Raw genomic sequence first — 72,089 nt, 5'->3', positions numbered from 1 at the left:
TGCTGCTAACTCAATGGAACTATGGAAGCATCAATAGAACCTGTTATTTTAGAATATGTTGTTGAACCAAACATGACCTGTTCATAACATTTTATTTTTCAGCTTATTTTGTTTTTTTTTTTAAAAAAAGAAAAAAGTTATTTACAATTTAAAATTTAAATGAAAATTAAATTAAATAACCACATCATCAAAAATCCTATTCAACATTTGTCACATCAGCAACAATGTGATATGTCACCAAAAAATCCAACTGAGGGGTCTTTTTAAAAATTTTGAGATTTTGTAAGGACTAAAATTAAATTTTTTTTTTGTAGGGCTAAAATCAAAACAACGCATAATTACAGGGACCGTTTTCATATTTAAGCAAAAAAAAAAAATACAAACTTTAAAGAAAAACGGAAGGAAAACAAACCCTCACAAAAGAAGAATCCTAAGAATCACTTCAATATGACATGTAGTTTAAACATGCCAAAGAATTATACTACCAAAGAAAGTATCATACAAACAAAACACCGAACTAATTAATGGGTTTTTTTTCAAATGAGCCAGCCAACCAAATTACCTCAAATCAAATTTGAATCTATTTTAGTTTGGTTTTCTTTTACTTCCAATCACATTAACAATTATAATAAGTGGTACATTTTTAATTTGATAATTCTTTTTAATGCTCAAATAACCACTCATTCACCTAATAGTTTGGTAGAGTTTGTCATGTGTAGCCGACGTTGACATTTTATAGAAAATTTAGTATTATGTGAAACAGATCGTAGAAGGCAAAACCAATTTCATGTGAGCCTCACTTGCCAATCAATATTTTATGGTCAACATGTTGTTATTTATATCTCGTCCAAAAATTCAGTCCAAATAATAAGCATATATATACTTCATTTTGAGATGAGATGAGGGGGTCACTTCTCCCTTAATGAAAAATCTCTAGTGTGTACCACTTATAATTGAGATCCAACAAAATCAACGGTTTATGAGTTTTTATATGTTACTCAACTTTCAATTTTTCAAGCAATGCGAAGATTTTGAACTTCACACTCTCTACACAACAATACACGCGTCTAATGATAATCCATATCATTCTACCATATATCATCCAAAGTCCAAACTCTTGTAAATTAATCTTAAAATAACTACTATGAAATGGAAAAATAAATAACTCTAGGATGCTAGTTTAAAACTAATTTACATTAAAAGCGTCATTCTTGTATATATTTTTTTTAACCTTATGTATATGAACATTATTAATATTTATGTATATGAACACTAGGTTGAACAATTGAGCTGATGATGTGATCATCTCCACACTCCTTTTTTCGCAAGTTCCATGACGTACCTTACAAAGAAACTTTGATATCAAAGTAAGACAATATGTAAGCATAGTTTAAGTGAGATGTGAATGCAATGATTGTATCTAGAGAGCAGGGTCTAGTAATCTTGAATTCGCATACGCTCATTTAATTCCTACCTTTACATAGATGATCGTTGCGACCAAGTTGGAATTTGCACTTATGAGCCCTTTACATTACATTAGTGATTGTGATTGATAGCATCACTCACATGGGGCGAATCAATTTGTACCCCCAAAATACGAAATGATGACATGTCTAATCTTCTAAGTTCTAAAATTAATCCTTACATTTGTATATACGTTTATCTCAATTAACTTACCTTGATCACACTTTGTTAAATTTATAGGTCTCCTAAATTTTAATATGGTATCAGAGTCTCCTCCACGATCTGCTGAACTGCCTGTTATCAGGTTTCTAATCGAACCATCCACGATTTATATCTGCTCCCCAAACCCAATAACATTGAGCTTGTGTGGTTGAGTATACTGCTGAAGTGAACAATTCTAATAGATCCACAAATATTTGTGAATGACCACAATTATCCAACTTTTTTTTTCCTTCTTTATTACAAGTTTTCTCTATACAACTTTATACAAACATTAAAAAAAAAAAAACTTTATACAAGTTGAATGATGCATTTTCTTTATAAAATAAGTTGACGCGCTTATTAACTTGTTGTCATTAATTAGCAAGAAATATTTTAAGCAAATATTTTTCTTCTAAATATGACTTTGACTTTATTCACATTATTTTACCCGTAGTTTTCTCAATTGAAATGTACCAAGAAGAACATATTACGTATGAGTAGGGGTGATCGTGGTGCGGTTTGGTTCGGTTTTGAGCATAAAAGTCATCCTAACCGCGAGATAAAAATGCATGCGGTTCGGTTTGGTTCGGTTGATTTTTAAAAAGTCATCCAAACCAAACCAAACCAATGCGGTTTGGATCGGTTCGGTTGGTGCGGTTTAAAACATAACGATTGTACCGAACAATTTTAAGCATAAAAAAAAAATAAAAAATTGAAGTTCCAAAATAACATTGTAGTACCAACAAAAATTATTTATCCAAAATAACATTATAGTAACTTACAATTTTAAATATATAAAAAAATTGAATTTTCAAAATAACATCACGGTACCGATAAAATTTGTTTATTTAAAATAACATTACAACACCAAAATAAAATTTCAGTACAAAAAATAAAAACAACTTGAAGTTCGATTAATTTGGTCGACTGACTTGGTAATTGGGCATGTATATTGGAATATAAATATATTTTCTTTTACGATATTGGAATATAAATATATAATAGTAACTTAATGCGGTTTTTGCGGTTATCCGCGGTTTTTGCGGTTTTTGCGGTTTTGCGGTTTGCGGTTCAGTAAGAAAGCCATCCAAATACATCCAAACCAAATGCGGTTTTTGCGGTTTTCGGTTTGGTTTGGTTCGATTTGTGATTTTACTTTTGGATTGGTTCGGATACGATCACCCCTACGTATGAGTGTTTGAAATACTATTTAGAAATTTTCAATATAATATGAAAAGAACATATTACGTATAAAATCATTCCTCATTGACTTAGATTTGAGTTGTTAGTTTTTGGACTAAGGTTGGTTGAAGACCACTTTAGAGAAAACGTACGTAGTAGTGTTCTATATGTTCTCCCACAATACCTTCTTCTCTCTTCTTCCATTTCAATTTCAACCTCTTCAAAATCAAATATATAATTCACTCACATCACACTTTAATCCCCAAATCCCACAATCACTTTTTTCACTTCTCACCAATGAAATTCACCACATTAATCACATTATGTATCCTCCTTCACTTCTCCAAACACACCTTAAGCACCATCACCACCACCACCCTTGAACAAAACTTCAAAGAAGCACCAAAATTCTACAACTCCCCAACCTGCACAACAATTACAAACCACACATGCTCAATCGAAGCCGTACACGTGGCAATGACACTTGACGTGTCATACATCCGTGGCTCCATGGCAGCAATCCTCTCCATACTCCAACACTCCTCATGTCCAGAAAACATTATTTTCCATTTCATTACTTCCTCTTCAAAACCTTCAACCGTTCTCAACAGAATTATAACTAACTCTTTTCCTTATCTAAAATACCAAATATACCCTTTCAACGACGCACCCGTCGCCGGATTAATCTCCACCTCCATTCGCTCCGCCCTTGATTGTCCGCTCAACTACGTCCGCACCTACCTCGCCGACATCCTTCCCGTCTGTATCTCTAAAGTTGTTTATCTTGACTCCGATTTGATCGTCGTCGACGACATTGCAAAACTCGCCGCTACTCCTCTCCGTTCAAACACTGTCCTCGCCGCGCCGGAATATTGTAATGCGAATTTCAGTATTTACTTTACTCCTTCGTTTTGGTCGAATCCTTCTCTTTCACTTACGTTCGCGAATCGTGAGGCTTGTTACTTTAATACTGGAGTTATGGTTATTGATCTTCAACGGTGGCGTTCCGGTGAGTATACGACGATGATTCGGGAGTGGATGGAGTTGCAGAAGAGAATGAGGATCTATGAATTGGGATCATTGCCGCCGTTTTTGTTGGTTTTTGCTGGGAGGATTACGCCGGTGGATCATCGGTGGAATCAGCATGGGCTTGGTGGTGATAATTTTCGTGGGCTTTGTAGGGATTTGCATCCGGGCCCGGTGAGTTTGTTGCATTGGAGTGGAAAGGGAAAACCGTGGGCCAGGCTTGATGGGAATCGGGCTTGTCCTTTGGATGCTTTGTGGGCTCCATATGATCTTCTCAAGACTCATTTTGCTATTGAGGTGTAGATGATGTCAAAATTCGGATATATATATATTTTTTTTATAATTCATTAAGTAATAAATCTAAATATATACTTACATTTAGTTTGATATAATTTGAATTTGATACATTGTACATGGTATATATAACTTACCATTTTGTTATTGAGGTGAATGATTTACACTACATATACTACTACTAACAATGATTCAAATAAGTTGAGTATTCTTAAAAAGTGTTTGTGTAGATTGTGAATCCATTATATTTTGTTTTGTTTATGTTGTAACTTGTAGTTTTGTGTAGTATATTATTATTAAAGCTTGTGAGATCGTCATTTATTCAAATGTATTATTCTTTGTTAATATTGTCTTTGTGTATTGTTATTGTTTTGGACTGGTCCAAGGCCTAGTCCACCTCCATTCTCGTGGCTACTTCCCCGAAGGATCAATCCATTGAAGCCTTCAAACAAGCCTCAAATCTTGCCTGACTCTGGAACAACTAATCAAATGACGATAAGGCCTCCAAACAACTACTCAATCTTGACATTATTGATCGTCGTTCGTAACATCTACCTCATCAATGTCACACGACTTCTCATCGACACCTATATAAACAATCTTTCACAAAACAACAAAGATATGCTATCTTAACCTCTAACTCTCTCACTCTTGCTCTGATATTGACTTGAACTTTAGAGTGTTTGCGATTACACTTCCCATCTTAATGGACGTTGTTCAACCTACCATCTCCATCTCATATATCGGTTATTTACACTTATATACAATTGGTCAATTGTTTGTTTTTGTTTTTTTGTTAGTAGAATAATAGGTTCAGTGTTCATATGAAAATTCTAGTAATACACTCTCAAATACACCACTTCCTACATATTTATTCCTACTAGTTGATGTTGATACACCAGTTTCACTTAATTTATGTATATGATCTATATAATTTGGTAGGAACCATCCATTTCAAAAATAGTGAAATACAGTATACACACTTGAATTTAAAATAATGATCAAGAAAGTGTGTATTGGTAGTAATCATCTTTTTATATTTTCCACTGAAAAGACAGATTGTGTGAAGCACACAGTGTGTTTTGGTTAAAGGATCTAATATTAGCATATTTTCCTCGGCAAAGTGAATAAGTGACATTTTATCTACTACTCTATTGTCTAGCCAAAGCCAAACATTACTTTGGGTAGGTTTTGACTAGATTCATCATGGTTATTCAAAAATTTGAAGTTTAAATAGTAAATTTGCTTAATAATTTGAGACATTCACTTGGTGGAAACAAGTAAAATCAATTCCTTAAGCACTAACGCACTTAAATAATTTTAAAAAAGTAGTGAGATATTTATAAAGTAATCAAGCTTGCACAATCACTAACTTGCTTTTTATTTGAGTGCAGGTTGACTAATATGGCTTTAAGATTATGGCTTTTGGATCCTTCCGATTTTCTTGTCGCTTGTCGGCAAGCTTGTATTCCTCCTTTAATTGCTCCTCGTTATGTTTGAAATTTACCCCTATATTCATGGATCTCATGAAGATGTTCACGTCCATTTATGACCCATATGGCCATATGCAAGGAAACTTTTTTTTTATTCATTTTGTTTCACCGCACAACCTCTCTTTCTCCCACGAAGCAACCGATGAAGTTTATTAGGAGAAGACTCCACAACAAAATAATTAAAAAAAAATTTTAAAAATTATAATTAGCATACTAGTCAGTTTACCTTCCATCAGCCATCAGGTGTGACGAAATTAGATATTTTCTTGACGAATCTTAGACTGTCAATTCATAGTTAAAAAATTGTAAATACGTCTCACTAAGATGTTGTCAAAATTGCAGTTATATGTATTATTCATATCAATTAGGATTTTTGTATCACTCTTCATAATGACTTTCGAAATGCAATTTCTCCAATAAATCCAAACCAATGTACAAGCTCCACATATCCGCATGATGTGTGTCACACAAACCAATCTTATTAATGTTGCCTTTGATCCAATGCCTGTATAATTTGTGAAAGACCTACACAATTTGAAGTGTCGTTATTTCCTTTGCAAGCACCATTGCTTGAGATTATACACAAATAGTGTCAAAATGTGTCGTAACCAATGGAGTAATCTTTGACATCATACACAAATAGCCGAAATGCACAATAACCAAAATTTTGATATGTAATGGATAGATAATTTTTTTATTCATTTTATCATTTATCTCCTCTTTGTAGTCATTGAACGTGGGCGGAAGACACTATTAAATTGAAATGTTTTAGATGTTTTTTTATAGATCAGTTAAAATAAACTAGCCCGAATGGGTTGGCCCGCCAAGCCCGCTAAAACAAAGGGCTCAGGCTTTATAATTTTAGCCTGAATTTTTTTAAGGTTTTTTAGCAGACCAGTTAAAACCCGTATGGGCCACGGGTTGCCCGCAACCCGAATAAATTATAATAATTTTTTTTTAAAAAATAAATATGAGAGCACACAGCCTACCTGCCATTACATTTTAAATTTTAATTTTTACTTATTTGTGCCAATCCAATATATTAAGTGTATCCCCGATTTTATTATTAAAAAACAAAATTTTCAAGATTGCATTCAAGATGTCAATCAAAAGGTTAAACTTTTTTACCAAAAAAAACTCCCAATGAAAATTCAAGAGTTAAAATCTCAACTCTTAGGATCACTATTCACAGTTATGGGACACTTTCAATTTTTCCAAGGAAAGAAGAAATTCCCTTAAAATTTTTGGTGAGTTAGATATTACTTTCTCTACTAATTCTTTTTGACATAACTTTTCTTTCATTATATTTTTTTTGTGTAAACCGGGTATTCTCTGCTAATACTTGAGACTCATGTGTTGGAAAAGAGAGGAAAATTTTGTGAAAATCGGAAGCAATACTACTATTTGTATGATTTTGCCTACAACACTGAAGCCACAAATAAAATATATGCAAATAAGTGTTTTAGTGGAACACATTTATGCTTTCCTCTCAACTTCCAAAAAAAATAACAAAGTTTCATCCTTGGTGGTTTCTATGGTGCAATGTACCTTGAAAATTCTCTTCATCCTTATGTTTGAGGAGCATGCCTTTCAATACACACACTGTCTATTCCTTGGGTGTTCACTCCCCTTAGTGCAAGTTTCTTGCCTTCTTCCATCACACGTATACTTCTGTTTTGTAAACTTTGCAAAATTAAAGTCTAAAATATAGCCTTCATCTGTTCATCACATCATCCTTTGCTTATAGTTATTTTATTGCTATTAATTTCTAGAAGATTGATAAATTGTGAGAAAAACCTTTTTAATTTCATCATGTTTCTTTTAGAAACATTGAAACCCACCTAACACCTCAAAGAAATAAGCAATTGTAGTTTCTACGAGATTCCATTTTTTCTATATTACCATATTATGAAAAATTGTGAATAAATTTAAAAATAAATAAATTAATAAAAATATATGCAAAATATATAGAATGAGTCGGGTAATTCGAGTTTCAACAAAAACAAAAAAATAAATTAAAGTAAAAAGTGAGAAACACTTTCACGGGAAGAAAACTGACGACTACTCTTTTTAAGTAGCTTGAAGTTGTATTTGATATTATTTACAATAATAACTATTTTTTGTTATTTAGTATAATGTAAATAGAGAAAAAAAAATTAATAAAAAAACTACGTTTTTTTATTTATTAATGGTCCATTTTTAATATTCAGATAGGGTCCCCAAAAATCAGGACCGACCTTGTTAATTATATAGAATCACTAGGATAAAAATCAGATAGGGTACAACTTTGGCAAAGCTACTTACAGTTTTCTATCAGAGGATGAGTGGAAATGTCACCAGTCCACCGGTAGGTTTGGATGTTGAAAAACTATATCTATTGGAACAACTTTGAAAAAGCTACGCACCTTCTAAAGTGATAGTTTTCAGTTGACAACTTCTTCTCGGTCAACTACCAACAAAAGGAAGTCTCTTCAAATGGGGAGTTTTCTATGAGACCCAACAAATGGATTGCATGTGGTGCCCTTCAATTACGGAACCGAAGATCATTTATTTGGAACATGTACCTTTGCTTTTGGATTGTGGTATAAAATATTCAAGTGGTTTGGATTGAGCTCGTCGGTACACCCGGACACCTTTGTTTTCACGGGAATGTTTTGTTTGGCGATGGGACGCAGGAAGGGCTTTAGGGATTGCTAACGATGTGACATATGCGATGTTGCGGACTATTTGGAGTGCAATGAATGATTTCATATTCTCATCAAATGTCCCGATCCTTGAAGAATGTTTTGACACAATTAAAATTACTTCTTGGAAGTGGTTGGTGGGAAAAAATAAGGGCAGGACATTTATTTTTTATGAATGGAGCACCAATTTAATGGATTGCATATTTAGATAGGGTATATTGTCTTTCTAAGCTCCGTTGAATTTTTCTCTCTTACTTCTCGTATTGTGGCTTTAGTTTAGTACTCCTTGTACTTAATCCTAAAATATAGGTGCACTAATATTTGTACTTATTTACCCATTCAATACATACTATATTTTTGATGTTGAAAAAAAAAAGACAGGGTACAATACTTTTTCATTTTAACACCATGGTTTTGTATTTGCTAAAACTTAATTAGACGAGTTAACCTAATTCATCACCGGTTGAACAGTTTAAAAAGTGAGATTGCTGATATATCTACATAAAAATTATGATAAAGAAATTCAAATTACATATGAAACTTTAAGTCTCTCACAAACTTTTCATGTTATTGGATTAACAGAACAATTTCAGAGTATAGCTACTATCATGTCTTAAATAGTTTTTTTTGGTTTACAATAGAGACAGTGAGGGTCGAACGAAGAACCTCGATCACGCATATTACTCAAGCTCCTCACCACCAGAATAAATCTAGTGGCTTTCCTCTTAAATAGTCTAGCATAAGTCTTATAATGGCTAACCTTTGGCAAGGTGCAAATTAATTTTTCAAACGAGTACATCACACTTAAGCCACTAGATTTGGTCTAGTGCTAAGAGGTTTGGGTAGTATGCTATAAGTCTTGGGTTCGATCCCCAATTCATTGTTAAAAAAAAAAAAAGAGTACATCACACTTCACAGCTACACAAATCAAAGATTCATAAACTTTTCCTACTTCAAGCTTTCTCCATCATCACTTTTTGCTTCTCTGTTGCGAAAGTATCTATAGTAAATGTACTGTGATATTATCTGTCACATAGTTAAGGTTTAGATTATAATCTTAATAATATATACTTTCTTTAATATTATGTACTATAGAATTAACAGAGAACACCCCTGTAATATTTTTTTTTGAATATATGCTTATATATGTAGGATACAAAAATGTCTAGTGCCACACAAACTGTTGCATCCAACAACCATGGCATATTAGCTTTGATGCTTTCATATTCTGTTGTTCGTACAAGAATACTGCATCATCCATCAACAAAAAAAAGAAGTTAATTAGGATAAACCATTTATAATTTTTGAAGATGGAAAAATATTTATCAATCAGTACCACTAATGACCATTTTGGAACTGTTTTTGTTGTTACAAGGTTAAACTTTTACCACACAGAGCTAGCACCTCAAGTGGGGATTGAGATTCACCGATGTAAAAAACACACAGTTTTCACACGGTTTTAAATCTTAGCCATTAGTTATAGATTAGACGGTTTAGATTAATGCAGTAATAAAATTGTTATAAACAATCTTAGCCACATGTTTTAGATTAGACGGTCCTGATCTAAAACTATGTGAGACGGTCCTGATCTAAAACTGTGTGAATTTTAACGTCAAGAAATCTTGTTCGTCTCAAGTGTAGGATAAATTAATTTCTACTAACTTATCTTGGATTAATTATAATGCAAATTTATCTATATATGTACAAGGGAGAGAAATTGGAACCTTCCCACATAAGAGACATTAGCAATCAGTGCAAAGACGAACATGAAAGGATTTAAGCCCTGTAAAAGAGAAATTAAGCTTGCATAAGTAATTCATAATTAGAAGGAAATAAAAAATGTTTAAAAGTGATTAAGGATATTTACCTCCACACTACCTCTTTTAATCTGATTTGTAAGTAAAAAAACAAAAGCTTATGAGTAATAATTTTAAACACATAATTAAACAGAAATGAACAAAATTAATTATTGAGGTTTAAGACTTACATTCAACCAAATTTGAGGAATACGACTACATGTATAGATAGCAGCCATGACCCATCCCAAATATTGTCCATATTTACTATGTATCTCATTTTCATTTTCCTTTGATATTGATAATTTAATTAGTACTAGCAAATTTTGCAAATGAAGAGTGTGAATTAATTTGTTAAGATTTACTAATCATACCTGGAAGAGCTTTATTCCTGTAAATCCTATGTATCCATATCTCATAGTCATAGCATTACCCTTCAAGGGTAAATTAATGGCTGTAGCTAGAAATGTTCCAAAACGACCCTGAAACAATGCATAATAAGACAAACACAATATTGTTTCTTAGGATAAGAGATCAAGACAAAAACTGGACACACTTAAAATATTGTCATAAAAGTATTGTTTTGTGTGAATGGATTTAATTTATAAAGCGCCGACATAAATACTCTTAAAATTGGATTTGAATTAACTTAATTGTAAGGTGAGAGATTGCCCTCACGCAACTGATGTAAGACTCTTAACGTACTCCCTTACGTCCAATACTATTGGGCTTGATATACGGATGTAAATGGTGGGTGACCTGATCAGAAACCTGATAGTAGGTTGTCCAACGGATCGTGGATGAGACTCTGATACCATATTAAAATTATGTATCGGGTCTAACTTAACCTTACAAAACTCAGTTGTAAGATGAGGATTACCCTCATGCAACAGATGTGAGACTCTTAATAGATACAAATACTGAATATGAATATGATGATACATCGGCACTTATAATAATTTAAGGAAATCGAATAATTGTTGGACATTGAACCCACCCTAACTTCAAAGTGTTAGTGTTACATATGTTTTAATTTGTATTTAACATTTTAATATATAATAGTAAATATTTTATTTTAATGTCTTAATTTGTTAAAACCAATATTTCCCATGACTTTAGTCCTCAGGATATTTTTGTCACTATATGATCATAAGTCACAACACAAGTAGCATGTTTTGAGGTAAACAAGTGAGAGACTCACATCTACAGAACGTGGTAGTATGGGCCTAGGCTGAGTTGTAGAGATGTTAGAAGATGCTTCATCATCAGAAGAGTCGTGAATGAATTCCATGGCTGGAGGATCACTTTTAGCAGCTCTTATGTAAGTAAGCGATGGTGGAGTCGCGCTCCCGGCCAACGATCTTGCTGACCTGCATAAGATTTATAGTTATAAGTGGAAACACCGTGTTCAAGTATGATTCCTTGCGGTCAATTTCTGACGCATTGGTTCATTTAAGACCGTCAATTGATCTGATATTTGAACTATCAAAATTTTAATATAGACAGTCTGATTTTGATTCAACGACCACAGTTGTCCTGAATGCAAAAATATGTCAAAAAATTGACGGGATGTACATATAGTAATACTCCCTTGGAGATGCTGATTAAGAAAGAAAGTTTAGGTGTGTACATATAGTAATACTCCCTTGGAGATGCTGATTTGTGTGTGTCATTGGGTATTGCAATCGCAGAATGTTCTTGACTTGGTTTTGGTTTCAAGGGTCTTTTCTCTTCTTCAATAGCCTGTTAAATAATACAAGTAACGAGAGAATTATAAGAGTGATTGTATATTCTTACGAGTCTGTTTGATATGTAAAATATAACATGACAGAATAATACAGGGCAAAAAGTTATTTATCAGTGTTCTGTTCCTTATTTTTTAGCAGATCAAACACATTCTATATGTACGTGGAAAAATAAACATGTTTCGTGGACATTCATACATTGCAATCTCAGCTGGTTAGGTGCAAAAATGTGGTTAATTCATGTAGTTGGATTAGCCACAATTTTGATTCTTCATTGAATTAACCATATATTAACGTGATTAATGAGGAGTTCATGAAATTGGAAATGTACCCATTTGTTGTTAACATGCTGGCGACGTTTGTACCATATGAGAATGTGGTCATAGTATGCGATTTGCAGCAGTAATATGACTGTAGTGCTTGCATAAAGCTGTATTAATCACAGTAAACAGAGTATTATCAAGGTTGCAATTTTCGTAGATTAAGGTCAAAGTAAACATTAATGATTTGCAAATGAAACTGCTAATCAAGATTTTTCACTTGTATATTAAAGTGAGACCAAGGTTTTTGCTTACATTTTTTTTAAATTTTATTCTATTTTCTTCTTATATCTAAATATTGCATGATTTGAGGTTGCACTTGCACTTGCACTACACTAGTACCACCGACTTAGATGGCCTGCAGTCAAATATTTGACCGATATACGACTATGACAATTGATGTGTTGACTGTCTGAATGCATCTTATATTGGTTTAATGTCTACGAACGTGTCGACTGCGTGAATAGTAAAAAATTTCCATTAAAAAAACAATTTAACAATAGAAATACGGTTGGTAATGGGTCAATGCTCCAAGACCACAAGAGAGGGACACACTAAATCTCCATCCAAAACCTTAAAACATTTGGTTAACGAGTCACCTCTCTAACTCTCTTATAAATCTAATATTCTTCTCATATATAATCGATATGGAACTTAACCATATATAATCGATGTGAGACTTAACCACTCACACTTAAAATACAACATATATTACATATATTACAGGAGAAGACATAATTTGCAATTAATTACCAGGGCTGTGTAAAACTGTGTAGGCAACTGCATCCATAAATCCATATATATCCATAACCAAACATGAAGACAAAACAGAATAAAGTAAGTCCACAAAAACATGCATAATCACATGAAAGAATAATGGTTTATGAATTATGATGCAGAAGAACATGATATTAATTTAGTGGACGAAACAGAAAAGAACATGATTAGAACAGATAAACAAAGGCCACCCAATCCAATGTCAGGGCTAGCTCATCTCTATATGGACCACCCTTCAATGCAACAGAGCAAATAATATGGTTCAGACAGAGTCACTCACCGTTGCTGGTTCCAGGAGGCAACCCACCAAGTTGCATATGTCTCTGCATCAATATCAACTTTCTTTAAAGTTTAAACAAATCATAACCAACATTATTACTGATAATAATTTTACAAAATTAAATGTATCTACATGTGTATTACTCCACACATGTCAAGACAAACATAACCCTTATCTGTTTATCGATGGTGATTAATTTTCGTCAGAAAACATGTAGGACACATAAGGTAAGTTCCTCTCAACTGAATTTTTTTCATATATAAGAGTCGGGGATCGAACCTGGACCACTTACTTAAGGACCAAATTTCTTCCTATGAGACAAATATTTATCGCGTGAGACCCCTTCAGTCCTTTTTACAACAGATAATAGGATCAACAAAAGTTTATGTATTTAATTCATAATATAGATTTACATAAATTTTTATACTCAGTTGTCTCTTATAAAAATGACCAGAGTTAATAACATGATCCAATTGGTTTGAAGTAAGAGTTAAAAGAATTGAAAAGTTAAAATACTATTATCCTGATAAAGGAGAAAAATAGTAGTAACATTAACATACTAATTGACAAATGAAATGATTTTTTTTTTTTTTTTGGTACAAGAAATGATTTTGTTTTTATAGTACTAGGAAGTGGAAAAAGTTGATGTACTAGTGTTACATTAAATGCATAAAGTGAATAGAAACAAAAAAAATAATATGCATAAATATATGAAAAAATTGACAAACCCAGCAACCCAAGTGAGGAGAAAGGCAAGTGAAACTCCATGACTAGACTTGGTACGAAAAATAGTGATTATCTGAGGAATTTCAGCAACTCCCCATGACACTAAACTCATGAGTCCCAAACTGAATGATATATCATCTCTCAAATTGCAAAGACAGTCTTTGAAGTATGTCTCAACCCATTTCACACACTCTTTGTTCTCATTCACACAATAAGAAGGTGCCATTGGTGTGTTTAGTTTAACTTACAAAAGATTTTATTGCTTAAAGTGAATGAATGAAGCTGGTTTTGTAGGAAGATAGTCCACCAAAACTGCACTACAAGACAAGACACAAAGATAAGCAATTTGATTTAATTTGTTTCGGACTATGTTGTCCTTTTAGGAGGTTCTATTGTAATTTGAGAAGAATGCTCAATTTTTCTTATATTTTACTACTATTTTTGCAAAATTATTGGATTTCAAACATGCACCCAAGATGTGGATTGTTTATAGTAAATAATCAATGCAGTTACACACAGTTTTTGATCGGGATCATTAACATTAGATCGGACGAGTAAAATTAAAAACTGTGTCTGTTGTGAATTCGGATCGAAAACCACACCAATAATACTTTTGATGTGTGGGACAAATGAATTGAAACAACCAAAACAAAATGGATGAGCAATAATCAATAAAAGCTAAAACTACCAAAAGACGATAAAGAACACGATGAAAATTGTTTACCCAGTTCAGTCAAAACCGACCTACTCTGGGGGAGAGAGACCCTCCAATCCAATATCAAACTTCCTTCTTGATTACAAAGATTCATTACAAAAGAGTTACAAGAATTAGACTTCAACCCTAATTCTACCCTTTACTTAAATCTCTTCCCGTGACCAAGAGATTTCAATGATAAGTGATTACAAGGTGTTTGAAACAATTCCCCAACCCTAGAATATACCCAAAAGGAACCCCTTTTGATCCCAGATTGATGTTGGATGAAGAAACCCTAATTTCTCCTCGTACAAATATCAGAAAAACGTGTTGTATTTATAAACCTACGAAAATTCCGCCTGAGGCACGAGATTTTCCGCCTGGGGCAAAATTTCCGCCTGAGGCACAAGTTTTTCCGTCTAGTGCGAAATTTCCGCCTGAGGCACGAGTTTTCGAGTTTTCCGCCTGAGGCGCAGAAACAGAAACCAACCCCTTTTCTGTTTCAAACTTTTCACCCGGGGGCATCAGAATTTCGCCCGGGTCACCAAAACAGCAGTTTTTGCTGTTTTTCCATGTTTTCAAGACAATTCCCAACAGTGTCTTTAAAATAAAACAATCTCAGTCGTTAATTTTTTATCGGATCACTAAAATTGGTTACAACAACCTGCTGTGTCTGTGGGAAATCTGTTTCCTATGCACCCAACACATTGGGGAAATCTGTTTCCCCTTTCATGGATTTAACGTAGTAATGGATTTAACGCAGTAACTGTTGTAAGTTTTAAGAGATGTCGTTTGGAGCTTTTCTTCTACTTTATTCTGCTTTTACTTATGGTTAAGAGCGTAACTCTTAGATTTTTATTTCTTGTTGAGATTATGTTTTTGAACTATATGTTCTTGAACCAAAAGAAGAAATAAAATAAAAGTTGTGCATGGAAAACATCAAAATATAAACTTTTGTTGTATTGACTACACTATTTCCAAGGAAAACTTTCTAAATTTGAATCCTTAACAAGTGCCCCTGAGGCACTATTTAGCATTTGCCTAAGAATATTTCCCAATTATTCAATAAATTCTTATTGTCTTAAATGCAGTTTTACCCCACAGTTTTGAATAAATCAGAATTTTGCCTCCATATTTTAAAATCCGGAATTTTACCCCCCTATTTTATAATTTTTTGGATTTTGACCCCCACCAAAATTCAGCACAAAACTGTTTTTGTGTCTCAAGTTCAAAGTTTCGCACAGAACTCAATTTTGATTAATAATTCACCAAACTGGTACCAAAATGACCACAATCGAGTTAGCTTTCTACATAATCAAACTCCACTAAATTTGGAGTTACAAAGAGTGATTAATTACTGTTTTAGTGAAGGTCTGTCCAAATTAATTATCGTATGGAATTACTACTGGTATTTTTGTCATGTCTCTCACCCTATAGCTCATTTTTGAATAGTATTTACATGTCTAGAGACCTAACGAAATTACACTTCTTGGCATTTCAATTTCGTCGAATTTGGAGTTACGATGCGTTCGGTAGACGCGGTTGAATTTGAAGGTCAGAAATAGATTTTTGCAGAATTAGTAATTGGACAGACCTTCACTAAAACGGTAATTAATCTCTCTCTCTGTAACTCCAAATTTAGTGGGGTTTGATTATGTGGAAAGCTAACTCGATTACGGTTATTTCAGTATTAGTTTGGTGAATTATTGATCCAAATTGAGTTATGTGCGAAGCTTTGAAGTTGAGACTCGAAAGCAGATTTTGTGCAGAATTTTTTGGGGGCAAAATCCAAAAAAATTTAAAATTTGGGAGGCAGGGGGGTGGTGGTGGTGGTTAAAATTCCGGATTTTAAAATAGGGGGTTAAAATTCCGATTTTTTCAAAACAGAGGATAAAATTGCATTTAAGCCATTCTTATTTCTACCATCTCAATGTAATTTCTAATTAACACTATTACGGTTAATTAGATATATGTGTGTTTTTAGTTATTTGATTTTTTAAATTATAAATAACCCTGTAATTTTTTTGTTTGTAAATCAATGAAAATACAATATGCTTAGTATATGTTTTTGAAAATAAAATTATTATTAGTATTGAAAAGTTATATTTTAAGTTTTGTGCATCTTTTTGTAATCAAAACTAGTATAACATGTGCTTACGCACATTGTTTAGATCACCCACTTTGTCACGTCATAATTGCTTTAAAATAGCCTACTAAACTCTTTCAGATATCCCTATTGGATATGCTCGTTAGAGAATTCAGATCACATTTTACTGTTTAGTTAAAGAGATTATTAATTTAAACAAATTTGTGGTTGTATATGGACTCGCTATAAAAGTGGGATTAACTGTTTTTAGTAAAATTTATTAAAACATCATTTTATCATCCATTATAATAATAATAATAATAATAATAATAATAATAATAATAATAATTATTATTATTATTATTATTATAAAATATTACTTCATCTGTCCCATATTAATTGACCTGCATTTTTTTTTTAAAAAATTGTCCAATAATATTTGACTTACTCAATTTTCAATACAAAGTTTTATAATAAGATCCTCCAATTATTACTACTTTCACAACTCTCAATTCAACATTTTTCGCTTAGTATTTATGACACCCATAGAAATCACAAAAAAAAAAAAGGTCATCTTATTAATATATGAGTATAAATATAGGTCTCGTAAAAATTATTAAAAACAATAGACAACCTTATTAATATAAGTAAAAATATAGATCCCATATAAGTCACAAAAAAATTAGGTTAGCTCAAGTGATCCAGGAATTAGAAGCACAACTTGCAAATATTGGTGGTGGAGGTGGTAATGCTTAGGCACACATTTGCTTCAGGAATTGCGGCACAACTTGCAAATTTTGTAACTTGTGTCTAAACTCTATACTAAAATGCTTAAATAGAGATTGACCATCTGCTTTCAGTGGTTTAATTAGCTTCTCTAAAGTATCAACTCTTTATGCTTCATCAATGGTTTGTTTTTTCATTAGTGGTGTTAGTTTTTTTTTTTTAAGTGGTTAATGGTTGAGTTATTATATCCTCTAGATTGAGAATTCACCCTGCAAGGGTGAAATCCTAAATATTGATTGGCAACACATTATTGTTGTTCTATTGTTTAATTTGTCAACTTTTTTTTGGCATACTGCACTAGTATAAATATGACATATTACTTACGGATTTTACATCCGTGGAATATATGTCAGATGTGAAAAAGAAAAAAAAGATATGTCCATAAATTGCGGGGTATGAACCTAACTCAATGAGTCTACACATAAGTGTAGGAGAATGAAATAAATCCAACTTCAAATTAGTAGATCAAATTTTGATCAATTACTAACTCAATCAATCATTATGTCTTATCGACAATGCAAATCCAAAGACATGAGTATTTTAGTCATGTTAGTTTTATCACATTTTTTTTGGACATGAGTGTGCTGAATATTATGCTATTAACTTAAATGTTGTGAATTTATTTATAGATTTATCCTTTTTCATTTATTTAGTGATGTTAAATTTACTTTTGTATATAATGTACTCTATTAATTTAAATGAGTGGATATATTTTATTTATTCAAAAGAAAATAGTTATCTGTATGACTTTGTTCCATCAATTTCTAGGGACCCTCTATGGAAACTACCATGCACTTTCCTTCTCATTATTGCCATAATTCAGTTCTGCTCCCCTAAGCAATTTCATAGCAACTCCCTCAAAATCTATTCTTAATTTCCTTATATATATCCAGTCCTTTAATTTATTTATATATCAAAAGACTATCTATTAGTATAATTTCAAGTCACCTTTCAAATAATATATTAATATTTTTTTTATGTATTAAGAGAGAAAATTTGGTGTCTAAAATTTTCGTAGTTGTTATTATGGCTAGCATTCTAAAACCATCCAAATGGTTCTCTAGCAAAGGTCTTAAGCATAGATCAAAATCTTCCAATTCATCATCACTATGCTCTCCAAAATCTCCAATGATGAATTATAACAAGAATGAAGATGATAAAGGATTAAGAGAGGTTTTCAAATACTTTGATGGAGATGGAGATGGAAAAATTTCAGCCTATGAATTAAGGTCATATTTTGGGTCAATTGGAGAGCACATGTCTCATGAAGAAGCCGAAAGGGTGATTCGATATATCGATACCGATGCCGATGACTTGTTAGATTTTAATGATTTCATTAAGTTGATGAAAGGTGAAGAAGGAAGTGAAAATGATAAAGATTTAAGAAAAGCTTTTGAGATGTTTGTTTGGGATGAGAAAGAAGATTGTATTACTCCAAAAGGGTTGCAAAGGATGTTGCAACGTCTTGGAGATGATAGGTCTTATGAAGAGTGTGTTGTTATGATTGATGCATTTGATGTAGATCATAATGGGGTTCTTGATTTCGATGAGTTTCATCAAATGATGGTTTAATTAATATTAAACTTTAGTTAATTTTTCTCTATGTAAATGTTCATATTCCAAATGAGGTTTGGAATTGCAAAATTGCAAGATGAAATGTATATAATATTATTGAAATTTGTATGTTTTATACAATTCAAAAGAAAATATTGTGTTATCTCATTGGCTTTGAATCCATATTAAAAGTATTCTGTAGCCTAGACCGTTTTAATGCAAGGGTTAAATTTGTGCAGGAAAATTAGGAAAATCTTTTTTTTTTGGTCACTAGCATTCGAACCATTAGATTGATTAATCTGATTCAGAGTCAGTTCTGTATCATCAAGTGGTTACAATCCCGCTTAATTTTAGGCTTGAGCACATGGTTAAGAAAGAAAAATGTTGTGTACACCCGGTGGATATATACTTTAAGAGAGAACGAAATTGATGGAGTGGTGCAATTGATTGGTGCGATGAAAAAAAGGAAAGATAGAGAAAAATTATATGCTAAATGAGTATTAAAATAGTGTTATCGGAGATAATTATGAGTTGAATCTCAGACAGGTGTTGAAGATTAAAAAGGATTATGTGTTTATGAAAGAAAAGAATATTATGTGTTAAATGTGTAATTTTTAGGCTTGAGCATGACATATAGTGTACTTTGTACCTTTAAAGCCAAAGGAAAGTGACAGGAACAAGTTGGAAAACTAAAGAAAGTAACATGCCATGTCTACTTAATTAGTTCATTTTTTAGGGATTATATTAATGGTGAAAATATGGATCATTTGTTTAAGTTTTTAAAAAATTGTTTTTGAGATCGATAAAAATAGGCCATGATGCAATATGTAAGATAAAAATTAGAAATCGATATATATTATATAAAATTATAACACAATTATTTGGTATTATAATAGACTTTATCACCATTATCGAAAATATTGATATATTTATCAGGTCTTCCTTTGCCCGATTACTTGCTCTAGAATTTGAGGTTTTCAATGAGGCAAACTACAAAACAAGCTTATTTTAGCGTGACGGCAAATGAGACATAGTCAATCTATTTATAAGACCACAATCTAACTAGCACCACCCATCATAGACTAGGGACATAGACCCTAAGGTTGGGGCCTACATTTTGTTTCTACACAAATTAGAATTAATGTCCAAAACTCATTATTATTTTGTCGGGCCTAAGTATCATCAAATGGATCACAATTCACAACAACATCAACTCATTTTTATTAAAACAAAAACTCACAATTACCAACATAGTGTGATACAAGTGGTAGATACTTGGGTCCCTTAACCATTTGGTCCTGGGTTTGATCCTCGACTGGTGTGTATGGAGAAGTATTTGTTGGGAGAGGTCAACCCCTTAAATGGATCACAGTTACCTCGAAGGGATTAGTCTCTGCAGTTGCGCGCAGAGGATACATTTGGTTTACGAAAAAAATAAAGAAAAACACACAATTAATTGTATACAATAAAATATTAGAAAATATTCTAACACAAGCTTCAAAGTATTTCATTAATGTGGTGAGTTGTTCATGGCGGAGTTTAATTAATTTAGCACATTAGGCTTAAAAAATAAGGATTAAAAAATTACACAATCCAATAGTATCATGCAATATATTGATATCAATTATTTTTAAACTACACAAAATTAGCTCCATCAATCATAAAAAACAAATCAAACATACATATATTAACCAATACAATAACAATAAGACTTATAGACAATTTTTCATTCGTCTAAACCAATTTGTATTATTGCATCTGATTCATCTCCTTTGCTAGTTATTGTCTAAATTTTGCTAATTGTTAAAATTTACACTAAGATTTAAAACAAACTAAACCCACCTTCTTTCTATTTTTAGTTTCCCTCTTAAATGAGTGAGTCCTTTAGGTAGAGCTCGACACAACAACTTGAACAAACTTCCAAGCACCAAACAATCACTAACAACTTTAACATATGTTATCACTTGCTCCCACCATTAACAAACTAACAACTTTAACATATATTATGCTCACACCATTATTCTCCCATATAAAAAGCATGCAAACCCTCTTCCTTCTTATCATCCCTCTCTTCTCAATAACTCAATTAGTATTATAATTAATTCAAAACAAGTATATTGAACCATGACTTTTAATAAATTAATCAACTCCATCTTTTGGTGCTTTATTTTACTTGTTGTTATGGTGACATTTTTCACTACACATGTTAGTTCTACCAAGCACTCTAAGATAGAAGGCATGCAAATGAATGTGATTGATCAATGTTGGAGACTCAATCCTGAATGGAGGAAACATCGACAACAACTTGCCATTTGCTCGGTAGGCTTTGTAGGAAAAATGACAAATAACATAGGCAATGACCTAATCCATTATAAAGTTACTGATCCTAGTGACCACCCTTTAAACCCAAGACCTGGAACTTTGAGATATGGAGCTTCTAGAATTCAAGGTAAAATTTGGATCACATTTCAAAAGGATATGAACATTAAGCTTGAGAAACCCCTTCTCATTAGTAGTTTCACCACCATTGACGGTCGGGGTGTCAATGTTCACATTGCTGATAATGCGTGCTTGATGATATATAAGGTAATGATTAACAATCAACTTGATATCAATTAAAAGAATTGAATTTAAGAGGAAAATTATAGATGAAACAAATGGCCAATATATTGGATTATCCTCCACAACAGCGGCGCAATAAAACAAATTTTGCGTAAAAAAGTTCTACCTAGGTTGGCCTAATTAAAAAAATTGCTACACCATTATATTGTGGGAGATGGTCCAAAACAAAAAAAAAATTCTTTATTTTATCATGTCTATCATTTATATAACATTAACATTAGAGATATTTTGATTTTTTTCTCTAACTTTTGTCAATAACTTATTTTTCATTCCGATTTATACAATTATTATTTTTATTATTTTTAAATTTCTTCTTTTTATATTTCAAACACATATCTACCAATTCCTAACTTAGAATACATGTTTATTATTTGTAATTAGGCAACAAACATAATCATCCATGGGATTAGGGTTCATCATTGTCGACCTCAAGCTGCTGGAATGGTGATGGGTCCCAATGGAAATATAATTTCATTGGGTCAAGTGGATGGAGATGCAATTAGATTGGTTTCAGCTTCAAAGATTTGGATTGATCATAACACACTTTTTGATTGCCAAGATGGTCTTCTAGACGTTACACGAGGTTCCACCGATATTACAATCTCCAACAATTGGTTTAGAGAGCAAAATAAGGTTATGCTTCTTGGACATGATGATGGATTTGTGAGAGACAAAAACATGAAAGTCACTGTTGTATACAATTATTTTGGACCTAATTGCCAACAACGCATGCCTAGGTAATTAACAATTACAAAATTAATAATTTTTACAATAAAGTAAATTAGTAGTTAAAAAATAAATTTTTTCCAAAAGTTACTGTATTAACTATTTTTATTATTAATTGAAAACTTTACAGAATTCGTTATGGATATGCACATGTTGCGAATAATTTGTACATGGGATGGGTCCAATATGCAATAGGAGGAAATATGCAACCAAGCCTCAAAAGCCAAGCAAACCTCTTTATAGCGCCAACCACAGGGAATAAGGAGGTAATTATTTCAAGCAATACGCAAAGCTTTGTGTCATTTATAAAATGGGTACTATATGTTATATTAGTTGAGTAATTGATTAATTAATTACATAATGTGTGTAGGTGACATGGAGAAAAAGTAGTAACGGAATTGGAGACATGTGGGAATTTTATTCAGTTGGGGATGCTTTTGAAAATGGAGCATCTTTCATGGAAACAAAAGGTGGACAAGTGAAAAAACTGAATTATAGCCCTGTACAAAATTTTAAAGTTGTTGATGCCAAATTTGTGAGATCATTGACAAGATCATCTGGTGTATTACAATGCAGTAAAACCTCAATATGTTGAGTTAAAATTTGTGTGCAATAGTTGTTCACCCTTCATGATCTTATTGATTTGAGAGATTGCATTTTACTATCTATTTATGAATATACTTTCTTCTTGAAAAAATCTTATGTACTTTAAAAGAAATACTGCAGATAGACCTCATCAATTGGAGAATGAGATTCAAATTAATAAAAGATGTTTTCTCTTCCCACCCCCCGTGAATCTATTATCCCCCCTGAGTTTCCAATTTTGCCCTTGAAAAAACTTCGGTTCGTAGAAACCGAAGTTTTTTTTTTGCCTTGAAAACAAATTTCGGTTTCTAAAAACTGAAATTTACTCTGAATTTGCACTAGTAAAAATTCGGTTTCTGCGAACCAAATTTTTCTGCAAGGGCAAAATTGGAATATTGGGGGGTATAGAAGATTCACGGGAGGTGGGAAGAGAAAACATCTTAATAAAATAAATGACGGAAATTTGCTCCCCCAATCCATTGAAACTCCACTATTTATGTATTGAAAACAGTGTAATTAGTATGTATACTTTAAATTAGGCTTGTAGCATGTACTTTGGGAGTTTTAATCTGGAATGGGCCTGACTTGTATTGATCCAATAGTCATAAACAAGTATTTTACACTTATTTATTGAAAACATTTAAATATTTATAAAATCTAGTCCAGTATTTACAAAGGGAAGGAAAACGTTAAATTTTATATTCCCTCTTTTTAAAAAAAAAAAAATTGTAAAAGGGAAAAATTGTTATTAATAATTAAAGTGATACTAATTTTCATTTTAAAATCATCTCCGGTGAAATTTGAACTATATTTCTTGAGTTATTACAAGATCAAACTCTCATCGCTATTCACTAGCACAAAGCTCTTGGACCAAACTTACATATGCAAACGGATCTTTTACTATTGATACAATAATTTTGCACTTTGTCTAATATGCACAAGTGAAACAAATTTGTTACTATGCACAAATTTACTTTTGTCATTGAGTCAATATGTGACATCATATCACATTTGATCCAATGGTAAAACTTATTAATTTAATCGTTGTGGATGGTGAAAAACTTATATGAACTTGTACATCATAGACTTGATCATAATTAGACATATATATTAAGTTCACTTGAATGATAATCACAAAATGACTTTTAGGAATTATTGTATGTTAAAAGGACTATATTTGTTGTTCACTAAGTTAGAGGAACAAAGGCACGAAACTTTAAAATAAATTTTTTTTATCGGAAAATATCTCATTCATTATAATCAATAAGTTCATATAGTATAATAGATCAGACAGGATCAGAGACATTCTCAAACCATAAAAGAGAACCTAAATTCATAGCTACGCCTACCTAGGCCATGAGCAGCAGTGTATATATTCAATTCTAGTACAAACTCCACAAATACAGTTTCTATACACAAATAAAGTATCTAAGATACAATACATATAATTGCAAAATAGTTCTAATATGAACAAAACTTGTATCATATGTATAGTATACTATACATATCAATCTAACTATTCAAAGAAAAATTGTTGCTACCAATTATTTCTACACATTCTTATAAGGGATAAATATGTTATTGATACTCATAAATATTCAAAGTTTTGTTTTTCGTCCCCAAAAAAAATTTCTTCAAATATTGGTCCCTCTAAAATTTTCTGTTTCAAAAAATGGTCCATGCTATTAAACTTGGCTAACCAACTTTGATGTGACATGCTGACGTGGCCATTTTTTATGATGGGGCTTGATGACTGGTATACATGTGACAATAAGGATTGCTTTAAAAAAAAAAGGAATAAAAGGGATCCCAAGACAGGAACTAGTTGGAAAACCGAGGAAAGTAACATATCATGTCTACTTACTTAGTTCATTTTTTAGGGATTATATTAATGGTGAAAATATGGATCATTTGTTTAAACTTTTAAAAAAAAATTATATATTTTAGAGAACCATAAAAGAATAGGCTCTTAGATATCGATATATTATATGAAATTAGAACACACTTATTTGGTAAGTATTATATGACCAACTCTTCCTTTGTCTGATCACATGCTCTAGGATTTGAGGTTCTTAATGGGACAAACCACAAACAAGTTTATTTCAGCGTGGCGGCAAAGGAGACATAGTCAATCTATTTATAAGATCACAACTCTAGTACCATTCATTATAGACTAAAGGTTGAGCCTACACTTTGTTTCTGCACAAATCAAAATTAAATCCAAAGCCCATTATTATTAATCAAATTTGTCGAATCTAAACATCATCAAATGAATTGCAATAAAATCAACCAGTTTTTATTAAAATCAAAACTCACAATTAATTCTTGCTCACAAAATATTAGAAAATATTCCGAGCTATGTCATTAATGTGGCTAGTTGTTCATGGTGGAGTTTAATTTAGCACATTAGAAGAATATTTTCTTAAAAAATAATGATTAAAAAATTACACATTCCAATAGTAATAGTATATCATTTAAAAAAAAAAAACTCAATATTTAGTCTAAGTACCAGCTAATTCGAGACGACCAATCTCATCATCCACTTGCGATGACTCTATATAAAATCAGATTTTTTTTTTCTACTCTATGAATTAACCACCAAAATTGACATGAAAAGAAAGGGAAGGAGAACTCTCCAAATTCTCAACGAAGGACAACCCAGGTGGGTTAGTAATAGTATATATCATGTAATATATTGATATCAATCATTTTTAAACTACACAAATTAACTCCATCAAACATAGATATATTAAGTTATTAACAAATACAATAACAATAAGATTGTCATAGACAATTTTTTGTTCGCCAAACCCATTTGTATTATTGCTTCCCATACATCTCCTTCGCTAGTTAATTATTGTCTAAATTTAAACTAAGGAGTTAAAACAAACTAAACCCACACTTTTCTATTTTTAGTTCCCCTCTTAACGAGTGAGTCCCTTGGCTAGAGCTCGACACAACAACTTGAACAAACTTCCAAGCACCAAACAATCACTAACAACTTTAACCTATGTTATCACTTGCTCCCACCATTAACAAACTAACAACTTTAACCTATACTATCACTTCACACCATTATTCTCCCATATAAAAACCATGCAACCCTCTTCCTTCTTACCATCCCTATCTTCTCAATAACTCAATTAGTATTATAATTAATTCATAATTAAACAAGTATTTTGAACCATGGCTTTTAATAAATTAATCAACTCCATCTTTTGGTGCTTTATTCTACTTGTTGTTATGGTCACATTTTTCACTACAAATGTTAGTTCTACCAAGCAATCTAAGATTGAAGGCATGCAAATGAATGTGATTGATCAATGTTGGAGACTCAATCCTGAATGGAGGAAACATCGACAACAACTTGCTGTTTGCTCGGTAGGCTTTGCAGGAAAAATGACAAACAACATAGGTAAAGACCTAATCCATTATAAAGTTACTGATCCTAGTGACCACCCTTTAAACCCAAGACCTGGAACTTTGAGATATGGAGCTTCTAGAATTCAAGGTAAAGTTTGGATCACATTTCAAAAGGATATGAACATTAAGCTTGAGAAACCCCTTCTCATTAGTAGTTTCACCACCATTGACGGTCGGGGTGTCAATGTCCACATTGCTGATAATGCGTGCTTGATGATATATAAGGTAATGATTAACAATCAACTTGATATTAATTAAAAGAATTGAATTTAAGAGGAAAATTATAGATGAAACAAATGGCCAATTGGATTATCTCCCACAACTGCGGTGCAGTAAAACAAATTTCATGTAAAAAAGTTCTACCTAGGTTGGCCTAGTTAAAAAATTGCTACACCATTATATTGTGGGAGATGATCAGAAAATAAAAACAAGTTTTCTTTATTTTATCATCTCTATCATTTATATAACATTAAAATTAGAGATATTTTTATCTTCTTTATTTCTCTAACTTTTGCCCATAATTTATTTTTCATTCGGATTTATACGATTACTATTATTTTTAAATTTCTTCTTTTTATATTTTAAGCACAAATCTGTCAATTCCTAACTTAGAATACATGTTTATTATTTGTAATTAGACAACAAACATAATCATCCACGGGATTAGGGTTCATCATTGTCGACCTCAAGCTGCTGGAATGGTGATGGGTCCCAATGGAAATATAATGCCATTGGGTCAAGTGGATGGAGATGCAATTAGATTGGTTTCAGCGTCAAAGATTTGGATTGATCATAACACACTTTATGATTGCCAAGATGGTCTTCTAGACGTTACACGAGGTTCCACTGATATTACAATCTCCAACAACTGGTTTAGAGAGCAAAATAAGGTTATGCTTCTTGGACACGATGATGGATTTGTGAGAGATAAAAACATGAAAGTCACTGTTGTATACAATTATTTTGGACCTAATTGCAACCAACGCATGCCTAGGTAATTAATAGTTGTAAAATTAATAATTTTGACAATAAACTAAATTAGTAGTTAACATTTTTCTTTCAAAAGTTATTAATTGTTTTTATTATTAATTGAAAACTATACAGAATTCGTCATGGATATGCACATGTTGCGAATAATTTGTACATGGGATGGGTGCAATATGCAATAGGTGGAAGTATGGAACCAAGCCTCAAAAGCCAATCAAACCTCTTTATAGCACCAACCACGGGAAAAAAGGAGGTAATTAATACAAGCAATACTTAAAACTTTGTGTCATTTATAAAATGGGTACTATGTGTTATATTAGTTGAGTAATTGATTAATTAATTACATAATGTGTGTAGGTGACATGGAGAAAAAGTAGTAACAGAATTGGAGATATGTGGGAATTTTATTCAGTTGGGGATGCTTTTGAAAATGGAGCATCCTTCATGGAAACAAAAGGCGGACAAGTGAAAAAACCGAATTATACCCCTGAACAAAGTTTTAAAGTTGCTGATGCCAAATTTGTGAGATCATTGACAAGATCATCCGGTGTGTTACAATGCAGTAAAACCTCAATATGTTGAGTTAAAATATGTGTGGAAGAGTTGTTCACCCTCTGTGATCTTATTGATTTGAGAGATTAAGTTTTACTATCTAATTATGAAATATACTTTCCTCTTGAAAAAATCTTATGTACTTTAAAAGAAATACAGCAAATAGACCTCATCAATTGGAGAATGGGATTAAAATAAATAAAGGAAATTTGTTTCCAAGTCTATTGAAACTTCATTATTTATGTATTGAGAACAGTGTAGTTAGTATGTATATTTAAAGTTAGGCTTGTAGCATATACTTTGGGAGGTTCTGACTTGTATTGGTTGAGGATTCAATCCCACTTGTTATACTAAAAAAAAGCTAATTATTACTATACATTCTACTATTGATGCATTCGTTTTGAATTATGCAATATTGATTAACAAGTACACGTATTTTACAATAGCCATAAACAATATTTTATAGGCAGATAATAAGGACCAAGAGATTATATGCAAAATAGTTCTAATATGAACAAAACTTGTATCATATGTAGTACAGTATACATAGCAATCTAACCATTCATATGTTCCTACCAATTATTTCTACACATTCTTATAATCTTGCACAATTTTTATACTAATTTAAGGCATAAACAATATACAAAATTTGCATTCCCTCACTCAACGAGCTATGATGGAATTAACCACTCCAGTAATAACCTCAACATCTAATCCATAAGTAGATCTCTCTAACAAAGTAGGAGAGTGTTGAGTGAGAAGAGAAAGGCTAAGAACAACTTCTCCCATAGTTGGTCTTAACAAAACTTGTTCTTTTATGCAATTCATAGCCAAAGAGAACAAACTCATAGCTTCAACAACATTATAAATCCTCCCCAACTTAGGATCAATCCATTTTCTAACTCTTTCCTCTCTCTTTTCTTCTATATCAAAAACTCCCTTAATATCTTTCCACAAAATATTCACCTCAGCATTTTCGATACACGACAAAAACTTCTTTCCTGTTATTAACTCCAACAGAATCACCCCATAAGCAAAAACATCAACTTTTGTTATCATAGGATTCTTTGTAGTTCTTGCAACAGAAAAATTTGATATCTTGGCCTTAAAGTTTGAGTCAAGAAGAATGTTACTTGATTTGATTTTCCTATGGACTATACTTGGTTGTGTGTGTTCATGCATGTATTGCAGACCAATTGCAACATCAATTGCTATGCTTAACCTTTGACTCCAACTAAGAGTGAAAAACTCAGAGAACAACCAGTTATAAAGAGATCCATTTTCAGCATATTCATACACAAGAAAGTGATTTACACCATCATATCCAGAAGAGACACCAATTAGTTTCACAAGATTTGCATGATTTACTTTCTGTAGAATCATCAACTCTTCTGTGACTGTGATATCTTCCTTTACATTTTTCACAGCTAAAACATGACCATCGATTTTAGCCTTGTACATCGATTTCCCTATCCTACACCGTTCATGGAGGTTCATTGTAGCTTGCATAATCATACTAACTTCATACACTTCTGGCTTACTTACATAGTTTGAAACTTCAGAAATTAACTTAGAGGGCACACACTTATTCTCACAAGCCTCTCTTTTCCTCAAACAATATACATAAACAAGTAATAATGACAGTGATATCAGAAGAGTGCATCCTAGACTAATGCCAATGGAAATGATAATCTGAAAATGATTAGTTCTTTTTCTTTCCGGTGAAGAATATAATTGAGAAAGAGCTGGTAAGTTTTTCACTGGGATAAAAACTGGAAGGTTGGCTGCAGCAGTGAAGTTTTGACCAAATTTGTTTGCATTTGCAGTGATTATGTCATGTGGTGATGCACCAAACATGGAAGCTACAAGGGTAAGATTGTCATTAGGCTTCCATATATAAGTAATCAAGTACTCTAAGTCTATCCCTTTTGAAGGGCAGCTACAGAATATAGGAATGATTACTTTGGTGCCTACTGTCAACATATATGGATTCAAGTTTGGGTTTGAATCTTCCACTGTCATCCAATTAGTGAGATTCTGATATGAAATGGTTGAAAGGTAATAGAAACTTTCACCTTGTTTGATCAAGTGTGAAATATTGGCAAAAGAGTAGTTTCCATTTCCACTGCAACCACAAGTTATAGGTATCAGCAAAAGCTGGCCTGGAATGAGGTTCATATTTTCATCTTTTATGTTGCTTGTTCTTGCAATGGATAGAGGACTGGTGTCAAAAATATCAGATATGCTTGTGAGGGTTAAAAAATTTGGAGACTGAGCAGAGTATGCAACATATGTGTCATAGGAAGGAGTGGAATTTAAAGGGTATGAGAAATTTGTTCCATTGGTTTGTGGCAATTGAAGTAGCATAAGTGTGGCAGAAAAGAACATGAATGCAAGAAATAGTGTGTGATCTGGAATGGAGGAAGAAACCATTTTTGTCAAAGGTGGTGAACAAATGAAAGACACAAGGGAAGAGAAAAGGAAATGTGTAATAGTTAAGAGATAATCAGATTCAGTGTTGTTAATAACATATAGTTTGTTGGATTAATAAAATCAGCTGGAGATTTTGTCTATAGCTTCAACCTTTATTATCTTCTGTTGCTTTCTTATTTCTTGACACATTGGACAATATTTGTCATTTGTGTAGACGAATGGAATTGCAGTGAAATTGTGAAAATTCTATATTGTATTTTACTTCTAACGTTTCATCTAAGAATGTGTAATTTACTTGAGTATTCTAATGCCAAATCTATCTTAGGACGGCTAGTTGTCTTTGCTACCACTTTTATATAGGGATTACGACAGTTATAGGCCACATAACAAACCCTAAACACCAAATAATTTGAAACCTCCGCAGGACTTATATAGAGATTAAGCATAAATATACTCTTGAAAGAATGAGAGAGCAAAATGTTAAAACTACATTAAAAAATATATATAAACTCTAACAAACTTTCAGAAAATACAAACATAATGTTGCAAAGACGCTTGCGTATTTCGGTACACAGTAAAGTAAAAGATCTATGTTCTGGGAAGAAATATCTCAACAATTTCTCACCACTCAAATCATTATTTTGAAAAGAGCATATTTAAGTAGCTAATTTTTCAAGAAATTACATATCCATGCTAATGATAATTTTGATTTCTAAAATCTGTATTCAACATGTCCAGAAAGCACAACCGAGTATAAAGTTACAAAACTTGATTTATTCAATAGCAGAATATCAAGGATACTTATTTCTCATAGGCTCCAAACCGAAATCTTAATGACCATAAACAATAAATTATTAAAACAATGAATAAGCCTTGTACATAGGAGAGTCAATCCTGTTTGAGAGATACCCGGAGAGTTCAAGGAATTAAGTGCATACAATAAATAGGCCACCCCACCAAAATAGAACTAGACCTGCAAGAAGCTCGCATACTTTGCACCCAAGAAAAGTCGTTGGATGCAGAGCAGTGCATTTTTAGTTACCTCAGCACTCTCATGATTCATTAGTTTCATCACTCGTTCCTTGGCTTTAAGGTCTGTCACAATGATCCGCCCAGCTGGATGGACCTGGATGAACTGTGAAATGTCAAAGCAAGCAACAGCTAGAGTCCTTGGATCATTGGACGAGTCCAAAATTGTTAATAGGACCCTTAGAATCTGCAACAGATGAAAGAGTATGAATAGATTGTAAATGAATTTTTGTGAGAAGATAAAGAGCACACAATAAGATTACAATAAGACAATCTTTAATTTCAGGGATTTGTTTTTTGATTGCCAAATGGCTCTCCGCATACATAATCATCTGTTCTTGCTATAGAAATGTTCACATCACTCTTGAGGGGCAAAAGAAACATTCATGTTAAACATCTGATAGATTCCATAAGCAAGAGGGAACAACACATATGTGGGTTTTCTACATTCATGAACATTATCCTATTAATGTTTCTGATAACCATTTCTATCAAGGGTAAACACGTTGAGTCCCAGAGTTACCAATTCTTATACTTCAGGAAATTACAAAGAAAATAAAATGGAATCACAAGTATGCCAGAGATAATGCAATATACCTGGAAATCATGCTCTTCAAAATTGGTTATATTTTCCCGCCAAAATATGGGATCTTTGTGCATAGGAGACCAATCCAGATTGCCAAGAAGAACTTCTTGCTTGTACTTATCAAAAGAACTTAGTTTCTTGATGTTATCCTTAAGCCCTTCTTCCAAAGAGTTCAGTGCCTCCAACAAGTCCTATTAAAACTTTTCTAATCAATAGAAAATTCGGGAAAGCTACATGAAATAGATACTTTCAAAAGGAAATGTCCCATCTCCATAATGGGAGAAGAACAAAATAGAGTTATATGATGTTCAAAATAGTGCCAATTCGAGCAAAAAGTAAGACAAAACAGAAAAAGTTCCCTATAAATGAAAAAAAAAAAAAAAAAGGTCACTGGTAGACTCTATAAATGTGTATATTCATGTTTACTAACACAATGTGGTCCGAACGTTTATATATGCTTGGAGCAGAAAATGCATATCAAAACAAGAGAAAGGAACAAGTTGTGATTATGGAAAACAAGTAAGATAATACATGGTGCTAAGGTAGCAAGATTCAATGTTATGTAATCCAATTTCATCAACCACATTTTCAAGACATCATATATATGATACGGCTATTAAATAAGCATTTGATGGGGAGATGGGGATCCAATCATTCCAAAGACTTTGAGAAGACAAACACTCTATATCACAAACATGGTCACATTCAAAAACTAATTCAGTTCTGACTGTAAATAAATCAACAGTGGCGAAATCTACATCAAAAGTCACTTCAAGTAATTGAACTCTGCATGACACCTATTATAGTTTTATGACAACTCAACAAATATATTTTCAGCAGGAAAGTTTGTGCAGGTCATAATTCTTCACCTCATCACTCCATGCTTGTGCTTTCAAACTTTGAACAACTTGTGGCAGCTGAAGATCAACCATCTGAGCACCCAATGTCCCTTTTGACATCAAGTTCTTAAGTGTCAAGACAACAACTCTAACAACCTAACAAAATTGGCAAAAGAGTTGTGTAACATTAGACTTCTATGACTGAACCGAGAAACCTTCTCATCCTAGTCATCATAAAATTATAACTATTGCCACGAAAAAAGAAACCTGGATAACCTATGTTAGTAAAAAAATGAGACGAACATGAATAGAACATGTAAGCTATACCTTTTCTTTTGTGGAACTTTTAACAACTTCAATCAGTCTTGGAAGGGTCCTTGAAGTAGCCAAATATTCAATTGCAGGCTCATAATATGATAAGAGCCATATGCAGAGACATGTTTCATAAAGAAGCTGTTACAGACGAAATTCTCAATTAAGTTCAGGTGTCACTCCATCAGTGTTCTTCAAATTGAAATTAGTATTAGGCAAGATGCATGAAGCATATTTAATTTAGCCATCAATAACAACATGCAATACAAGTATAGCTAGATATACCATGCTTACGCAGGCACCTATAGGTAGAATTCATATGGTTCAACTATGGTTAGATCTACTTATTCAGAATTTTCATACTTTCGAGGAAGAGTCCAGCAAACTTACCTGAATAGATTGTTGAGTGGATGCTGGACAAATCAGTGGCACGAGCAACTTGACCCCATCAGCTTGAACAAAGGAAGACCTAACTACAGGTTCCTTAAGTAGAGTTGATAGGCAATTGATAGCAGTCGGAACTCCACGAGTAGGATGAGAAGGTTTCTTCAGCTACAGATAATTAGATGAGCATGTATTACTTTTTCTATGTAAAAAGTTATAGAACTGACTCTGTTCACATCTTTGGGTTTAAGATGCCTTTATTTTTACTCACGTCAAGCAACATCTTATAAACAAAATACGGACACTTCTCCCAATGAGGATTCATATCATGGAACCCCACAAGTGAGGGACGAGCCTCTTTTACAACGACCCAACCACCGTTGGTAGATCAAATGTGACTCTCATACTGTATAATTGTTCTTCACATAACAAGCTAGCATACATTTAACATGACAAACTCAAAAATATTTCTTTCAGAGGTAAACATCTTTATCTTGCTTGCAAAGACCTTTACATATCTCAAATTCATTTACAACAGCAAGATTATCAGCTGATGAACTGAATTTAGGTTAGTGAAAAGGAAGAGTTTTAGTATTACACACCTGCTCACAAAGCCATTTTACCAATCCTATCAAAACATCATCAATGCTGGTAAATGGTTTCTTTTCATTTGAAGTTTCTCCATTTGATGCAACGCCACTCTGATTTTTTGGCCTGACACTACAATCAGAAGGTGAAATTTTTTGGTATAATTCTGAAAACTTTATGAATTAAAATGTCAGAATGCCTCATGTTTGTAGTATTACCTAACTATTAAAGCGAGGATCTTACAACTTTTCTCTTGTACGAACCAATTTCCTTTCCGGAGCAATCTGAAAGATGGACAGTATTGTTATTTTTTATTTTTTATTGTTTATATTGCGTAACTTTGGAGTACAAGGAAAACACACAACAGTCATATTATGATTTGATACAAAAAAGACTAAATGCTAACCTTTATTTACACTAATACAAGATACAAACAAATAAATCTGAGAACTAATCTTCAGAGAGATTCTAAGATACTTTATGATAAGAAACTAAACCTAATCCTATGAGATAATATAATATACTCTTAACATGATACTAAGATATTTTAATATCTCTAAACACTCCCCCTCAAGCCAAAGCTTTGTTATTAAAAATTAAATCTTTGAAAGAACAACCAAATAATATAATTTGATGTGAAAATCAGTAGGCCAGATCACATCTTGAACAATAGTCGAGACCAAACTTCTGTGGTGACAAAAACTAGCATTAGACCGTAAGTGGGCCAAAAAAATCAGCCAAACCATAACTGAGACAGGATCAATACCAAAATACAACTAAGTCAGAACCGATACCAAAGCGCAACTGAAACAACTTGTACCAAAATGCAACTAAGTCAGAACCGATACCAAAGCGCAACTGAAACAACTTGTACCAAAATGCAACTCAGACAAAACATTGTTAGAAGTCCCGCATTGACTAGAGATATGGCATAGATAGCCTTTATAAGTGTGGTGCAAACCTCAACTCTCAAGCTAGCTTTTGTGGTTGAGTATAGGCCTCGCAAATTCTAACATGGTATCAGAGCCTATCCTAGATCCATTTGTTGTTTGTTGAGGAGACTTCCCATATTTGGGCCACCCGTTGTTGTTGATCCCACGTTCCAGCTTGTTCAGTTCTGGACGTGAGGGGGTGTGTTAGAAGTCCCGCATTGGCTAGAGATATGACATAGATAGCCTTTATAAGTGTGGTGCAAACCTCAACTCTCAAGCTAGCTTTTGTGGTTAAGTATAGGCCTCACAAATTCTAACGTAAAAAATTACAACTGAGACAAAACAAGTTTTTCAAAGAAACACATCCAATTGTAAGTCCGGTGATATAAGAAAAACAAAGATAGATTGGAAAGTACACATTGAGTTGTTCATGGCGGTGCAAATGGTGACAAAACCAAACTCAAATGACCCACGAGTTGAAACTAGTCCCAACAAAAACTAGGAAAGGTCATCAAATCAAGCATGACCGACCAGTGGCATGACAAATAAGCGTCCGGAAGGTGGCACGTGGATTGATGGAAGAAAGTGACAGCAATGGGCAGAAAAGGAATCTAAATATAATCATTATATTGAAGTACAGAGCATTAGGGAACTTGGATTGGAAGTAGAATAGTGACGGGATAAGTCTTGGAGGGTAGTATGGATCTGATACCATATTAAAGAGTTTTATATAAAGAGGGAAGCGAATGAACTAAACACACAGCAAAAGAAAATTATTAAATACGATCTGCTAAATCAACATGGTCGCAACCACATTACATTAAAATAAATCTCTGAAATTTAGTCTACCTGAGGTTCTATCATCGCCAAAGCAAAGTAAATAATTAATATGCAAAACAAAAACATATTCAGAGTAAATACTTAACTTAGGAAAGGCTCATAAGTATCATCATCCGCAAGGGCATTGTCATGAAAAAGTCTAGCTCTTTTCGGGTTCGCTGCAAAGATAACAAATTTAAAGATTTATCTATCTAATTATGCCACTAATAACAGACAATAAACAATATGAAACAAAACGCAATTTTATTCAACAAATTACCTGTCAGCATTTCATCTATCAAAGCCAAAACATACTCTACAGTATCCTCCTTGAAAATATCGCGCAAAACACGAACAAACACGCGAACATAAGCCGGACCATCCTACCACACAACAAAGTAAAATTCTCAACACTACAAATAATCAAACTCGAAATCGTAAATCAAATCTACTACAATTCAAAATTCAAATCAAAATTAAACACAATAAATAATAATAATTACATCATCAAGCAACTGTGCTCTCTGACTCTCTGATCGATGATCGTAACGCCTTAAGAGCTGAAGGCTTGTTCCAGAAATCAGCTTGGTGGACATGTAGGTTTCCCATGGGATATCCCTATTCAGAACCTTCCAGAAAACAATAACACAATGTCAATTGAAGATCGAAGAAATTGTAATTCACAATAACATAGAAAAACGAAAAAATCGAAACGAAAACAGTTTGTAATTGAACGGAATCGGGATTTTGAAATCAGATCGGAGAATTGAGTAACAATCGGATAAGGATCGGATCGAAATAAACCTGATCGGTGGTTAATTCGGCTTGGTCCATGATAGTGGAGAACGAACCCTAGAATTCGGAGAGTTCGGTCGAGAAACTGTTACTGTAACAAGAAAGAAGAGAGAATGGAATTGAATGAATGAAATGCGAGTGAAATGAAATTGAAATGAAGGGAAGTAAGAGAGAGAAGTTTATTTACCTGTTTGTTGTAAGTAGCGTCGGTAAATTGGTGGTTCTTTTGGATATGAAGAGAAAAACAGAGAAGTGATGAGAAGATGATGAAGGTTGAAGGAGGAGAGGAGTAGTACTATGATATGATATCTATCGTTCTCCCTCCACGAACATGTTTTACAATCATGTTCATCCATATTACACGTGGTTGTCCATCACACACTATTTTCTTTTCCTAGGTTAAAAATGTAATTCGCAAGAGTCTATTGACTTTTATTCGAAATCTAAGTTTTTTTTTTTTTATTTTTATATTTTTAATTTTATGTGGTTTTTTCTTTTTTGTTTTTTTATATTTTTTTATCATTTTTTTATTGACTAATCTTTCTATAATATTTTTATTGTTTTTTTCCCTACTTTTATGCATATATATTGTTCTGTTTTTTTGGTAAGATATATTATTCTGTTTTGTTTCTATCTATAATTTATTTTGTTCTTATTTTTAAGCATATCATTTTTTATTTTTTTTTATATTCTTTCTATATATTTTTTTTAGTAAAATTGCAATGATGGATATAAAACTTGCAACGTAGTTAAAAGTAATAAGAATAAATTAGTAACTTTAGTGGTAATCGATTTTAATATATTATAAGTAGAATCAATGCATTAAAAATTTAATATTTTTTTTACAGCTAAAAATTGAAATATTTAATCTTTTGAATAAATCAATTTAAATGTCAAGATCTAGTGCTAACGATAGTTGTAACGGAGGTGGTAGATTTTTTTTTTTTGATAAGCAAAGAATGAATTATAAGGAGTACAAGGGGTACCCAACCCTTACAATTCTAAAAGAAGCCATTAGATGCTAAAAATGCAAGATAATGGATCTTTACACCAATCTGAAAATACAAGAGAAGACTTAGAAGCTATTCTACCAACAAACCAAAACCAGGAGATATAAATAATTTGATTCATTAAGGATTGCAAGTTAATGACATCTCCTCTAAACATTATATTATTACGGGCTCGCCACAAGCTCCATGTGGTTGCCAACCAAATTACATGTCGAGCTTTTGCATAAGACTTATTCTTCACCAAAGCACCAAAGGATATAAAGTGCTGCCAACAAACTTCATAGGGGATAAAATCCACATTCAGCCAGACGAAAATTCCCTTCCAAATTTGTTGCGAAAAAGAACAGTTGAAAAACACATGGTCAATATCTTCCTCTTCTTTGAAATAGGTGTTAAATAAATAATAATAATAATAATAATAATAATAATAATAATAATATAAGTCATGGGCATCTAGGATTATATTCAATTTTACAGGGGAGAATTTTCTAATTTGTAGAAAACTGGTGCAACAGGATACAGCCAGTAGAGGGTACTTTCCCACCATGGGAAAAAAAAAATCTTTCCCCACCTTAACATGCACCTTCCCTCCATAGCTTTCTCCTCTCTTTCCCTCCTAATTCCCAAATTCAAGATTTTATGTTATGTTGATTTCAATTGATAAGCAATGGCCAATTGACACATTTAAGCAACTTACATCCACATCCACATTCATTCAAATCAAAGGAAGTTTCATATTGTCTTACTAACACTTAATTATAATTTTGTCTTAGAAACCAATATCATGGTAACTCAAAAAAAAATTATGTACTTCATTTTGTAGTTAGGAACATAATGAATTGCAATGAAGACTCTTTATACCCATTCTTACTTATACAATGATGTTATAGGATAAAAAATCATGCAAATTCAACATATACAAAATTGATACTTTATTGTATATCTGTAATTTCAACTACTATAAGGTATTTTGTGATACATATATATGGAGCATAAGGTTCCAAACTGCAAATATTTAAGTATATAGATTACAGTAACTGCACACTTGACCCTCAATACAATTGCAGCAACTTTACACTTAACACTCACATATTTTCAATCCTTATTTTGTGTAGAGTCTGGTGAAATTATACAATTTTGAAATATTTGGTTCCTATATAACTTTTGGATTTAATTTATATGACAAAGCTCAAATATATTGGTTGATGTAAAGGTGAGAAAATTGTATTTATATCACCATTTCTTTATGGATAACTTCCGGTGATTCGGATATGGTCAAGGGTCCGTCTAAGCCCATATTTGAGCACTGCTTGGTTACCCTCTCTGAATCCATCTCCATATGCTGGTGAGCTATCTGACTCAATCTGGTGTTTAAAAAATTTACCGAGTTCCTTTTCGAAATCGGACCGTTTACCCTTCTTTGATGAAGTGGAGGAAGGTGATGATGAAGACGAAGATGAAGTTGAGGATGATGATGCTTCTTCACTTCCAGAGCCGGAATAGATCTCCGAATCTAACCACATATGAGCCAAGACTTGGCATATTCCTTCTTCAACTTCTGGCCTCAGATTGCCATAGCCTGTCAAGAAAATCACAACATTTTATCACTGAAATATAAATTTTTCAAACTTGTTTTGATCACCGGAAAGATGAAACAGTACCTTTAAGTCTAAGCCAAGCATGCATCATTTCATGAGCTAGGATTGATCCTGTCAGTAACCTACAAATATAAAATCATTGAATTAAGTAACCTACAAATATAAATTGTTGAGCACGGAAATAGACAGGAAGTAAACCAAGTGATTGAGCACAATTGGTTATTGAGCTCCAGTTAGGTCAAATAGTTCGGGAGAATCTGAGTTCGAATCATGGCTGAAACTCCTATGGAAACCGGAGGTAAAGACAAAAAAAACATAGATGGTATCAGAAAGATACCTAGGAAGGCCGTACAAAACAAGTATGGCTGTCACTTCACATCGACGTATCAGCCTAAAAGGCTCGGTTATCATATCTATGACACGGTAGCCTGCTCCTATACTTGGTCTCCTCAAAATCTGGAATTACAAAAAATTAAAGTTAAATGAATACTACTGCATGATAAACAGATATTTATTTTGCGAATTAAAATCATCAACGAAGATACAAATTCATGAGTAAAACATTCTTACAGTGGGGACAGTTTGCTCTTCTGACAAACAAAGTCCTCTAGTTTCAGGTAAGTGGTGATGACCCTAAATTCAATAATCGAAAAGCAAAAGAACGAGCAATCCATAATCAGGACAGTAGAAAAATTATGATACTGAGAAAGGAAATAAAGGCACATTTCATGCATGAAAGTTCAAAACACAAACTATTACGTTCTTTTCCCCTTCCATGGCTTCATTCAGTGCTTGTCTCTCAACCAAAAGCATAGGAATTTGCTGCTCGATTTTCATATGCAAACCTTCATAAAATTCTTGTATTTCAAGATAGAGAGGCTGGCATTCATGAGTATCCATAATAGCCGAATCCAGACACTCAAGGCACAACTTTCGACCATCATCAAGCAAAAGATATTTTGTGTCCGTTGACTGCACTGATTGGAAAATTTCATATCAATTGTTGAAAGGGAGAAGTCGAAAAAAAACCGACAGTGTTTCATCGTTGGTAAAAACATGTGATAACTGACCTCCATTCTCTGACAGCTACAACAACGAGGAGTGCCATCGCGCTCGTGTGATGGACAATATTTTTGTAGCCAGAAAGGATGTGCTCTATACTCAATGAGGCCAGCTGAATTTTGTGGGATCTGTAAAGAAAGAATCAATTTTGTGCCAGAAAGTTAAACTTTCACAGTATTGAAATATCATAGTTCAAGAACAGCTTAATAAGTATTTTTGAAATTTCTAGTTCACATCAAAATTTAACAAAACATTTTGAAAATATGCAAGTGAAAATCAAACCAACTGCTACTTACGAAGATCTTGCAAACATCACACCTTGGGTGATGCAGCTCCTTATAGCATGGTTTATGGTAAGGGCGATTTCCAGACATGGAATACTGTAATGTATAAAGATCGAAGCATTATTTACAATCATATTGAGCATAAAAAATCAAGGAAAATAAGTTAAAGAACATTATTAATGAATTCCTCAAGAAAGTTTAAATAAGTAGAAATAAGTATAGTCATGTTAGCGAGCAACAATTAGAACAAGACTCGAACCTCGTAATCAGTGATTGGCAGTTTGCAAGCATGGCAGCAAAAACATTCTGGATGCCATACAGCTCCCATGCAACTCAAAAATCTTCCATGGCCAATCTCGGCATTGCAGCCAGCACAGATTCTGCAAGCAAGTTTTCCAGTAACCGGTTTTAGTCTAAGGTTTTATATATAAGATTCATGAATCTATGAAAGGGAATTTACCACAAAGTTCAGACTACAGATAGAGATGTCATATTTTGTATAGTTACCTATATACAGGCGGAAAGAGGTTTGTAAAAGGTTGAAATATAGAATCGGTTTGAGATCGAGGAGGTGAACCAATGCTCAAACTTTCTTGAATTGCCCTGGCAAGTTGTTCATCTTCCTCAAGTTGAACTTCATCGATATTTTTGTCTTCATCCTGTTGAATTTTAGCAACATGGTCATCTTCATCTTGTTGAACATCACTGACACGGTCATCTTCCTCGTCATCAAGTGGACACAGTTCTTCATCTTCAGATTCAGATTCGTCCTCTGAAGTATAGGCAAAAAAGAATGAGGCCTATTTAAACGCTTTTTCAGCCGGGGGGAAAAAAAGTATCTTCTTCCAATCAAATTTCTAACTATACAAAAGATATGTCAATATGCATTTGCACGATTAACCACTGATTTACAAAAACATAAATCTTACCTATAACTTTTTTCCCTTTATGATCTTCCTCGGCAAGAGAGAGCGCAATTGCACGATCAATTTCTTCTCTCTCAAAATCATTCAAATCATCCTGCATTCAGTTTGCCACTATTGCAACTTCAATCTCTTTTATATAAGTCAGAAAAGAGCTAATTTTTGTACTATACATACAAGCATAAACTGTTATATTACCACTGAATTATCATTATTATTGGAATCTCTGTCGTGTCCATATTTCCCGTCGTATCCTCGTCCTGAATATTTATGACTGGAACCCTTTAACAACTTGGTAAGCCAACCCATACAATCTTGTTATCTGTAGGTTGGCAAACCTTATCTCGAAATTTACCTACAATTTACATAAAATGAAATCGCGCAGATTAATTAAGCATGCCAAGAAACTACAAGTCCTCAAAATTCAATCAAACTTCATATGCAGCAGCAGCAGCACGATAATCATTAATCCGGATTCATAAAAGAAAATTACAAACAAATTCTACCAGCAAACATTCTCTAATACTATATAAACAATTAAATGAAGAGAAAGCAAGAATTACTCTTTCAAAACCAAGAAAAAAGCTGAATTTTGAATCCAAATCCAATCAAGCACACTAGATAGTAAATAGCTCAAACCAACAACACACAAATATAGCTTCATAATTAATAAAAAAACTATTTTTTTTTCTTCATTTACTTTTTCAATTCTGAAAGCAACAACTAAATATAGCTGGATAATTAATAAAAATTTAATAGAATTGCTTCAAAGGAATTCAAATTGCACATGCCTATAAAAAAAGAAACAATCTTTCACCAACCCCACCATCAATATTGATTGAAAACACAGCAAGCATAAACAAAACAACCCATGATTGAAAATTTGTTAGAGCAAAGATAGTAAAAGGAACAAAAGAAAGGAACTTTATGAGTCACAAGAGAACTTACCAGGAAAAGATTATGAATCAGATGAATCAAATGAATCCCAACTTTATTGTATAAAAAAATATATAAAAAAATTGAATGAGATGAATATTTGATTCACATTAATACATATAGAGTCAAACCCAACCACACAGAGAGAGTAATATGGTTGGTTTGTTAAGAAGTTTCTCTTTCTCTCTCTCTCTCTATATATTGTGTCATGTTACAGTGTAATGTGTGTGTGAGATTTCATAATTAGCTTTTTATGAGTGCAAAGAGTGAAAAGTTGAAGGAAGTACTTGGATCCTACGCAAAATATAGGCAAATCCAAAAGTGATAGATAAAATAAAAATGCCAAGTGTAATTTTTTTATTTTTTTTATTTTCTTTTTAATGGAAACTCAGACACGATAAGTATGAAGGAGAGAAGTATTGTTGGTGGTAGAGTTGAGAATAAAAATTTAGACGATCGAAAATTAAATTCTAATATTCATATAATAATATATTTTGTAGGCTATAAAATGAATAACGGTTGGGATTTGGAGCTTTTTAGGAGCTTTTTTTTTTTTAAAGAAAATACAATAAACTTATTTCATTAACAATAAAAGATTCAATTCAACGATGAACATTTTATTTTTATTTTTTTGACAAAGAGCATTTTATTTTATGTTTTAAAAACGAATTACGTTGAATTTGAAATCCAAAATTTTGTTATTTAAGTGATTTAAGTGTGTGGATCATTTATATTTTGGTTTTGAACAATCACACACTACATGTATATGTGGATAAAAAGTTAAGATTAAAAGCAATTGAGTCATAGCTTAACTCTCTCTTTTTTCCACTCAGTGCCACACTCTTATTTCTGATTTTTCTTTTGCTTTTTTCTTGGTTCATTCATTAGAGAGTGATGATTTAGGATCAATTTTGATCCAGAATCACCCATTTTGATTGTTTTTATTTCTTTTTCAATTTAATAAGTGATTTACACGTAATTTTAGGTTTCATTTGAGTTTTTTCCTTTGTGATTTCTTCGTTTGGTGTTTGTTTTATTCGCGTTTTAGTGCAGAGTTGTTTGTTATCCCGTCTTCGTACGATGTTTGTCCCGTCTTTGTACGGTGTTTGTTTTGTTTAAATTTACAGATTTGTTTCAATCCAAATTCAGTGCAGATTCAATGATTTTAGAGTTGTCAAATGAACCCAACGTCAGGAAATGAAAGAGGCCGCGCCGCCCTAAGCATCATGCCTGTTTTGATCCTTGTTCCCCTTCTCGCCTCGCCTTGCAAATCCGAAGGCATAACTATTCTGAACAATTGGATGTTATTATATCAATCAATTGTAGGCTTGTCATATTTATAGACATTGAGTCGTTTTATGTTATTAACTCGGATGTTGTGAGCTTGTTTGCAGATTCATCCTTTTTAATTTTTAGTTAATTTGAATATGGAATGATTTCGATTAATATATATATATATATATATATATATATATATATTAAAAAAGCAATTGAGTCATAATATGAATATTTTGTCGGTTGAATGTCCAAGTTGTCTTTTTAAAAGATTGGTTCAATGTCCAATTTGACAATTCTAATATTTTTTGTTTCTATTTTTCCACTCCTAAGTGTGAGTTTTAAATTTTATTTAATTCAATGCCACTGTGTTCCACTGCTGTCATGTGGGTCCATTTATCTTTGTCATTTTTCCTACCACATTCAACCAAACGTAATTGACACCATAAAGTATATAGAAAAAAACATTTGCGGTTGAAATAGCTTAGGAGAGTGGGAGGGTGAATGATACAGGTTTTGTTTCATTTTGTGTTCTGCTCTATAGTGGTGACTAAGTCTATAATAAACTGTTTTCGATGGTGACATTGTCTTGTGTTGTGATTGTTTTATTTAGAGTGTTTGATAATGCAGTCATAAAAATTTATTATGAGTAAGTTGACTATTTAAAAGTGAGTTAAATGTAAAGGTTGGTTGAACAATCATTTAGTGTAAAAATTAATGTTTAGATTAAGAGTTTTATTTTATTTTTCTTCTAGTTAAAATAATTTTTAAAAGTAAAATTAATTATACTCGAAAGACCAAACATGTTAAAATGAATTATACACCTCTAGAATTATTTTTGTTTCTTACAAAAAAGCATATCACAATTAATTTAACAAACTTCTGTTTTTTTTTTTGGCTAAAAAAAATGTATTTGTTCACTTTTTTTCTTTTTGCTCATTGTTGCTCTTTTAACAAAAAGTAGTAGTACTTTAATTCTGGGGTTTGATGTTTGATGACACAATGTTCATAATTTTTTATCTATAAATGAAATGATGAATATTACTAAAATTTATGTACATAATTGTAAAATTCTGAATTTAAATTTATGTGAAAACATTTAACTAATAATATTGACAGTATCAATTAAATTAAACTTATTAACAAATTCTAAATTCAACTTCTTTAAATTTCATAATAATGTATGTAGATGCACCTATATCTCGTAGGTGATAGTATTATTGGAGCTCAATGATAATATCAGATCAGTTGATATAAATAAATGAGGCACATCCAACATATAAAGACATCTTATAAGGCATGACCAACCCAAAAATATATTAAGGCATGAGGTTAGTATATAAAATAATGCCTTTTTAATTTTGTGGTAGGTGATATATGGGTGACGGAGTCTGTATGAGTCGGTTGGATAGATTCCTTCTTTCAGAGGTTTGGTGTCAAAATTGGCCTAATTGTTTGTAAATAACTTTACCTCGGGGGATGTCTGATCATTTGTCCTATTGTCTACTATGGATGAAGAAAATTGAGCTCTTGAACTATTTCACATGATTCGGAGTTGGTCGGATTTGTCGGGGTATAAAGTAGTTTGTAATTGCAAAATGCAGGTCTTTTAATGTTTAGGGAGGTTATGATTTAAAGGATAAATTGAATCTTGGAAGGAATATTGAGGTTAGGCTTAAATAAACTAAAGTGCGGATGCATTTTCTTGAAAGGGGAGGAAACATGGCTGAATGACAAAGAAAGAGAGGAAATTTGTGCATTATCTTCTCAAAATGATGTCATTATCAAGATTGAACTGTAGCGATCAATGGTAGAAGTCTTGCTTGATTTGGTTGAAAGATGGTGATGCTAATTTTAACTTTTTTCGCTATGTCATGTCTAGTCGGAAGAGAGGGAATGCTATTCATAACTTGGTAGTTAAGGGTAATCAGTTGGAGGGGGTGTCGGGAATCGATAATGCTATTTAAATTATTTTGAAAAGCATTTTTGGGACCTAAAATGAATCAACCAGGTATTGATAATTTGCAATTTCAATTATTTTGAAAAGCCCTAACATCGCCCTATTTCTTTAGTGGTGGTGTTTATATAAAGTATTGGCTAATCGTCTTCGATGTGTAATTGGCTTGCTAATGAATTGGCCGATGATGCTAAAAGAAAAAAAAAAGGAGATGATTATTTTCAAAGTTGATTTTGAGAAGGCTTATGAATTAGTTGATTGAGATTATTTGGAGGCACTTATGGCCAAAATAGGATTCAAAGTTAAATGGCTTAAGTGGATCATGAAATGATGTGTGTGTTAGCTCTGCCACAACTTCAATACTAGTTAATGGTAGCCCGACAAGGAATTTCGTTTTGGTTGAGGTTTGAGGCAAGGGGATCCTTTATCTTAATTCCTCTTTCTTTTAGCTGTTGAAGGATTGAACGTCATGTTGAAGGCTACAATAAATACGGATTTATTCAAAAGTTATGCGATTGGTGATGATGCACACTCCTAGATTCGCATTTATCTCATTTGCATTTTGGTGATGATACGTTGATTGTGGGTGAGAAGAGTTTGGCTAACATTAGAGCCACTAAAACTCTTATGATTCTGTCTGAGTTGGTGTTGGCGTTGAAAGTAATACCGCTTTGCTTAGTAAAGTAACAAGTCCTTGGACTTGGGGGGTCGACCTGGCTCCCTTAGGTTCGTTTGTCGCGGAGTTAAAAAAATTATGCTGGCCAGCCTTTATTTGATCTTCAAGTGAACCAAGATTAGTCTTACGTCGTCAGCGTGAGGACATTCCAGAAGTAGTCAGTGATGAAGACTAAAAAAAAAAAAATCTAATAATAGCATCTATTATGTTATATCTGTTGTGAATTCGTCGTAAAATCACACCAATAGAACGACAACCAAATAATTAAGCGGAATAAGCAATAATAATAATAACCGATAAAAGATAAAGGAGAAGAAAGAACACAATATTTGTTTACCCAGTTCGGTCCAATAATGACCTAGTCTGGGGGAGAGAGCAGCCCCTTCGTTCCACTATATCAAATGAGTAACTTTACAAAGAGTTCCAATTGAGTTACAAGAATTAATCTTAATTCTACCAAAAACTCAAATCTCTTCCCGTGGCCAAGAGACTCAATTTGATAAGTGTTTCCCGAGGTGTAATCAATCCCCTTTGCCCAACCCTAGAGTTATACCAAGAGACAACCTCTCTTATTTCTCTCTAAAACTCTAGCCTTGTGTCGGCGGCAAATCCTAATTGAAAACCCTACATTGTTGCTCCCTTTCTCAAATTTTCTATGAATAAAGCACTCCCTATTTATAGAAAAATATATGCCAAAAAATTTAGTACAAATCTGTTTTAAAATAAAACAAATCCAAGTCAGAGTGTCTTCCAAGAAAATATATTTTTTTCCCAAAAAATCTTCAAAACATCAAAGATGCAAAAAGATTCAACAAAGATTTTTTTGACTTCTTGTAACTGAGATTTCAAGGCATATCCAACAATATCCATCCGAATCTTACTACCATGCTTAATATTATTGACAATCTCAAAGTCATTGTGAAGATGACTCTCCAATTATAATTATCATGCCCATATTATGCTTTCAGTTGTGGATTAAACGAATATGACACTTTGATTGGTCACTTCTGCTTGTGTTATTGGAAGGTGAAAAGTCCTTTTTCCAAAATTTTGGTGCTACACCAAGCTGTTGCTTTCTATAACATGTGCAAGATCAAGTAGGAAAGGAACCCGTCGTTTATTCAAAGCAAAATTAATAAATAATTATTAACCCTTTTGTAACTTATGCAATTATGCAACACCATATATATTCTAGTACCATGTTATTCATCTCGTGCCTCCATGCTTCAACATCTCTCACATTACTAGTATCAATCATCAAGATTTTTTTTACTCAATCATCAAGATTTGTTAATCAACGGATTTGATGGGCAAAAATGTAAATGGCTGGCCGATTGATTGTCTTGTGCCGTGTTGTTTAATTTTTCGTTTTATTGCCGTATTTTTTATTTTATAACATAGAGTACTAAAGCCCGAAAAAAAAGAAACTACATATTAACTAATCTATATCTATCTATCTATATATAATTGTAAAGCAAACTTTTTTTTGCTGATGTGGCAGCCTAACAAAGCTTCCCATTTTTCTCTTTTTCTAAACAACAATTTTTTCTCTTTTTCTAAACAATAGTTGATGCTTATGTGTCATCTCTTATATTATTTCCATGACATGATGATGTGTCATATTTTAAGAAACATGGTATGACATATGAAGTGAGGAGAACAAAATTAAATTGCTCATTTATGACTCCAAATGCTAACTGTAGTTTTCTCATTTTTTTTCTTAATTGTTCACTTAAGTATGCACTACAAGGATAATAAAAGGCCAAAGCAGTTACATTTCCATGAGGTATTGATAGTAGGATATTTTCATGAGCAACGGTTGTATATTTCATCTTCCATACATTGAAATTAAAACACATTTTGGTGTCTTGAATGTATTAATTTAAAGGTTGTTGTGTGTTTATATATAGTTACATTTCAAGCATTAGTCTTTTTGTTCATTATCAATTGCTTAGAATGTTCATACTATATGGTCGTTATTTTATTTTTATTTTTTTTGTACTTATTTTGAGTGTCAAGCCTTTGACATGAAAAAACAATTCTAACATTATGCTTATATAAAATGAAAATCTTGCTAGGACATGCATCATTGCTTGCATGATGCTTCATTATCTTCGTTTTCTCCTTTAATTTATGGATTAGTTGGTTCTTCTTCCTTCTTTTCATTTTTATATTAACTTTTGTATTCATCAATCGCCTAATAAAGAGTTTATTGTTTTCTTAGAATGTTACTCTCTTTTCTTTTTTTAATTTTGCTTTCAAGTTATCTGTATAACAATAATAATTAAGAGGATTTTATATTCTTTTGTGTGTGTTTGCAGATCTCAAATTCATTCTTTGTGTCTCAATCAACATTAGAAGAAAACAGGAAAAAACGAGGTAATTGAAGAAATATTACACTTCATTTATTTTTTATATCTTGGGTTTATTTTTGTTTGTGTGTTTGCAGAACATAGATTCGTCCTTTGTGTCTCAATCAACATCGAAAAGACCTGTTGTGTCACGATGTCATGCCTTCTGAAATATTTTTAACGTGTGTATTTGATATTGGTCTATTCAATTTTCATGGTTTTGTGCTTAATTTCTTTTAAAATACTATTATGGATATATTTGAATCTTTGAAATAGAATTAAGAGGATTTTATATTCTTTTGTGTGTGTTTGCAGATCTCAAATTCATTATTTGTGTCTCAATCAACATTAGAAGAAAACAGGAAAAAACAAGGTAATTGAATAAATATTGCACTTCGTTTATTTTTTATATCTTGGTTTTTTTTTTGTTTATTTGCAGAACATAGATTCGTCCTTTGTGTCTCAATCAACATCAGAAAGGCCTGTTGTGTCACGATGTCATGCCTTTTGGAATATTTTTATCGTGTGTGTTTGATATTGGTCTATTCAATTTTCATGGTTTTGTGCTTAATTTCTTTTAAAATATTTTTATGGATAGATTTGAATATCTGACTATCTTTGAAATACTTCTATGGTCTTTTTAGGATAATTGTTTAATTTTATATGATATTGAGTGGATTTGGTAATTTCATGTATACTTTAAGTATTTAATGGATATTTGTGTATAATTATATAAATGCAAAGTCATTGTAGAGTCATTGCAGAATATATGAATAGTCCTACTCAATTTTTGTTATAGAACCGTTGTAAAATTGAATATCACTTACAAAATGATTTTCAATATACAAAAGCATGCGAGTTGTTCCAAACTTTCTGAATCAAACATTTCTTAATAATTATTATTAATATTATATTATTATTTGAGTGCCATTGTTGATTCCCTATATGAAAAAGAATATGGGAACTCATTGTTTACAAGAGAGTTATGAAAGGAAGAAGAATAAATATTGTGGTTGAGTTATCATGCATCACCTTCTCCAACAATTCTTGGGCGGTATTTTTCAATTTTTTTACTATGATTTTTGTTTTTATTTTTTACTTTTCATATATGTCTTCTAATTCATTAATTTCTATGACACCATATGGACTAAAGTTACTCTATTATATTGATTGGTAATTGGTTTGAAAATCGAAAAAAGCTAAGTTTGAGCAAATAAGATAGATATGTATCTTTTGTATTAGGTTCACACTCTCTCTCTTAATTTCTATAACATCCAACAAAGTAGCACAATAATTGCATTATTTTAAATAAGAAAAATTGTAAATTGCTTAGAGGAGAGTAAGAGTAAGCAGTTACACTATTTGATGCATTTGATACATAATTTAAAGAAACTGAATCAATGGATTAGAAAGATAAAAAATGTCCAAAGATAAATTACATTTTAACAAGAGTTTATTCAAACCTTTCCGATGAGCAATACTAAGTGTATTTTTGCCTCTATACTAAGATTAAAAAAAAAATCATATGATTGTACCAAGACGATCCACAAAAAATAAAAAATTCTTACATATAATTACGTCAAGATAAAGTATGATGTATTTCTTAAAGCTTAATTATGCAAGCATTTCATTCATTTTTAGTTCATTTTTTTAAAGTCTCCTTTCACATGCTTAGTGAATTGATAATCTCATCATTTTATTTCAGTGCTACTCATCATTTTAATAATGTCGTGACTTTATTTAAAATATATTTAGAGGGATTAAAAATATATATTTAACCCTATAAAATATTACTTACACATGCATGATAAAGTTGTTTTAAAAGCTCTTTTGAAAGCTCTTTAAAACAACTTTATCATGCTCTACTTAATACCAACTCATGAATTTGATATTTAATTATTAAAATAGATGTATTTTTTAAAAAATAATTTTCTACTACATGCCTTTTGAATTTCCAACTACCTATCTATACATTAAAACAATATACACTAATACTGATGTGGCAGCTCTAAAACATTAAAAAACTTTATGTGACAGCTCCAAAATTAACTTTTAAATTATAACTTTTGTAAAATAACTTTTGATTATATTTTTCTATACAAAATTAACTACATTTTTTAGTTTGTGTGAAATGATCAAAACAACTTATAATTTGTGACGAATGTAGTATTTTTTTTTTACTAAAAACAGTGTGATCACATTGAAAACTTTATAGTTCAAAGAGCAAATTTATATTTACCTCCCGATCTCAGACATGTATGTAAAGCCATCAGACCATACTATAGAAGTTATCATCATAAAATGTTTGAATGATATATTTGAAAGTTGTTTGATTTTGCTTTTTAATTTGCATGATTTCATTTTTTTTAAACAAATAATAATTTCATAACTAAAGATAGGATAAAATTGTTGATAATAACTATTTATAATTGACTATTTTTATCTGTCTCTCTATATTATATAAATTGACGAAAATAAAATGTTTAAAAATATTTTAATTGTATTTTTAAAAAATAATATATTTATCAAAATTATTATTATTAATAAAATTTTCTTAAACATCATTCTAAAAAAAAAAATTTCTTAAATTATTTGAGTGATTTCATTTATTTTAAAAAAAAAAATAATTTCATAACTAAAGTTAGAATAAAATTTTGATAGTACCTATTTATAATTGACAATTTTTTTTCCGAAAACCTAAAAATATGTTAAAATAAACAACAAATAAATAATTTTTTGAAGAGTAAAATAATTGTCTGTGTCAAAAGCAATTTTTTATCCATCTTTTTATATTATATATTCAATTGACAAAATAAAAATATTTGAAAATATTTTAATTGTATTTTAAAAAAAATATTTATCAAAATTGTTATTACTAATGAAATTTTCTTAAAAATCATTCTAATGAAGCCCGTGCAACGCACGGGTTGAAGAGTACATCTTTGAATATTTAGTTTAATATAAAAAGCCTCTTTAAAGTATAAAAAAATTAATACTTCAAAATAATTTACGATTAATTAACATGTCATCTTATTCTTATAAATTAAAGGTCAAGACAAGTATCAACCACTTTTTCATATAAAATAATAATGAGATTGAAGTATAATTAAGATAAAGATAGAGAGATACAAAGAATGATAGATATAGAGAATGTATTAAAATGATCCATTATATTTTCATAAAAACAAAAAATACATTAAAATATAAATTACACTAATTTGAAGATATATAAATCAAACCCAGAAAAAATAAGATTAATAAAACAAATTTTTAATATAATACACTAATCGACTACACTTCAATTAATTTCTATATATATCTGAATGACACATTGTCTGTGTTTAAAACAATTTTTATCTATCTATCTATATTATAGATTCACTTGAATGGAGAAAAAAAATTAAAAATATTTTAAAAGTCATTTTTATAATCGAAGAATAATTCAACACATCTAAAAAAATTATCATTTTTAATACAATTTATTATAAAACACAACTTTTTTTAAAAAAACATTCTAATCAACTGTTCGGCTAACCAACCCATGTTTCATGTCCAGATTTCATGGCCAGCGAAGAATTTCCCGTTGAAATAGCCTTTGAGTCGGTATTGGACGGTGCTACAGTGGCTTACTTCCATGGAATTTAGGGATTCGGTTAAATTGATCGTGAGCGGCGCTTAAACGGTGGAGTGGACTGGAGCTGGTTGCCATAGTATGCCCAGCGGTTGAATAGCAGAAAATGAATGGAGTTGGAATGAACACTACAGAGGAGAAACACGCTAACAGAGAAGGGAGAAGGGAATTGATTGCTGTTCAAAACAAAAAAGGGAATGGATTCTCTGCGCACTACCCATAGTACCCCTCTAATCATTTAATTTTTTTTTTGGCAAAACTAATATTTTAATTTGTTTTTTTTTTTTTGGCAAAACTAATCTTTCTCTACATATATGGAGTATCTTTGCTTTAATCTCTCAATGGCTGTTAATATGCATATTAAACTTAAAAAAAATTAAATATCATATTATTTTATTCGATAAACAAATTATGAAATAAAAAATTTAATCAAACCCGTGCATCGCACGGGTTGAATACCTAGTTTAAGCGTATAGAGATCCCTATTACATCAGAACGTAATAAATGAGTAAACTTTACTAGATAAGACGCAAAATTCCATCGTATTATCCATCAAACACATGATTTGCTAAAGCATCTGCTCAAAAATTTGCTTCATGATAAAAATGGTGCACCACAACTTTCCACTCGAGATCAACGAGCCTTCAACTACGTCTAACAAGAAAATGCCCCATTGGACTAATGCTCTCGTTTGACGACAAGTGATTTACTACAATCAAAGTCAACACATAAATCCACCTTGTTAAAATTCAATCGTCTAGCTAATTTGAGACCCTCCAAAACTCCCCAAAACTCGGCGATATAAGTTGTGCCAAACTCAATGATTGCGACGTATTTTTTTTCTTCTAATTGACATATTATTTTTGACTTATTAAACATTCAATTAATGACTTCAACGTTTGTCGTCTTTAGACTGGATATCGAATATTTTTTCAAATCAATATTTTTTTTTAATAAAATAATGGATATTGTTCATAGCAATTAAAATTCATCACATTCTCTATACATTATGTAGTTGAGAAATATTATGTAAACACATTTTTTTGGGGAAAAAAATACAACATTAAAGATAATATTGTCATTTTCATAAAAATGTGTTCCAACTAAGGGTGTACATGGGTCGGATTGGGTTGAGTTTAGCCAAATCCAAAACTCGAACCAATTACTCCGGATTAGGTCGAGCAAAATAACCACTCATTTAGCATTGTGCCGGGTTGGATAAACTCACTCAAGTCCGGGTTGGATTGGGTGGGTAGTGGTTTAATCCAATTATTATTTTTTAAAAATATTAAATGACTAAATGATGAATAATTATAATTTTTTATAAAAATAACTCAACCTTTTTATTTTCTTAAAAAATAGTGTAACCTATTTTCACTATTTTTTAGCATCATAAAATGATAATATCATCAGCTTTTTCTTAAACATAGCTTATTTTCACTATTTTCAAAGTTTCTTAACCTTGTGATCTTGGATTCGATTCCACGGTGGCGCCAAATGTTCTTGTATGTGTTGTTTTATAGAATATGTGTATTTGATGAATAAAAATTGTATTTCTTCCTGATATTTATTATGCCTTATATGTATAGGTATGTCATAGGAATAAACTTGTTTTAGCATCACTATTTTTAAAATGAAAGGAAGTCAAATAGCAAAGACTCGAAGAAGATGAATAGATAATGCGTTGAGATTATGAAGTACGAAAGAGTAATGTGTTTGTCTTTTAAAATATACTCCCTCCCTGACAATAAAAATTAACTTTTTAGGTTCATTTCATATTTAATGTATCTGTGCTATAATATAGACCAAATACATTAAATATGCGATGAACCTAGAAAGATGACTTTTGCCTATATATTGTCACGGAGGGAGTATATACACACATACAACTTGTTTTGGAAATTATATAGTATTGAACCTTGAGCTTTTCTCTTTTAATGATCAAACAACAAAAGCAAAACATTTGGTATTTATATGAAGAATATTTAAAAATAAAACATAGCAATACTGTATTAGTAGGTCAGTGGATTCTTTGGGTATGAGTCTGGTTTTTTCCAAAATCTGATTTTTTTTTTTTAAATGAATTTTTCATTTTAAAATTCATACTCACCCAATGACCCGAACCAACCCACTTTTTTGAGTTGGATTAGGTGGATTTGGTCGGGTCGATTGAATTTTTCTAACCCATGTACACCCCTAGTTTCGATGAGATTTAAATGAAGTCAAGATATGGTCTAGAGGCTGTCCGCATGCTTTATATTATACTCCCTCCGTCCCAAATTATAAGGGAAAATAAAAAAATCACACTTATTAAGAAAAAGTAAAACATGAGAATTTGAAGTATGATTTTGTGGGTTTTCCTTGAAATAAGTTGCATAGGAAGATGTAAAAATAATTTTTATTGGTTGTTGTTTATTGAGAAAATGAGAGAGAGAAGAAATTAAATGCAATTTGCATTTAATTTTATGAAAATAAGGAAAAAACATTCTTGAAAATGATTTTTTCTCTTATAATTTGGGACAAAAAAAATGGCCTTTTTTTCCTTATAATTTGGGACGGAGGGAGTATTTATTTATTTTGTTTTGAAACTCACTGAACCATATATTATATGCTATATTTTTCACTATTTTTAATTTATTTTTTTTTTGTAGTGCATACATATATAGATAAGATGAGAGGATCCTAACTCAGATAAGATAATGCACAATAATTATTTGATTAACGAAGAAAAAAAAAAGGTTTGGAATTTGGATACCTTTTGATGTCATCAGTAAAAGAGATCCTTAGACTTTTGCGAATCGCCTATACCTTTCGGTTAGTGGATAATGAGGAATCACATGCATTTTAGGTACATTTGAGTAGGAATATTGATTGTTGGATATAAATATAATCCTATGGTATATTGAATGTCAAGTATTGGTGGATATAAAAATAAAAAATTGTTGTTTTCATGCAGATTTGGATCAAAAATCTGCTGGAAACATGTTTCTTCAACACCTCTATCAGGGGCGGAGCCCTTCATGGGCTGGACAGGGCCATGGCCCGCCCCAGAATTTTTAATTTTTTTTTCATAGGTATAATATTTAGCGGCGGTTATAAACCCCCGCTAACTAGTCTGTGTAGTTTGTTATATTTTGTTTTGCGGGGGTTTCAAACCATAAAATCTAGTAGTGTTTAACAGGTTTGCATTTTGCGGGGGTTTCAAACCCCCGCTAGGTTTACGTCCCAGAATTCAAATGATTCAAATATACTTTTTAATTTATTTTTTTAAGCATCCCTTCTAATGTTTTATTGTTTAATAATTTATAGATGTCTTAAAATGTGTAATTTATTTTGTCAAAGTATTCAAGTATATTTTTTGGAGAAAAAAGTACTCAAATTTTTATTTAAAATAGAGTTTGTGAATAAAAATTCATATTTGATCAATCTTTTGTTAAAAAAATTTAAATTTTTGTTAGAGAGATGCATATAAATATTATAAACATAAATACAAAAACTAAATAAAAAGTATGAATTTTACACATTTGACATAAAATATATTTCATAATATATTTTTAAAATTTATTTAATAAACATGTTAATGGTCCACCTTTTGACTATTTTTGTGATATTCATACTAGACAGACTCTCAATATGATATGTCTTTTTTTTAGTAATTTCTTTTGCATATTCGATTTATATTTATAGCGGCCCGCCCCAATTTTTTGGGCTAGCTCCGCCACTGCCTCTAGTAACATGTTATCAAAGTTGTGATCATTAGTTGTTTGTTGTATTAGATATACTTTTTTTTTTTGTGTGTATTAGATATACTTTAATTCTTCAACAAAAGGTATTAGAATTTTGATTCGCCATTTGTGTAATGGGTGAAATATATAGTAATATGAAAGACTCACGATTCATTTGACAGATATATTGTTAGAGTTTAAATGAGTAATTAGTATTGCGTCTAAAAAAAAGAAGTGTGAGTAGTAAGTCAGTCTCATATTATATATATATATATATATATATATATATATATATATATATATATATATATATATATATATATATATATATATATATATATATATATATATATATATCTTAAAATTAGATATTGAGCCTAATTTATCTTTAGAAAACCGATCTGTAAGGCGATGATTCCCTCTTACTACATATCCCCTCACGCGCCATCACAATTGGATTTGGTGTGTGGATATAAATGGTAAATGGCCTGATAGCGGGTGGTCCAACGGATCTTGGAGTGACTCTAATACCGTTTTAGAATTGGGTATTGGCCAAACTCATCCTTACAAAACTAGCTTGTAAGATGAGGGCTACCTCTTACTTATAAACTCATGTCTAGACCAACTCACATGAAATAAATTTTTTTTTTTTTTGTCCTCTTCACCCTTCTCTCATCTCCCATGAAATAACTTTGAATGAAACACATTTCGCAAGTTAAAGTGTGAATCATTCATTCACATAGTTTTCTATTTTCTGTCAAACTTATCAATTCTTGTAGCCTTGATACATGTCTATTGCAAGTATAAATGTAAACTTGGTCATATCGAATAAAGTAACAATTCAATATAGCTATGTTTACGGTGCGTGTGTGATTGATCGATAATGTCACAACCGCACCTGTGGCAAACTAAAATATGATATAAGATAGTGACCACATTTTTATAAGGTACAACTAGTTAAAGTGTAAAGTGAGTTTGCACTTTAAATAGCGAACTTGGTTTCAGTTCGCACTCTACATAGCAAGTGACAATATTTTATACTCAAACTCAACATCTGCGCCCCCTTAGATGAAAAAAATCATGATAAAAAGAGTTTGTTTTCTAGATATCAAACTACAACCGAGTTCGCTTTCTAGATAGCAAACTGCAAACTGAGTCCACTTTCTAGAATGCGAACTCTCTTTTTTCATCTAAGGCGACGAAGACGCTGTGTTTGAGTTAAAAAATTTTCCACTCGCTATTTAGAGTGCGAAAAGTGCTTGCATCCTAGAAAGCGAGATGGTTAGTTTGATAATTTCAGGGGTGCTTGAGGAATTTCACGGGGTTCGGAAAGCAAAGCTCGTAAGTTGTGAGGATATAAGAGGCACAGAGAACAATATTGAAGAAAAAAAAAAGAATTTGGGCCGAGAATCTATAGCGTAGTGGCCTAGCCCAATTTATTTTATCTTTTGTCATTAACTCTAAAAAAAATGCTGTGACTCTGGTCCAGCCGGATAAATTAATCATAACCTATAACTTAAAAAATTCACACAAGTTTTTTTTTCTTTGACATAAATTAATTACTTCCTCCTAGTTTTTCTTGCAATTGGACCTCATAATCTTCACGTATAGTTGCTTAAATATGCATGTAATAAAATAGAGATCAGCATGTGATCAAATCAACGATCTAGCACTGTATAAGTCTATAATAGTATTACATACAAACTTTGGGTTTAATTTCTTTTAGAGAAACAATCTTATCTCATATTATTAGCAATAATTATAAATTATTCAATATTTTTTGAAGCAATAAATTATTCAATATAAAATTAGAGATAACATCAAAATCATGAGCCCTAATTGTATATGTAGCTGCTAAAACTAGTTAATGAGTTACTCTATTAACTTGTGTTCTAGTGAATTTCTACCATATTTATAACTAAAAATAGGAGAAATATTTACTTGGACATAAACCCATAGAAAAATATTTAGGCACACACATAAGCCAAATAAATTAAAAAGAAAATATTAAGTGATGTGACAATATTATTTTTGCTTTAACTTTTTAACTTTTAATTGTAAGATGTATTAATGTGACTATTTACATCTAGTTTTTTTTACGCAATTCACATCTGGTTTATAAGCTATTTAATTATAAAATTACCTTGTGCATCTGGCCAAAATGTTAATTAGTGCTTCCTCCGTATTGGATGAAAGAAGAGGAATATTTAAAACCGCTTCATTGTCCTCTGCAGTAAACCAGCCATAGACAAGATCAACATCCCAATTTTTACTCTATTGCTACCATAAATCTTGCGCAACCATATCATCACTAATCAGAAATATACACGGATTCAACCTACGATAGTAAGGAGTTTTATTTTACACATCATGTCACATTTTAAAAGCGAATTACAAAGACATAAACCAATTTTCAAAAATCATTTATGTTAAAATTTTCACTTAACACTACCCTAAAAATCGTCTCATTCTCTCATCCATGCTCATGAACAACAGCCTGTCACCTCTTATCTCATCCCACGTGGCAAACATACTGATCCATTTGGACCACAACACCCCACGTGGCTGTGGGAACCCTGCCAGTATGCAATGCCACCTGGACCCTTCATACGATCCAGTTTAGGACCACTTTAGAGGCATACCCTTTTATGTTTTGTAACACAACCCATTTTGTTCTAACAAGTGCTATGGTTTCAATAATTTCATGTCATTTTCATTATGGGTCCATGTCTTAAAAGGCCTCTCTCAAGCCCAACACTCTCAACATCTCCATAATTTAAATGCTTTTATTTTCCTTTTATCTTTCACTTTTCCTTTATAATCCATTATTTTTCTTTCTTTTGCTAACCAACTTAATTAATATCCACATATCTAACACCAACATAGTGTGACACAAGTGGTAGATACTTAAACCCTTAACCATTTGATCCTGAGCTCGATTCTTAGCGTATGGAGAAACATTTGTTGAGAGATGTCAACCCATTAAATGAATCTCGATTACCTCAAGGGGATTAGTCTATTCAGTGGCGCGGAGGATACATTTGATTTTTTAAAAAAATCCCCACATCAACATATATATTAGATGTTTATCGCACTATTTAAAAAATCAAATTAAACTGTCTCATAATGCGTTTGATATGTTAAAGGATAAATACTGGACATAACAGCACAAAACAGAACAACACACGGCAGAACAGCACATAACAAACTTTTATGATATTGAACATTTTTTTTGTCTTAACAATGTTTGGTGAATAAAATGATATTTTGGTATTTTAGACGACTTGTACTTGGGACAAAAAATTGTGCTTTGGTTTAGTGAGAAACAAATTTTTTTGTTTTTGTCCTATCTCTTGCCTCCGAGTTTGTCCAGTCCACAAAACAATTTTACAATCAAACACAATATAATTTGAGTTGTCCTGTTCAGTCTTTTGTTTTTTTAGCAGATCAAACACATATGTTTTTCTTTTGACGCAAAGTAGAACTTATATGTTAAAAGAATGCAAAAATATTTTACATGTCTAGGCACAAATTTGAACCTGCAATTCTCTACTATTATATTTAGTGTGTTGGAATTTTTTCATCAAACTCGTTCAATAAATAAATTAATAATCAAACTAACCTAATCATGAAACTTGAACCGAGATTGATTTTTTTTTTTTTTATAGTTTGAATCAAGATTGATATCATTAAATTATTTGAACGATATAAATTTAGTCTATGAAATTATAGCAGTTTTTTGTTTTAGACATGCAAATAATTTTATTTGAATTTTGTCACTGTAAATTTTAAAAAATTTACTATTAGTTTATGTAAATTATCTTTATTTGGGTTTCGTCATTGTAAATTTAAAATTATTGTTTTTAGTCTCTAACATCACCTTATTGGAAAACATTGTGCATGCGAGACAATTATATTGGACTACATATAATCTCAATGACTAAAATCAACAATTTTTAAATTTGCATGGATTGAACGTCCAAACAAAAAAACTTACATAAACTAAATTAAAAAATTACTATAATTTTTTTTTGATCAAGTTGTCTAGTAGCTAAAATTTTCACATTTTAAAGTGATTCAGTGAGGTGTTCGGAGTTCGAACTACAACACCTGCGTATATAATACAATGTCCCTGTTAGCCGAGTTAAATTCACGGAGACAAAAAAAAAATTATAATCATAAAAACTAAAACCATATTTTTTTAAACCTAAACTATAACTCAAATGTCTCATTGATTTGATTTCTGATTCGATTTTGAAAACATTGGTTTACAATCAACAAGACAAGGAAAGAGATAAAATTAAAGTAGAAGAAATTAAAGTGTTTAATGGGAGTAAGGTGGAAGTTAATTAAGAAGAAAAGATATGAAACAAAATTATATACATGATGATCAAAAGGGTGGAGCCATAGTCCATACGACGAGAATATTGGACCCCTAGAGTGTTCATCTAAAGGATAGTGACCCTCAAGATAAAGACATGCATATATTTGCTTCTCTTGTCCCAAGAACAACAACCCATCAAATTATGATACAGGAATGGTATCTATCTTATGGCCTTTAACTGTCTAATTAAATATAGAGGGAATAATTCTTACATTTTGTCAAACCAATTCAAAATGAATTTTTGGCATTTTCTGTTGGACTTATATATCTTTGTCATTCAAGATAGCTACATTTTTGTAATTATATTATTACCTAGCTAACTAGGGTGAAGGAATTTTAAGGTAATATCTTGTAAGACAAAGATTGATGTACTGATAAGTTTAGTAAAGAATTGATTATTTAAAAAAGCCCCTGGTTTTCTTTTAGAAAATATTTCAATTGATTTGTCTTAACATGGAACATAATGAGCTACATAATTTAGTTATGGGCCATAAGAAAGGGAAATACATAGGTAAAAGTTTAATCAAACTCTTTTACTCTTTCCTTATAAACTTTTTTTTTTGTCCACTTATTAATCAATTATATTTGCACATATAAAATCTTTGGTTCGATTTCCAACATAAATAAATTGCATAACTTAGGAATTGAATCAATTATAAGTAAATTAATATATATTTAACAGTTCATACAATGCAATTTGACTTTTTAATTTTTTTTTAATGAAAATATAATATTATATATATAAAATAAGGACAAAGTCTAAAATACAAATGAATATAAGATGTACACAACCAGGAAACCACCACAAAAACAAAATCAAAGGCAAAAACACAAACAACTAGAAAAAATAAAACACACCCAAACTACATTAGCAAGAAAAAACTAAATACGCACACTAATGCCAAAAAAAAAAAAAAAACCGCAACACTTCAACCACGAGAAGACCAAACTCCCTTCAAAGAGAAGAAATGATCAACCACTAGGACTTCCAACCAACCAGAATCTCCGAGTCCTAGCTCAACACTCCAACTAAACTCTAACGATTCTAGCATATAATAGGGTGCATTACCCCATTCATAGTAGGAACAAGAGGTGCCAATATTTTTACCCTGAAACCATTTCAAAAATGAAAGTTTTACCCTATTTACCAAATACTCAACATAAGAGGTTTCCTCCAAAAAGATTAATTCATTTTGAGAGTTTCAGATAGTCCACATAATAGCATGTTAGATTAACAACCACCACAATATATTTTTCCTACCCACACCATGCCAAAAAAACTCTCCAAAAACTCAAGAAAACCATGAGGAAGCACCAACTCAAAATGCAACACCTGAGAATGTGATACCGGAATGATAAAGTTTGACTTTTTTAATGCTATTAGTGTATTTACAATTTTTTTTTTATATTATTGGCTTTTTTTTTTGTATTTTTTTTAATTGAAACCATTCTCAATATTTAAACAAACCTCTATTTTGTTTGAGACGACCTTTGCTGATATCCCCTTTAAAACATTATAGTATTTGATTACTTGTTTAATTTAAATCTTTAAAATAAATACACTTAATGAAAATTGTATGACACGAGTCGTAGATTTTTATAAAACAACAAATATTATTATTAAAACTCATTCCTAAGTACAAGTGGTACCTTGAAAGAGATAAGAACAATACAATACCTGACACAAGTCATAGATTCAATTAGAAACTTCATATATTTAGTTTGGTCGGGCAATTAAAATTTGTATGAGCAAATATATAGTAAGAGTTATGAACTTAAGTCTTGAATATATTTTCATTATTTTGTGATTAATTTCTGCGGTTGCATATATGAGTGGTACATATATTTATTTACAATATCAAAATGAACAAATTAAAATTACTGTAGTGTATTCCAAAAATAAAATGACTAAAACTAGTCTTTGTGACATGAATATAATAGCACCTACTATATGTGTTATGAGTGGTGTATTGATGCTTTGATTTGCATTCATAGGAGTTAGTACTCAGCTCCAGACTCGAGTGGGTTAGTCACTCTTTTTTTTTTTTTAATCAGCAAAAAGTTATATTAAAGGAAGTTTAAGGGGTATTTCGACTCAAATATACAAAATCAATTCATATACTCAGTATTATAATAGGAAGATTCTACCCATCTTCTATAAATGATTACAGAACTCCCACCAAATCATTTGTTAGAATGTCGGGACATAAATTAATACAACTTGTCCTGACTCCTCCCGTTCCTTTTATGAGTGGGGTTTTCACCATACTTTATGCTGAAACATGTAGAATTTGGGTGTCGTGTTGGGTCTCGATTGGTCAGGAGGATTAATTGGAGGTCCTCTTGTTGCTTTGTCCTACATGTGGTTGTTCCTTTGCCTCTCTTTTTTTGAGAAGTGTTTTTGGTCCTTTTAGAGATTCTAGTTTTTTGGTGGTGTGTCTCTTTACAAAAATGCTTTTTGTAACGAAACGAAAAACACGACAAACATGGTATGGAATTTGGCTCAGCAATGTAACCCCACAACCTCCTTGTTTTCCGCCAAATACACAACTTATACCCAATCAAACTAAAACACCTTGCTATTCTTGATTTTCGTTAAAAGATAATTCTTAGTAAATAGCAGTGCTGGTCTCTTTATTTCCTTGTAATTTTTTTCCCGTTTGTTTTCTTGTCTTACCTTTGAAATAGTTGGGTTCCGGCGAAGTGTACTTCTGATATCTCCTTGATTTACTGAACTTTCTCTTGTATTTTTTCTCGTCATTATATTTACATATATTTTATTCAAAAAAAAAAAAACTTATACATCATAACCCCTACACCAAAGTTACACTATTAAGCCATTTTCCATAAACCACACCCCTGCTAAAAAATTGTATCAGTTCATCCACTCACTTGATTTCCTTTACTTGTATTTAATTTGGTGCTCCCTTCTATTTTTATTTTTTTTTGTACAAGCCTTCTATTCCCTTTTATATGCTTATAACATTGGTTTAGTGGTTAAAAAAAGAGCACCTATACTACTATATTAATTTATACGTCTGTACCTAAATAGGTTTCAACCTTTTGCACGAATAGGGAGTTAGAACCAAGTTTTTTAAGAAGAAACTAGGGTTTGGTACCGCGATTGAGCCACAAAGATTATTTTTAAAGTAAAATGCCAAGTCTATTGGTTGCTTAACGTCACGTAGTATCTAGACATACCTCATTTAGAGAAGGTAGGTTAAGCCTTAACATCAGTAGGTAAGGATTTTTTCAATTATTTAAAGACATTAACTAATCATAATCATATAATGTAAGATTTAACATGCGAAAAGATTTAAGGAAAACAAATAAATCCAAGAGATCATCTCTTGATCACTTAAAAAACGACACACACTTCGTACCAAAAATAAAATAAAAATCAACACACAATATTACAATATGCAAAAATTGTGGTACAAATTTGAGATTTTTCCCTAATTCACTTTTTTTTTTTTTTTTTTTGATAAGCAAACAATATATTATAAAGGAGTATAAAGGGGTACTCAATCCCTCACAATATAAAGCAAATTATAGTATGCTTTGAAGACATACAATAGGATCTAAACACCATTCAGAAAAAGAGAAAGAGGACTTACGACCAAAACGACCCTTAAACCAAAACCAAGAAAAAGTTTTAATATCATCTACAAGTTTGGAAGCATCCGGTAAGTCTCCATTAAAAACAACATTATTTCTAAGCTTCCATAAGCACCATGTAGTAGCCAACCAAATCAAATGACGAATCCGATTACCTTTTCTTGATTTAACCAAAGAACCAAAGGATAAAAAGTGATTCCAACCTTCCAAACCTGTCGGTAAACTCTGTCCTAACCATCTATATATAGTTTCCCACACACCTTTAACAAAAGAGCAATTGAAGAATAGATGGGAACAGTCTTCCATTTGCATATAACAAAAAATACAAGAAATATCATGCGGGTTATTCAAAATACCTCTATGATGAAGGGCTGCCCGCGTAGGCAGCTTCTCTAGAAGCAATCTCCAACCAAAAATATTAACTTTAGATGGAACATCGTTTTTCCAAAGCTTTTGGATAGCATCCAAAACATTTGACTCCAAAACAACCGTGTTAGAATATTGAAGCAACAAACTATAACACGATTTAACCGTAAAGAGGCCAACCGAATCCGGCACCCACCGCCATCTATCCGACCTCGCTTGATCAAAAGGACAGTCAAGTAAAAGTTGCTTAAGAGCTCGAAGATGATGTGCGTCATTGTCAGAAAGTTCTTCACACCACTGCCAATGCCACTCGGTATCCGTTCCATTTCGAATCAACCTATCTGAGATCAAAACATCCTTAAAAGCTTCTTTTGCATACAGATTAGGATATAATTCACCAAAACTGTTATTTCCAAACCACTTGAATTTCCAAAATCCGATATCATTACCATCACCAACGCAACAACCCACATTCGATTTGAAGCAATCCTCATCAGCGGTTCTGCCTATGCTCAAAATATCCCTCCACCAAATAGAGTCCTTAGCCCCAACCTGAGGTGTTGTTCCAGTCAAAATTTTAGTAGGTAGATGCCCATATCTATACCGCAATAAATCAGCCCACACCCCCTGTCTTTCATCAATTAATCTCCATTTCCATTTGCTAAGCAATGCCGTATTGAAAAGTTCTAAATTTTTTACTCCTAAACCACCCTGGTTCTTTGGTAAACAAATATGATCCCACTTAATCCAGCATAGCTTCTTCTCCTCAAGACCGCCTCCCCATAAAAAATTTCTTTGAATCCTCACTAATTGTTTTAAAATACAACTAGGAGCCTTAAAGAAAGAGAAGAAATAAAGTGGCATACTAGCCAAAACCGAGTTGATTAAAGTGATGCGCCCTCCAATTGATAGCTGACGGCTACTCCAAGAACTTAATTTGTTAGATATAACATCCACCACCGATTTCCATGTCTCTCTCCTTCTAGGATTAGCCCCTACTGGTATTCCTAGAAATTTAAAAGGGATAGAATCTGAACTGCAAGACAAAAAAGATGATCCAGCTTCCAAAAAGTTCACATCTATATTTATACCATAAAGCTTGCTTTTCACAAAGTTTATTCTCAAACCGGACACTAATTCAAAGCTTCTTAACAACACTTTGATAGACCACAAATTATCCCATATGCCTGTCCCCATTAAAATAGTATCATCAGCGAATTGAAGGATCTGAAATTGAATACTATCATTTACCTGGAATCCTTTAAATCTCCCAATCTCTACTGCTCTTCTCATCATTCCAGTTAAACCTTCAGCTACAATTAAGAACAAAAAAGGGGATAAAGGATCACCTTGACGTAGGCCTCTTCCAACCTTGAAATCTTCTGTTGGGCTTCCGTTAACTAGAATGGACATCGAACTCTCAAAGATACAAGCCCGCATCCACTTTAACCAACCATCAGAAAACCCCATCTTTACCATCATGCGTTCCAAAAAACCCCAATTCACAGTATCATAAGCTCTTTCAAAGTCAACCTTAAACAACAAGCATTCATCTTTTCTTCTTTTTGCTAAATCGAGACCTAACGAAAAATCTCCCTTTAAGTTAAACAATCCTTTCATCTTTTTTTGACAAATAGATATCCTTTCATCCTATATATGTTTGGTTATATCTTTCCTACTTATTTAACTTTTGATTTTAATTTATTTTATAGACAAATGTAAGTTAAAGTTAATGGTTAGGTTAGTTTTTAGAATCAAATATGAGATCCTTCATAAAACTCCTTCGATGTCTCATACTTGATTTTAATTGAATTATTTTGTAAATTGACTTTGTAAAGTGAATTTAAGATAAAATGATTGATGTTTAATTATGTATGCAAAAAATCACATTTAGAATAATTACAAATTTTGTTTAATCTTGAGTGAAAATAATTTTGTATTTTGTTCCGAGCTGGGCCAAGGTCTATATCAATGGCCCAATTCTCAAAGGCCCAAATCCATTACACCGCCGCTCCTTGCAGCAGCTTTGGAGTTCCTTCTGCAACATACATGATATATACAATTTGTACTCCTGCATGCCATAGCGAATCCGTCTCTCAGATATTGTTGGAACGTCAAATTGATCTCAACGGCTCCCAATATTCCAATACAAGAAAACAACCATTTATTGGCGGCCAAAAGCCATTAAGAAGAGGCAAAAACCGCCAGAAAGTGAAGATTTAGTGGCGGCCAACTAGCGGCCACGTTACACCAGTAAATAAGGCGTCGGTAACGTTCTTGGCGGCCCAAGCCGTCGAAAACCATCCTGGCGAAATGTATTGGCAGCCTAGACCGCCACAAGCCAGCAACAGTCACTTTAAGGACCACAGAAGGTACTGGCGGCCTAGACCGCCGCTAACATATGTGTCACTAAAGCTTAGACTAGTTAGAGACGGCCTAAGCCGCCACTAAAGCTTAGTCGTTTTTTTAAAAAAAAACATTTTTAATTAACTATTTTGTTGTTTTAAAATATTAATTGCTTTTAAAAAACGTTTTATTTTATTTAAATATATATAGATGGGGAAGGCAACGTCGAAAGCTGTGTCTTGGAGCTTATTGGCGGTCAAAGCCGCCACAAAGCCCAAGGACGACAACAACGGCTATTTTTTTTTAAATTCCCAACACATTTGCGGCGGCCAAGGCCGACAGTAACTGCTGGGCAATTTCCAAAGCACGAACGGCTGTTTTTTTTTTTTTTTTTTTTTTTTTTAATTCTGGCCAAGTTTCTGGCGGCCTGGACCATCACTAACTGAAAAGCCAGTTATAGACGGTCAGTACTGCCAGTAATCGTTTCGTTCCTTCAGTTTACTGGCGGCCTGGACCGCCACTACCAGAAAAGCAAGTTTATGGCGGCCAGGACCGCCGGTAATTTTGATGATAATCATTTAAATAATAGTTTTTTAGTTTGTGGCGGTTTTTTATACTTATTGGGGGTTTATGCCTCCAGAAACGTACAGAGGGCCTAAACCGCCAGTAATTTTCGTCGGTAAATGACTGTTTTCTTGTAGTGTTCCTTGTCGTACTCCACGGAGGCAATTATAAAGAATTCGCCTTAACCAATGTATACGATTCATTCTTATCTACTTTTTCTCCATCCCAATCAGATACTGACTAGTGTCAGGGTGTAACTTCTTTTGCAGGTGCCTTCGTCACCGTATCTAGCACCAAATCTCCGCATACCTTTGAACCTTTTCCATCGTTTCATAACCTTCTAACGACAAACTCCATCACCAAAGTAAACTAGTTCTGGCTTGTTCGGAGCAGTATGATATAAAAAAAAATTAAAATACCTTTGCTTCTAAAATAAAATGCATTCATGATAAAATCACTTCACTTTAAAATAACTCATTTCAAAACCAAACCAAGTTTCATGGGTTTCATTACTACTTGTAGTAAATACTCAACCAAACAATTGTGGGACCACATTGTATATTTTCTTGGACTTTGACCAATGACCAACCTAGCTCAAAGGTAACAATGTACTCCTTACAAATATATACACATAGAATATTCTCTTTAATAACGGATACTTACTAGTTAAATATTTTTGCTTCTTATACTATACTAAAGCTAGCTAATTAACAGATTAGTTAGCATTAGAATACATACAAAAGACCAAAAATGAAAGAAAGGGCCCTTAGACAGAAAAAAAGGTATGTTCATATATATAGACATGCCAGGTGCAAAAGGTGGCATTAGTACTACAAATGATTAAGTCAAAACTTGAAAAAACAAGTAAACAAAGCATTGAGTGATGTGAGGAAGTGGTCACGCCCTAAAACAAGCTCGTGTAAAAATGTAAGTGTGCTCAAAAGCAATGAGAAAAAGTGGAAGCATATAGAAAAGGAAAGGAGAGAGAGGGAGGGACCATATATCCATTATTTTTTCAAAGAGCATGGGTGGCATTTTATTTATCATTCGTTTTACATATAATTAATAATAAAGAGATAGTTTCTACAAAAAAAATCATTATAATAAAGAGATCCTTAATTAGAACCAAAAGAAGAGAGATGTTTTTTTTTTTTTTTTTTGGAAATGAGGACCTGATTACGAAAGAAAAAGAAATTACAAATAGATCAACCTAGGGGTAGTGATCCTCAAGTTATCTCTAAGATACAAGTCACTAAGTTGAGACGAACAAGTATCATAATACATAGTATCATAACCAATAGAGCAACTAATGTTTGCTAATGCATCCGTACATTTATTAACTTTCCGATAAGTGTGTGAAATCTCAACATTCTAATCTAGCTCCATCCTTCTCCAAATTTGATTCAACGGTGAACTCCCACTTGAGCTATCGCCTTTACCTTTCTTGATCCTTCTCCAAATTTGACAGAAGAATCATGCATCTTGTGAGCACTAGAGGTTCTCTGATAGAAATTAATCATGAATGTAAATATTAATTTTTTTTTTGGCTACTAAGGTAAACTCTTTTGGTTCCCAGAGAAGGAGTCCAGAAATCTAGAGTTCGGCCGCAAGATAAGTAAAGTCTGATCAAGAATTGTTTCCACCAAAAATTAAATTCACGCGAATTATATCCCAAATAATTTATTCTATAAAGAACTTATTCACCGCTTGAGCTTAATATCTTAAACAACTAACATTAACGGTTTAAAAAAAAGTGAAATAGAGACGATTTTTTTTAATAGACCAAATATAAATATATATTTAAAGTTTTAAACCAAAATGAAGAAAAAAAGTGCATGATTTGTTAGGATGTGAAGTTGAAAGTAATAGAGATGGCGGTGAGTAGTGATGAGTTTCCTTTTGCGTGCTCTATTTACTACCTTTTGCTTTGCATAATTTCATTTTCTATCTCAATTGGGAAAAAGAGACAGTCACAATTTGGCGTTGACGCTTCCTCGTACACTAGTTTGATTTTTGTACTTTTCTTATCGTTCTTTTCCTTCTCTAATTATCTTTCTTTAATTATTGCTCTCTTAACTTTCCATTTATATTTTTTTTTACCGGAACTTTCCATTTATATTATCTTCTACTACTTTCTTAATTTCATTCTTTATTATTTTTCTAAGGGCCCGTTTGATGCACAGGATAAGAGACATGATAAGATAACTGTATCATATCCTGTCGCAATCCAGTGTTTGGTGATACAGCAGGATATGATAAGTTAATCCTGAAGCTTATCCTATCTTGTCTCTCTAGTTATAACTCTTATCCTGAATTTGAGCTGAGTTACCAGCAGGATAGGATAAGAAAAAACAAAATTACTGATTTATTTTATAAAATATATTTTAAAATATATAAAATAAAATTAATAAAATAATTAATTTTTAAATATATATGTGATTTTCTCACAGGGGTAATTTTGTAATTTATATATTCTAAAAAATCAAAATTTTACTAAAATTACAATATGTTAAAGTAAAATGATTATTAAAAAATTGACAAATAGGGATATTAATTTAAATTTTATAAAAAATTAAATATAATTCTTTTGCAATAGTAGTTTTATTATTTACGTATGAGATATATCATATATTTATTTGGCTTATCTAACATATATATATATTATTGAGTTATTTATTTGATCATGATTCATATAAAAAATTAAACTTGATTATTTTCTCATGATTTTTATTTTAAATTATATAAAGTTATTTGATTACTTATTTATATTTTTTTATTTATAAAATTCAAAGTATTACAAAATAATTTTAAAAAAGTAACAATTGTTTTACAAGAGTAATTTTGTCAATTAAATATGTTATATATCTTATCATATTATTATGAGCAAGTATGTATTAAAAACAAAATATAATAATTATCATGTTTGTTATCATGTGTGCACCAAACACATGATATGATAACTGAGTATAACTATTATCCTGCTGTTATCCTATCCTATCCTTATTCTGTTTTATATCATATCCTGTCACTATGCTATCCTGCGCACCAAACGGGCCCTAATACTTTTTTAATTTCATTCTTTATTATTATTGTGTTAATATTTTTAAACCAAAAATATCTTCTGCGTAAAACTGTTGAGACATGAAAAACTCTACTTTATGACGAGGGATATATGTGCCATCGCACCCATCAAAATTTTATTCTTTTAAATTTTATCTATGTTAAAAGGGTTAGGTTTGGTTTGATTTTGGTAGTATGGCATTCAATTTGTATAGTCCATTATTGAAGAATTTCTAGATGAATCTATTTTCTGTAAGAAATTGGCGACTGTTGATCAACAATTGGAGAATAAAATAAATTTCTCTTTGTAGAAGTGATTTCATGGCAAGTTCTCAGGACATCCTCGCACTTTTTAGGAGTAAGAGGTGAAGTTTTTATTGTGTTGGGGCCATAAATTAGTGATTTAGGGTGTTGGTCGGAACAAATCTATTTTACTTTGTTTGCTTCTATTCCACATAGTTGGGGGCGGGGGTTGATAGCATTTCATGGGGGAGCTGTTGTAAGGTCGACAAGGCATAGGTCGTTGGGATGTCTCTTCTCGGTCGCCCTTCTCAGTGGTAGACCTTTGTTACTCTTTCTTTGTTTGGGGCAATTGTTCTAGTGCATTGGTGGTTGGAGGGTTTCAATTTGTGTTTGTGAAAATAACAATTTTTTTTTTACGGAGAGTAAAACAAGACTCGCCCAAATGACCAGAGATAAAACACCTATTAATCCTCTTTTTTTAATATATTTTTTATAATTCGTGTGAAATGTTCAAATTGTCATGAAACCTTAATAGAAAATTAAGTGTAGCTCCTTTGTTACTCTTTGAGCCTTTTTATTCATTCAACACTATTTGAGCCTTTTTAATAGACAAATTGCAAAGTCAAAAATAGACATCACATGTAGCATAAACTTCACTACTCCTAAATAATAAAACAACTATCTGAAATTGAATTGTGTGTAGTCAGACTACATGTGATAAGGACATCTGAACTGTTCGATCAATAATAGTCTACATTTTAAAATTAAATTTTAACTGTTTTAAAATATAAAATTTAAACTAAAAATCTAAACATTCAGATTTTAATCAAACGATATGTGTATATATATATATATATAACCGACTACCGTACAATTATCTCTCTCTATACTGAATGCCAAGTATCCACTAAATCTTTTGGCTATGCAACAACATACTCGTAAAAGTTAGGGTACTAAACAACTCAATCAAAATAAATACTTAAAAAAAAATATAATAATTAAATTCTTTTTCTTTTTTATACTAAAATACTTAGGCTACTATATCTGAATATAGTAGTTAAATTCTGGCAGCACAAATATTTCGCTCGGGATGAAGAGAATACTAATTTTGTTTATCAAATCATATTTGATGAATTAGGATATTTTTCTCAAGGAATCTTTTTCTGATGTCTACAAGCAATATAAGATTTCTCTCAAGTCAAAATAAGTTTGGTTTTCATACTATATTTTTTGTCTCCTGACGTCGTTATCTGTCCTTTGCAAAATGGTAGGACAAAACAGTGACAACCAAAAATTGTTTCTCTCCTAACAATTCATTGTTAGTTATTTTATTTAAATCTTCAATGAACTATTATTATTA

The 72,089-nt window shown here is 31.9% G+C and overlaps 8 protein-coding genes across 11 annotated transcripts; 4 read left to right on the top strand and 4 right to left on the bottom strand.

The window, feature by feature from the left end:
- Nucleotides 1-2,966: 2,966 nt before the first annotated feature.
- On the top strand, nt 2,967-4,467 carry LOC123923220 (probable galacturonosyltransferase-like 1). Its single transcript, XM_045975905.1, has one exon. It carries the CDS (start codon nt 3,145-3,147, stop codon nt 4,174-4,176), a length of 1,032 nt encoding a protein of 343 aa, XP_045831861.1. The 5' UTR covers nt 2,967-3,144; the 3' UTR covers nt 4,177-4,467.
- A 4,788-nt stretch (nt 4,468-9,255) lies between these two features.
- Nucleotides 9,256-14,269, bottom strand: LOC123923060 (lysosomal amino acid transporter 1-like). 2 transcript variants are annotated; one of them, XM_045975703.1, is made up of 12 exons: nt 13,991-14,269; nt 13,263-13,305; nt 12,959-12,985; nt 12,217-12,315; nt 11,771-11,883; nt 11,342-11,510; nt 10,515-10,622; nt 10,332-10,430; nt 10,212-10,232; nt 10,069-10,127; nt 9,502-9,592; nt 9,256-9,370 (listed from the first exon to the last, which is right to left on the bottom strand). In XM_045975703.1, exons 1-12 carry the CDS (start codon nt 14,212-14,214, stop codon nt 9,293-9,295), a joined length of 1,131 nt encoding a protein of 376 aa, XP_045831659.1. In that variant the 5' UTR covers nt 14,215-14,269; the 3' UTR covers nt 9,256-9,292. The 2 variants fall into 2 exon arrangements, with proteins under 2 accessions (XP_045831659.1, XP_045831660.1); XM_045975704.1 differs by lacking the exon at nt 10,332-10,430.
- Nucleotides 14,270-18,428: 4,159 nt separating this feature from the next.
- On the top strand, nt 18,429-19,276 carry LOC123923132 (probable calcium-binding protein CML41). Its single transcript, XM_045975789.1, has one exon. It carries the CDS (start codon nt 18,581-18,583, stop codon nt 19,124-19,126), a length of 546 nt encoding a protein of 181 aa, XP_045831745.1. The 5' UTR covers nt 18,429-18,580; the 3' UTR covers nt 19,127-19,276.
- Nucleotides 19,277-21,232: 1,956 nt separating this feature from the next.
- LOC123881997 (probable pectate lyase 16) lies at nt 21,233-23,051 on the top strand. Its single transcript, XM_045930767.1, has 4 exons — nt 21,233-21,694; nt 22,112-22,467; nt 22,587-22,722; nt 22,827-23,051. Exons 1-4 carry the CDS (start codon nt 21,233-21,235, stop codon nt 23,049-23,051), a joined length of 1,179 nt encoding a protein of 392 aa, XP_045786723.1.
- A 3,176-nt stretch (nt 23,052-26,227) lies between these two features.
- Nucleotides 26,228-28,033, top strand: LOC123882000 (probable pectate lyase 4). The gene is made up of 4 exons (XM_045930769.1): nt 26,228-26,689; nt 27,103-27,458; nt 27,569-27,704; nt 27,809-28,033. The coding sequence occupies exons 1-4, from the start codon at nt 26,228-26,230 to the stop codon at nt 28,031-28,033; spliced, it is 1,179 nt and encodes a 392-aa protein (XP_045786725.1).
- Nucleotides 28,034-28,566: 533 nt separating this feature from the next.
- Nucleotides 28,567-30,602, bottom strand: LOC123923533 (serine/threonine receptor-like kinase NFP). Its single transcript, XM_045976224.1, has one exon. The coding sequence runs from the start codon at nt 30,434-30,436 to the stop codon at nt 28,667-28,669; it is 1,770 nt and encodes a 589-aa protein (XP_045832180.1). The 5' UTR covers nt 30,437-30,602; the 3' UTR covers nt 28,567-28,666.
- A 519-nt stretch (nt 30,603-31,121) lies between these two features.
- Nucleotides 31,122-37,056, bottom strand: LOC123923457 (V-type proton ATPase subunit H). Its single transcript, XM_045976143.1, has 12 exons — nt 36,908-37,056; nt 36,730-36,811; nt 36,429-36,554; nt 36,206-36,308; nt 36,032-36,104; nt 34,393-34,458; nt 34,189-34,306; nt 33,593-33,754; nt 33,218-33,343; nt 32,921-33,046; nt 32,063-32,242; nt 31,122-31,652 (listed from the first exon to the last, which is right to left on the bottom strand). The coding sequence occupies exons 2-12, from the start codon at nt 36,757-36,759 to the stop codon at nt 31,404-31,406; spliced, it is 1,359 nt and encodes a 452-aa protein (XP_045832099.1). The 5' UTR covers nt 36,760-36,811; nt 36,908-37,056; the 3' UTR covers nt 31,122-31,403.
- Nucleotides 37,057-38,645: 1,589 nt separating this feature from the next.
- Nucleotides 38,646-42,829, bottom strand: LOC123881660 (protein DA1-related 1-like). Of its 3 annotated transcripts, none has more exons than XM_045930380.1 (12): nt 42,546-42,829; nt 41,796-41,952; nt 41,604-41,694; nt 41,182-41,446; nt 40,934-41,054; nt 40,687-40,770; nt 40,399-40,518; nt 40,088-40,300; nt 39,899-39,961; nt 39,666-39,784; nt 39,392-39,450; nt 38,646-39,309 (listed from the first exon to the last, which is right to left on the bottom strand). In XM_045930380.1, the coding sequence occupies exons 2-12, from the start codon at nt 41,904-41,906 to the stop codon at nt 38,975-38,977; spliced, it is 1,581 nt and encodes a 526-aa protein (XP_045786336.1). In that variant the 5' UTR covers nt 41,907-41,952; nt 42,546-42,829; the 3' UTR covers nt 38,646-38,974. The 3 variants fall into 3 exon arrangements, with proteins under 3 accessions (XP_045786336.1, XP_045786337.1, XP_045786338.1); XM_045930381.1 differs by lacking the exon at nt 42,546-42,829 and adding an exon at nt 42,161-42,467; XM_045930382.1 differs by lacking the exon at nt 42,546-42,829 and having other exon boundaries at nt 41,604-41,711; nt 41,796-41,932.
- Between the last annotated feature and the right edge of the window lie 29,260 nt (nt 42,830-72,089).

Source organism: Trifolium pratense, linkage group LG4 (genome assembly GCF_020283565.1).
Source record: "Trifolium pratense cultivar HEN17-A07 linkage group LG4, ARS_RC_1.1, whole genome shotgun sequence".
NCBI classification, from domain to species: domain Eukaryota; kingdom Viridiplantae; phylum Streptophyta; class Magnoliopsida; order Fabales; family Fabaceae; genus Trifolium; species Trifolium pratense.
The sequence above is the reverse complement of the archived record's forward strand: the minus strand, read 5'-3'. Positions and strand labels throughout refer to the sequence as shown.

Coding starts and splice junctions, on each gene's coding strand:
- LOC123882000 (XM_045930769.1), top strand. CDS start 26,228: ATGGCTTTTAATAAATTAATCAACTCCATCTTTTGGTGCTTTATTCTA. Junction 27,459..27,568: donor TGCAACCAACGCATGCCTAG/GTAATTAATAGT, acceptor AAAACTATACAG/AATTCGTCATGGATATGCAC. Junction 27,705..27,808: donor CAACCACGGGAAAAAAGGAG/GTAATTAATACA, acceptor TAATGTGTGTAG/GTGACATGGAGAAAAAGTAG.
- LOC123923220 (XM_045975905.1), top strand. CDS start 3,145: ATGAAATTCACCACATTAATCACATTATGTATCCTCCTTCACTTCTCC.
- LOC123923457 (XM_045976143.1), bottom strand. CDS start 36,759: ATGGACCAAGCCGAATTAACCACCGATCAG. Junction 36,309..36,428: donor GAGCACAGTTGCTTGATGAT/GTAATTATTATT, acceptor GTTGTGTGGTAG/GATGGTCCGGCTTATGTTCG. Junction 32,243..32,920: donor CACAAGCATGGAGTGATGAG/GTGAAGAATTAT, acceptor AAGTTTTAATAG/GACTTGTTGGAGGCACTGAA.
- LOC123881997 (XM_045930767.1), top strand. CDS start 21,233: ATGACTTTTAATAAATTAATCAACTCCATCTTTTGGTGCTTTATTTTA. Junction 22,468..22,586: donor TGCCAACAACGCATGCCTAG/GTAATTAACAAT, acceptor AAAACTTTACAG/AATTCGTTATGGATATGCAC. Junction 22,723..22,826: donor CAACCACAGGGAATAAGGAG/GTAATTATTTCA, acceptor TAATGTGTGTAG/GTGACATGGAGAAAAAGTAG.
- LOC123923132 (XM_045975789.1), top strand. CDS start 18,581: ATGGCTAGCATTCTAAAACCATCCAAATGGTTCTCTAGCAAAGGTCTT.
- LOC123881660 (XM_045930380.1), bottom strand. CDS start 41,906: ATGGGTTGGCTTACCAAGTTGTTAAAGGGTTCCAGTCATAAATATTCA. Junction 41,447..41,603: donor TAAAGGGAAAAAAGTTATAG/GTAAGATTTATG, acceptor CCTATACTTCAG/AGGACGAATCTGAATCTGAA. Junction 39,451..39,665: donor GTTTTGTACGGCCTTCCTAG/GTATCTTTCTGA, acceptor TTATATTTGTAG/GTTACTGACAGGATCAATCC.
- LOC123923060 (XM_045975703.1), bottom strand. CDS start 14,214: ATGGCACCTTCTTATTGTGTGAATGAGAACAAAGAGTGTGTGAAATGG. Junction 10,431..10,514: donor CAGGAATAAAGCTCTTCCAG/GTATGATTAGTA, acceptor TCAATATCAAAG/GAAAATGAAAATGAGATACA. Junction 10,128..10,211: donor TTAAAAGAGGTAGTGTGGAG/GTAAATATCCTT, acceptor TCTCTTTTACAG/GGCTTAAATCCTTTCATGTT.
- LOC123923533 (XM_045976224.1), bottom strand. CDS start 30,436: ATGGTTTCTTCCTCCATTCCAGATCACACACTATTTCTTGCATTCATG.